Source organism: Colias philodice, chromosome 6 (genome assembly GCF_061535455.1).
Source record: "Colias philodice isolate Cphi_HAF_F1 chromosome 6, ilColPhil1 Martin Lab GWU primary, whole genome shotgun sequence".
In the NCBI taxonomy this organism is placed as follows: Eukaryota; Metazoa; Arthropoda; class Insecta; order Lepidoptera; family Pieridae; genus Colias; species Colias philodice.
This window is the reverse complement of record NC_143091.1, coordinates 3,934,182-3,986,028: the sequence shown is the minus strand read 5'-3', so window position 1 is coordinate 3,986,028 and position 51,847 is coordinate 3,934,182. Positions and strand designations below refer to the sequence as shown.

Genomic DNA, 51,847 nt, shown 5'->3' with positions numbered 1-51,847 from the left:
ATTGCGTACTAAGACCCCTGTAGAACCAATTAGAACCGCCATCCTGTTACAAATGACCCACAAAATTTTTTGGGAACTTTTTTATGGCAATAGGTTATTCGTTTTAATAATTTAACTTCAATAGGTACTTACATCTATAAAATGCAAATTGTGGAATAGGTAGGTATTTAACCGATTAATAATAATCATGAATAAATAATTATTATGTGTCAATGAAAATATACGGTAATACTGAATATTATTAGCATTGAAACAAATAAAAATTGCCATTATTGTGAAATTGAAAACAAGAACGCATTAACGAAACACGAGAATATTTTGCTTACAAGTTATTGCATTTTTGTAATCAGCACAAAGTGAAGTATGTAGGTATAATTGCGTCATTCTGTGCATTTCATTAAATTAATTTTAAACTTATCTTACATTCTCGTATTCAATTCAAGAACGAAATAATGAGACGATAAAAAATATGAACGATACCCAGCATCCATTTAGTTTATTATCTTATAATAGGAGGTTATCAGTCACGCAAACTACGGTTCTGAGTTCGCAAAAAAAAAAAGAAAAAATAATAATAATTCAAATAGTAAAGGTGGTCCGATGTGGTACGACACGGCTTGTCTGGACCGGTATTATATCGAAGTTAGTACTTATCCGTGTTATTAAAGGGCGAACCAAAACATTCAGGAGCGAAATCTGGTTTACTTTAAACCAGATTAAGCTACTTTCATATTTCGCGGGTCGCGGTAACTGTAACAGTTATTTGTCATACTATACTTTAATTCTCGAAAAAAAAGAGCTTATCTGTTTTGGCAAGAATTTGAAAATGTTCGGGATAGTTTTAGGCGAGTGTTGTGGGCGAGTGCATGTTGATATCTATGTCTATTCAAAGCGTGTTTGCAGGATCGTGCGAGGTGCGAGTTGCGAGCCGCCGAGCCCGCGCCACGCCAGTCTGTACCGAACCACCGACTCGTCGTCACGCCACCGCGTGCCAAACACCGCACAAACGTGGCGTGATATTGAGAAAAAGCCGGCTGTGCACGGGTTGAAAAGTGACAGTGCGTCAGTGTGCAAAAAAGTGTTCGGGAAAATTTCTCTGGACTTACTCAACAACTAATTTCGACTGAACTCGACTACGATTTTACGATTTTTCTTCATACACTCACTGCAATTGCGCGATCATTTTAGGTGAGTGCTGAAATTTTTTGTGTAAATGAAGGTAGTAGCTACAATTAATTGTTACAAAATGTATTTTTTCTATTACGAAATAACAAATTAATCGGCTGTCTATAAACCTCGACTGTTGAACTGAGGAACTGGTTTTCAAGGTTTCCATTTTTACGTTTAGCTACGAGTTACTTTTTTTTTGTTCTAAAAGTAAGCATTTGCGTACACTTTTATTACTTTCTGCTAAAATTAAAACGAGTCGTGCGCTTTGAAGAAAACGTAGGTAATTAGCTGAGAAATAAATCGTATTGATAATGCCTTTCGGCCGTTGTGTAAACTGTTTCAAATTCCCGTATTTTATTTAATCTTGACATAGGTACTTACATTAGAATTACGTATTCAACGAGTGAGTGATTGAAATTTCATATCAGTATTAATGATAGTGATATAAAATTTGTACTTGCATCAATAGATAAAATATGTAGTTAGGTAGTAGGCTAAATTTCAATCGAATATTTATTACAAATACGATTATTATTAAGCTATTGCATATAGCTTCTATCGCGGGCCTTGAGCGCGGGGACCGAATCCAGAAATTCCGTAACGAAAAACCTCACGCTCCCCACTCCGATGGGTGCGGAGGTGTGGCTTGAAGGCATAGCATGCAATAGCTTTACCGCGGCAGTCCCCGAGTGCCACACGTCTTTTTTTTTATTTATCATTTCATAATGTGTTAAGTTTCTCCATTTTGTATTATTTCTTTTTTGTATCTGACAATACTAATTTGTTACTGTTCATTTTTAATGACTGCAAAATTCGTTACTTATTATTAATTTATGCAAAAAATAATTATGATGTAAAAGACTTTTTATTTTACGAATATTGGGTAGGTTTATAAAATGATAGAATTAATAATTTTAATTTTCTTGCAAAGTTTAACGTAATTGCCAAATTAAGTTTATACTTTATAGTACCTAGACCAGGTTAAAATTTGGTTTTGCGACATTTAATATGCACAGAAAAAAAGTTCGCTTCTATTCTTGTAAACGCGTTCATTAAAAGCCGATTGAATTATCTTACGCTATGTTTGTAAAACCTGTTAAAACACACCTTTACTGAGGCTGTTTTCTTTTTTGATTCCCAAGGCTAGACTTATGTAAAGGAGCCAATGCCCCGTATAACCTAGACGGCTTGGAGTCTGCGCCCGCGCACTTGCAGATCCACTGGCGCAATTATGGTGGCGTGATAAGTGAATGGCATTTACCTCGCTGGTCTTTTGGACCCCGTGTCTAATTTTATTTTCATGGGTTTATTGACATGAAAATTGATTTTACATATTGCCATGGCAACGTAATCCCGATAAAGGATATGTTATTTAATTTTATGGCTGTCGTAATCGCTGGTGACTTGACGTCGTTTTCGAAATCGCGTCGCGGCGTTTGGTTTAAGTACGATCAAATCCGGTTGCGGTTATTACGAAATTGTATTAATAAATATAAATATTTTTACAGGTTTAAAATAAAATTAATATTTTTAATAATATACAATACTAGCGACCCGCCCCGGCTTCGCACGGGTGCAATGCTGATACTAAATACACTACAGAAAAACTGTGAAAGTTGTATATATAAAACCATAGCGGCCCGCTCCGGCTTCGCACGGGTATAAAATATATAGCCGAGCGGCCGGCCGGTGCCGCCGCAAACGCTACGTCCCGCAATTTTTAAATCTGTAATATCTTCGAAAATATTCACTTAAATCATACGGTTAAAGGGCCATATAGATCTATATTAAATGAACAATGTATTCAAGGTATTTAATTGGTTAAGGATTAATGCTGTATTGGTTAAAATCGCTTCGAAAATTAGCCATTATTTGTCTTAAAAAGTAAATCACAAAAAAAAAGTTATTGTGGGTTATCCATAAGAGATAGACATATACCACCGCAGACTTTTCTGTAGACCTTTTCAATGTGTATAATACTTAGTACATTATTTTGATAAAACTCGTAGGGTTCAGCCTGCGTTTGCAATGTAAGCGGAAAAAATGTAATTTTTTACGACTTCACATTAGAAACCTCAAAAATAACAGTACTTCTCCACTATTTGATGGATGTTATTATACATATAAACCTTCCTCTTGAATCACTCTATCTTTAAAAAAAAACCGCATCAAAATCCGTTGCGTAGTTTCAAAGATTTAAGCGTACAAAGGGACATAGGGACTGAGAAAGCGACTTTGTTTTATACTATGTAGTGATATACATGTATATAATAGGCACATTGTCAGTTATTGAAATATTATCTAATTACTTAAATAGGTACAAAAAAATCAAGTAAATAAACAATAATTAACTATTAATAAAGGCTCATTAAATGTTCCTTATTCAACTTAATTACGTACCTACCTGTAAACAAAAGCATATTCAAAATAACTGGATATTCCCATGATATTTCCAATAAACTTGTTTTTCTTAATTACAATAAGAACGTGGTCATATAATTTGATAATGCATTAGTTTTATTAATAACAAATCATCTATTTGGATCAAAGTGATTTGATAATAACGGCCTCCTTGGCCTTGTAGTTGATGTCCCCTTTTTGTATGTAGGGTAACCACGAAATCCTCAACATGAAACTATATTTTTGTCTGCGTTATTTATTTATGTATTATTTTGTAGAATAAACAGTTGAAAATTGAAATGATGTGGTAATAATTGAATGCTTAATTATAATTAAATAAAGAAATATAGTCGCACGTAAAAAGAACCACACAAATTAAAAATAGATTTCACAATTAACTAGGTGCATGTTTTTCATCTTTGTATCACTCTTTTAAATTAGCACGATGCGTTTGTTTTGATTTGAACAATTTACGTATACAGGGTGTCCCACTTTCGGTATACTAAGCGCAAAGGGACTTGTAGTTTTGCATACGCTGAGTACGTAAAAAATAATTATAAAATTCCAGACGCATTTTTTTTTTAAATAGAGGAATTCTTAAAATTCCATGTGTACACCCCCAACAAGCAAACCGCCCAACTTTGCCACCCGCATGTGAGCTATCGTTTAAGATTATGTTTTCATAGACAAAATACTCACATTAGCGAAGCGGTATAAGCCGGCTGCGCGAAGCTAGAGACGAATACATGGATTTTAAGGAAAAATTTAGCAAAAAATTTTTCGCGTAATTTTGTTATTTAAGTATTTTTTATGTGTTCAGTGTATGCAAAACTTCAAGTCCCTTCGCGCTTAGTATACCGAAAGCGGGACACCCTGTATAAACTAAATTCAAATCGAGTTTCCCATTGCAGATTATTAAAATATGTATTCATATTAGCTATTTTTATGTATTCTATTTCAAAAACATTATATGATTATAATAAGCGGTACCGGTAAAGTTCAGCGTCGCTCATTAAAATATACAGTCCCCTAGTGTCGGTGCAAAACAACTCTTAAGGATGTTGCTATTATGATGCCCCCTGCTTTACAAGGGTCGATAGTATTGAATAAACCTTGACCGTGGCTGTTATATAACAAATGATTGTTACGTTCCGATACAGGGACAACTTGTAGGGATTCTAATATCATTAGTATTAGCGTTTTTTTCAACCGAATCTGCTTATTGTAATTTGTAGCGTGTACGCTTATCCGTAGAGGGTTTTGCTTCTTATTGCGGTTTTTGGTGTCCTATTTATTTCAAGATCGTTTCAAATTTTTGTTTCTATATTTGTTGAAGTGAATGCTTCTTGTGCTAGTTCATAGTTGCTAGCTTTTAGTTGCTATCCGTTAAAACATTTTCTCAAAGTAGACAGGATTAAAAAAAGAAATGTCGCCTGAAAACGACGTAAAACTATTCACATATTTAATATTTGTACAGTCGTCGTGACCTTACATGAAGATTATGTATGACATAATCAGTTTTTATAATTCTAATAAAACGTTATCAACAAATTTACACTCGTTACTAACGCCTAAGTAATGCAAGAAAATATTTCTAGAGCATAAAATATGTAACTATCGTATTACACAATGTGATTTAAGTGGAATACAGAAATAGGTTTTAAATTCTTCAGAAAGGTGTCATTTACAAGTTAAAATATATTATAGAGCATTTTTTGAAATGGCAAACTGGTAATCTACCATATTATGTGTAAGAGTGTAACTAATGTTGAAATAATTTGGAAAATCCAAAAGTGCACGCCTCATAATTTTTTTTTAATAAATATTTATTAATTATTATTTTTGTTTATTTAATAACAATTAAACCACATCGAATCAGACCCTGAAAAATGAAAGGGTTCTATTCCTGAGCATACTCAAGCGTAAGAGAAAAAAAAAGACTCGATTAGTAAAGTATTTCGGTCGCTATCGTGTTAACAAGAAAAAGGATCCGCACATACAGACACACGGACGTCCAAGACAGAACTTTTTTAAACTGTTTTTTAACTAGTTTAAATAACAAAAATGACATCAAAAATATCATGAACGTTAAAAATAGTGTTTTTTCTTAATATGTGTGTGTATGTATTATCTTACAAGTGCAATGTGTGATACATAAAGACATTTTAAGTTTGAAAAATCAGATGTTTTGCGCGAAGTGACAGTAGTACCCACCTCAACGCTTCGCTTATGAGGCGTGCAATATGAACTTAAAATAGATGAAAAAATGTCTTTCGTCAAATAATTTATTTGCTTTGTATTGAAATAAATTAAGAGGGATATGGCCACCCGGTGCACGTTTGACTACATTTTTGGCGCAAAACTGATAATTCGCGACATTATAATGTTGCCACTTCCTTTAATTGGCACTTGAATTACCGGTTATGTAAATGTATAAAATCAAAGTTGTAACAATTTATTAATGTTACATGCAAAGTTTATCAATGTCATCATATATAGAACATTTCGCTGATAGCACGGTTAATATTTCAACTTGTTTGCTTATAAAATCGTCGATGTTTTAATTTCAAATTAATCATTTTGCAATGTTCGATTTAAATTAAAGAAATAGAGAGTACATATAGAATATACATATTTCTATTTACTTTAATGAGTATTATAAACGTAATTAGCTTATCTCGAACATGAAGACCTACTTAAGCGTGTGACTGAGCGCACTAAGATGCCAACTTAATTTCACTAATTACCAGCTATTACATTGACAATTCGGAGTTATTATTGTCATTACTAAACATGCTCTCATAAATCTTGCAATTATTTCGTTCAAGCCATGACGCTGTAACTGAAAATGGCGATTTAATGTCTGTTTATTTGAAGTGAAAGTTTGTACAAATTAGCACACGAAACTGTATCTACACTTGCAAAAAATTGAGGCCATTAGGTCTTCCCCAATGAAAATAATGCTAGGTCACATGTAACGTAAAGTCAGCATTTCAAATCTTAAATTTGTAAGATTAATTAATCATTTCGTTTTAATCATAACCGGCCATAAATCACGATCGCTTTCAAAATACCTAATCAAATTAGTTTAGTGTTTAAAGTTGGTCTCTTAATTTTATGGAAGTTTATAACTTCCTTAACGACATAGCATAACTCAATTCAAAAAAATAGCTCCTGTATTTCCAATAAATATCTAATTAACAAAACTTATCTATCTGCTTTTACCCAATGTAATCTTAAATCCACAAAAGGGTCACACAAGGTGCTACATTGAACCCACTACGTTTCCTTACTTATGGAAGCAGATTGCCGTTTAAATCTCTTGTTCAATCAGTGTCGTAACTTTCAGTTCAACTTTCACTCGACACTGCACTTATCAGATATAGTCGTACAAGACTAATTAGCGACGTAATTGTCTTTTTGAATGTCACAGAGTATGTTGGTAATTGCTGTAAGTTTGTTAGCCTATTAGTTTCTAAGTGGCTTATTGGTAGTGCTTCGTTGAGATTCAATGTACGGGGAAGTTCATGAACTCGAGTCATGTTTACAGTGAGTCCTGTTTCTACAGTTACCGTGAAGTTAGTTTTTATTTGGGTCTATCTCGAGTTTGGAGGCTAGTGAAAAAATGTGTTTTAGGATAGGGTTATTCCAGACGGATAGTTTTTTCGAAATCCTTATTGAGGACTAAATTGTGGGCCTAAGAGATGGTTCGCTGCAATCTTAATTAAGATGCGAAAGATCCCAAAAACCAAGTAGATATAAAAATACTAATAAACATTAATGAATAATAATTTTGCAATTATTTTCGTATATTACCAGTTTTGATTCAGGAAGTCGATTATTTCGCAAAGCCTTGAAGATCTTTGCGACAGTTGGATTTTATCTTGAGTTATCATTATGAAGATAAATTATTCGTAATTACAATAATTTTATGATGACAGCACAATGTAAACTGAAGTTTTAATTTTCTGTATCATACCGAATGTTTTGAAATAGCTTGAAGCAAAATACTTAGTCGAAATTAAACCGTCAATGCGTTTCGGATGGCTGAACATGTTAAGGTGTGTGACAATTCTATAAGACACTGAGGTGGGTCTTTGAGATGGTAAATAGGTCAGAGGGCACACGACAATTGATCTAGAGCCTATTGTAATTGCTAGTCTATTGTCTAATGACAATATTAACGTGGAACAATGTAGCGAGACCAACGCACGCGCTTCGTTTTAAAAATTAACATGTTTGATATTCAGGATTGACATTTGTTTATACTTATATTTATGTATATCTTATTTACGCTATTTAGTGGAATGGTTACTTTAAAATATGAGAATAAACAAAGCTTTAATCGTTTATATATTACGATTTATATTTGTCTATTTCAAAAATCTGTCTGTTAAAAATGGTAAAGGAAATCTGTCCCACGAATGTAAACAGTGCCATCCTTGAATTCGATCATGAACTCGACTTTATACCACAAAAACATACGGCTAATAATAGACTAGGATAATTGAAAATTTAACTAAAACTTATGGCTTTATTTTTTATTGTAATAGGATTTTCTACAAGATCGTTATAATAAATTATGATTGTATATCCAACCACCTAGTCTATTCCATCCTTACAATGTCTTCTCACTTTATAGCCCAACCTGTCTCCCTTCACTCTTGTATGTTTATGCCATGTTTATGCTCAGTTTATTTTTGCCTAGCAATGAATAACCGGATTATATTCGCTTGAATTTTCTCAAACTTAATTATCAATCTTCTTTCAGTCTGCGGTTTCACGTTCTTGGTACTTACCCGCATAAATATCCTATATGCTCACCCTACTGTGTTAATTTTTGTGAAACAGTAACGACATTCATATTTCATATAAATATTTTACCAAGGAGTAGAGAACGTTTCTAAGTAAACATTTTTAACCGACTTCAAAAAAAAAGGAGGAGGTTATCAATATTTTTATAACATAATTTGAATACATAGATAGTACACATAAAAGTTGGATAATTGAAATTTCCTATACATTTTAAACTTGTTTTTGAACAACACATGTAATATGTACAATGTACATGTAATATGAAACTACATTAAATCCGCTAAATGGAGTTTCATGTCATAATGTTGAACGAGCATAAATTCAATTAAACAATCGATTCAATCTATGTTTCATATTTCAAACGCTATGCACTCTTTGAACATATATAGACTAATGTTTTTGTAATACGTAACAAGTGCTTTAAGATATTGAACATTAATTATCTAGATAAAACGTAGACTATCACCCTCTTAAGGTGCGCAGACAGTTAATGCTTTAAAAGAATAGATAAACAAAACAGTAAATAATTATGTTTTAGTAACAAAGATTATTATCTCCAGATGGTCATAAAAACGCTTCCTATTTCAATAACAGAGTACATAACAGCAATGTCAAATAAATCTTTGTTTAGAAACTGCGCGGCTTTCCAAAGTCGTTTACTTTACTGTTAGTCCTCAGGCTTCCTTAGATGGCAACCACCGTCTTCCTGATTGATTTATATACAAGAATCTATCTTTATTTCTGATAATCATTTTACAATTATGCATTTTTTTAATATGTTACAGAATGTGAAGCAATCTTTGGTACTTGAGACGTGTTTTTTTATTCGCATTTTTTTTTTACGTTCAAAAACATTTCCTTACAATTTTCTTTGTGACTTATCATAAAATCGGAAAGTATACTTAATCACAATCAAAATATTAAATAACATTTAAATATTTTTCTATTATGTATAAGAAAATGGAGTTTCCAATAAACGAATCTTCCCGATTTAAAATAATAAATCAAATTATTTCTCTTTTCTTACCGTTAGGTACAGACTTATCGTTTATTTCGTGTAATATAATATCGCCTTGCAAGGCTATCACGCCTACACAGAAGGCCTGCACTAAAATCTAGACTTCAAGCCGCTTTGATATATAGCGGGGATTATTCAATGGATAATACAGTTAATTTGCTTTAGGGTTTACAGATTCTACGATAGTCAATAGTCAATACCGAGCCATAAAACCTTAGGGTTTTCAATATATTGTTGTGTAGTGATGAAAATCTAGGAAAACATATTTTGTCTCTGTCATTCTATGTATATCATAAGTGTTTTTTGCTGTATAAAATCCTTGTTACAATTGCTCGACAGGGAAAGCTAAATGGGTTTCAAAACCAATCTGTTACAGACCTCAACGGATTTAGTTACGTAGCCGATACACCCACACAGTTTCAATCTGGATACTATATTGTGGCCTGTGGCTGAATTCAGGCTTTCTATTCGCAGGAAATGGAGTAATAAACCACAGATTATAAAACGACCGTTTCGATTGATATCGGTGTTAAATATCAGCTTTACGGCTTTAAAGTTAGTGTTGATTTTATATCCTTGAAGTTTTGCAAGACGAATTGTTATATGAATTTAATAATATAATAGGCTATTTTATTAATTATCTTTAACTTTAATGTTTAATTCAGATTCGTTTCGTAATGTTTCGATATTTTTGGAGTTAGTTACAGATTTTCCTTCTTCTGTTTTATGAAAATTGAAATATTTGAGGCTTATTAGCTACTAGGTTTCCGCCCGCGGCTTCGCCCGCGCAGTCAAAGAAAAACCCGCATAGTTCCCGGGATAAAAAGTAGCCTATGTCCTTTCTCGGGTATCAAAATATCTCCATACCAAATTTCATGAAAATTGGTTCAGTAGTTTAGGCGTGATTGAGTAACAGACAGACAGACAGAGTTACTTTCGCATTTATAATATTAGTATGGATTTCATCAAAAATATTATTATTGAAATCACGTGCCTATAATATGCAATTAGTACAAGACATTTAAATATAAGATTATTTGATTCAGTCCTCAGTTCGTATTTGCATTGAAATATAATTCCTGAAGACCATATTAGGCATCTAACATCAATTCTATGGAAGCGAACTGAACATAACGGGTGGTCCTATTTCGGAACATGCACTCCATTTAATCTTCTTCTTATATATAAAAATGAATCGCAAAATGTGTTGGTAAGCGCATAACTTGAGAACGGCTGAACCGAATTCGATAATTCTTTTTTTATTATATTCCTTGAAGTACGAGGATGGTTTTTATGTAGAGAAAACGTAAATATGTACCACGGGCGAAGCCGGGGCGGACCGCTAGTATATAATAAATACATATATGTAGATAATTTTAGAAACTCTCTAATCATTTAATTTTTCTAGAATTTTCGATTTCTTTTCCAGTACGTAGAGAAGTACCTAATCATTAATCAAAGTTGTTTATTGTCTGTTACAAAACATAATTTTAGAAGCCTGAAGTGTAGGTGCTTAATATCTGTTAGAAATATATTCTGGAATATTCTATCAATGCAATAGAGTCTAATCAGAAATATTGTTAATTGTTATCTATCATCATAATTAAAATTCTTATCATATTTGCCAACTGTCCAATAAAACTAAATGAAATGACGTAGTTAATATTACTTAACAAATCAGTTTTCAGCCTGCAGTGTAAAACAAATAAAATCTATAAATAAACAACCGTAGAGTGATAAAATGTGCAGTAAGGTCACATAGGTAGTATCTGTTAACTGCATTATTTGAAAAAGATATTTCTTTAAACATACATATGTATTTGTTCTTGTGTTTTGCACTTGAGTTCTCATTACATAAATATGTTATTCTATGAAAATTAATGAGATTACGTGTTCAAGTACAAAGGCAATATTCCTTCAAGAATATTAAGAATATGTATGCTAAACAGGAAAAATAGTCATGTTTACGAAGAACGATTACCTACATTTTTTTTCGCGTTTACAGATTTTTTATTCGAATAGTAGAATTGTCAAAATCACAATTTTAATAAATTGTTCGCAAATAAGAAACACTGTGACAAAAAGACAGGTTTTGCAAAGCTTTATAAAGCGTACGTTGTATATATGAAATTTTACTAACCATTGTAGCAAAATATGGGTTATATACCATACCAGAAACAATATTTTGTATACATTTCCTTGACATTGTATAGCTATGTTTCTATAAATATTGAAATCAAAGATGCCGCCAAACTATCTACCCGCATCTTTTTATGAAACTGCTCGTTACATATAAAACACTCATTACCTGTAGATTGCATGCTACAGATGCTACGAGTGCACCGCAAGTTGTAATCATTATTGACGGTTACACGACAGGTTTAGCCATGGATACCTGATTGGCATACGAGATGCGACACGACTCACTTGCTCGTTTGATAATTGTGTAATTGACATCATACGGTACGACACCAATAAGATATAAAAAAATAATGTAGTTTTGAAATTTAAAATTGATTAAATTGATTTCTCAATTTATCTGCACATATTGTAACATCACCACTGCTCGAACGGTGAAGGAAAACATCGTGTGGAAACCGACATGTCAAAGAATCAAAAAGTTCGACGATATGTGTCATCCGCCAACCCGCACTGGCCAGAGTGGTGGATTATGGCCTGTGCTCCTGCCTCATAGGAGGCCCTGCAGTATATTGGCTGATGATGATGAAGATGATGAGTTTTGAAACTAAAAAACACGCTCAAAATTATAATTTTGTTGTGTTGTCCCCGATCCTTGATAAGTGTTCAAAGTTTTAATTAAATATGTCCTTTAAAAGTGGGTCAAAATCGAGTCTAAAGGAGTCGAGTCATACATACTGTATACCTACAGGTGAAGCAAATTTAAGGTGAACTTAATTTTCATGTAAGATGACGATTGATAAGCATCGAATGAGTGTGGTTGAATGAATACATTTTTATGATTTTGAGTGGCAGATTGCGAGATTAATCGAAAACTGATAAAATATTAAGGTGACATAACAAGGCCAAAGTGCTTACTGAATTAATTTAACGTATGCAACTTTATACAAGAAAAAAAAAAAAACCAGCCAAGTGCGAGTCAATTTAAGGTAAATTATGAATACGTAAAATATGAATTCCCTGGCGAATGTTGAAAATTTGCATCAAAAACGGCTGTTTCTTTTAATTGCGTTGGTTTATAAGTTTGATTTTACACAGCTTCAAAGGACGATAGATTTCAGTATACATATTTATACAATAAATACAGTAAACCGCTCGGACTCTTACATGAACACAAGAGAATTTCCAAGTATTTAGTAGTTGTTAAACAATCAACTGTTTGTTTTCCAAACGTAACGTTCACGGTCGAATAACACGCGCTGCAGATTGCAGTTGCATATTGTTTTGCATCGCATCAATTATTGGATGATTGTGTCGATTGAGACTGATTTACTTTTATCGATTTTAAATGCAGTGCCCATGGACACGTGCTATTTTTACCCTCGAATGAATTAGGTCAATAATAAGCTCCTATGTTTACACACATATTTTGTATAATAGCATATCAGTATTTCCGCAAACGCGGTAAAATTTAACTTAGCAATGGGTCAAATACATGACAAGACTGTCATTAATCAAAATATGTAAATTTACATTTTTTAATAAATATGTATGGAAAAAGGCTACTCTTTACTTTTTGTATCCATTGTATGTTCCTCCTACAAAAAGCCCTTCAGTCCAAGCACGTAAATTATGAATAGAAAAGTGAACGGAACAAAAGGTAAACCAAAAATAATATATTCGTTATGACAGACAGACGTTTAAATATTTAAAAGGTACGCATACGAATTAAGTTGACCCGTGGTTAAGCGCATGCAGGCCACTTCGTCTGTGTTAGTTCAACATTTAAAATTAATGATTAAGTTGGAGCGAATCATGAGTTTGCATTTATTAAAACCGCACGAAATATTAAAGCCAGACATATTGATACCGATGTCTACAAATCATAATTATTAGTCACGCGCTATAAGCAAGATGAAACGCTTCTATAATAACGTTAAGGTAATGTAAAAGTTATAAAATATTATATTATTACAATTTACACGCGCACTGTAGTCACGTATACGGACGGCGAGGTCCTCCTTATTTGTGCAAACAGTCGGCTTTGAGATAGTAACGTTTGCGCTTAAATGTAACCAAGAAAATGAGATAATATCAAATAGGAATGGATCGAACTCGCGAGAAATTCCTACCTGGGACCGACAAGCCGACGCCTTATTCAAAATCATCAACAAAAAACCGTTTCCTTTACATTCTATTTACAAGACCTCCGACACTGAGATCCTTTATAGTTTATACGCTCTTCCTAATGCCCTTAGCGACCTTTTTTTGTTAAATATTTGTCCACAATTTTGGTTTGCGAGTTTGAAACTAATTAGAGGCAATTTTCGTCACAGTCTTAAAGGAATTTTAATGGGCGATAACTTTTTCTATAGTGAGGAATGTTTTGAGGTTAAGTTCTTTTAAATGGATCGTAATTCGTGAGGATTCATGGCAGATTTAGAGTCGACTCTGACATATGTTCAGTCGTTAGAAAAGAACTCAAAATCCAGTCTGCTATTTGTAAAGTGAAGATTTCTCACATGATTCAAAGTCCAGATAACGAGTAATTTACATGAATGATGTCACAATATTTGAATACTTAGGGGACTGTACACTTCTGGTTAGCGGAACTTATGTAAATATTTAAAATAGTGAATTTTGAACGAAAAAGCATAATATTACTCAATTCAAGGAGAAATTCTGTAATACGTTGAATCATATTAATTCATAGGCGTCATGTAGAATTAAAGAACTTGTAAAGTGACGTTATTTATTCCCATGATACTATTGGCAATATCGATTTTGTTGGACAATATTATCAGTAAGTGCTGTCCCCCTGACCTTGTGCTTATGCAAACACCTTTATCAGTGAAAGCATTTGTACGGGCTTGGTCTGTTTGATATGTCAACATGGTAAGCAAGCAAATGTGGTAATAAATTAGCAGCATCGTGAATTTGAGAATTTCAACAGTCGTAATAAGTCTAGGCGATTTATTTTTGTGTTTCTAGTAGGTATTTTCTTTTAGCAGCTGCTTCTTCATATCATCCATTGAAATTTGAATTGTATGCTACCCTTCCTGCTTTGGTCTTGCCTTCTTTTTATTTTTTATTATTTTTTATAGTAACCCTAGCAATAGGGCAGGCGACTCACTTGATGGTAGGTGATAGACGCCGCCCATGACGATCACAACGTTGGGAACACTGCGATCGTATTGCCGGCTTTAAGGTGGACTTGTATTAATAATGCTAGGAAAAAAAAGTATGCACTATGGTTTACAAACTCGATTAAAGAAATAATAACTACTACTTCCCGTGTAAGTGTGATCCTATGATTTTTCTACTATAATACCGTATATATGAAAACTGCTAAGAAAATAATAGCGAATAGCATTTTATATATTATACGCAAGAAGTACAATAAGCTAGGAAGCATGATTCAATCGGTTCCCACGATAGTTTCGTTCTGAAGTTGCGATCCAGCTAATGAATCTTGGGCAGATGGGATTACTATGAGAACTGCATGCAATTTACGCACTAATGGTCAACGACAAGCAACCGCAAATGTTTCTAATTTTCTACAATGCGTATCTTCGATCTGAATTGCTTACCTACCTATTCCTTGACTACGAACTTGTTTTGAAACAAATTGACTAAAGGATTTTCAATCTGTCTCATTGATATATTTTAGCTGTAACGTTGTCTACGATGTTTTCATTATAAATAGAAAAACATTAACGCTAATACTGCATCAGTTATTATGACGTTAACGTTTGAAGTGTGTTTTGTTTTTATTTAAGTCTTTCTTCTTGTTCGTTTTGTTACAACCATATGGACTGATAGATATAAACTGCATAAATTTTAATATGACTTCTATTTATTTTATTCTGTGATGACGCTTATATGAATTATTTAAATACTAGTTTCAATATAGTACTTCGTAAATAGCATCATTGTTTTCAATAGATATTTATAAATATATCGCTATGATCTACTTATCACAAATTTGCAAGCAGTGAACACTCAATTACTTTCACGTTCTGTAATGTATTACTACTAACATAGGTATCAATAATCCATAAGTTTTCGGTTTGTCTGTACGGGCAGTAATAAGGCTAACCTATTATATGCATAATATGAATAATAATATAATTAAATATTATTCAAAACAATGTGTCATTGATGTTTCAAGAATGCATGTAATGTTTTTGGCGCTACCAAAATTATTGACGTACAATGTGTAATTTTAATGTTAACATGGCCATGACCTGTGTTTGTTGTTTTTTCTTTGGACAAAAATACACTTTTTTATTCACGCCGGATTCGTCTTATTATTTTCATAAGATCAATTACGATTGTTTGCCAAATACTTCAATGTTTTGGAATCGTAATGAATACATTAGCCCTAAGTCGTTGGGTAGAATGTAAACACGTCGTTACCAATAAAAATAGCAATTTAAGTGTATTTATATTTTCATTGTCACACTAGAGCTCAGCTGCTACTTCCCCGCAATCATGTAACCGACAAAGTACGTTCATAACCTATTACCGTGCTAGCCTAGCAGAAACCCTATTCAAGGCTTTTAAACTATTGATTGATTGATTGCACTCGACCTACGTTACTTACTTATTAAGTAAAGATGTTAATAATTCAAAATCGTGCTCATATAATGTTGTATAGATATAGCCATATTTGGTAATATGAGAACGCTGCAAATTGCAATGCAAAGCCATTTTTGGTTTATATCCCGTACGGTATTTGAAGCGGTTTATATTTACCGTTACTTTAACTACCGCATGGCCAGTTGTTACAGATATTTTAGGAACAAAATTATGTTTCACTGCTGCATTTAAATAAGCTGTATCGCGTATTATTAGGTACAAATTGCAAAGTTCGTAAACATCAACTGCGTGAAGAGTGGAGTTTGTACTATGAGCTATCGTGCTTATGAATCGTATGCCTATCGCAAGGCATTGTCGCAAACTGCATAATTATCTACAAAGGTGAAGTCACTCTAATTCTCATAAATTACGCAAACAAACTTTACATGTTGAGTAATATGAAATATATATTTTTATTTTAATAAGGATTCCGGTTGTTTGTTTAATGCATGTTAAAATATGTTATCTGCAATGTTTTATTACAGATTTAAAGTTATTCTAATAATTATCGCTATCTCAAATGATATACAGCGAGTCAAATCAAAGTCAATCGCTATCATATTCAATTTTGACCTTGTTATGTTCACGGCGGAAATATTGTCATTCATTCGTTCCAAAAACCTGCGCACTTACGTTGAATTTATTTATAAATAATTGTGGCATAATAACCTTTCAGTAGGGAAAGTTACCTTGGGGTTATACATATTTAATGCCCAATTATTCGATATCTTTCGGAGATGCTATTCTGTATTAATAAGTGAAACTTTTATTACATCGTCTCAAACTTTTTGGTCTGTGTAGCGCTAGCGCATGTCGCGTGACGGTCGGCTGCCGAGTAGGTATAAAGCAGTGTTCGGAAAGTTTCACTTTTACCGTGGTTTCATAAAACCACACAACATTTTTAATTGATATTTCTTAATTAGTAATAACTCATACATCAATATATTTATATATGTACCTATTATTACCTATATACCAACCCTTTTTAAGTACCTACCGCCTACCATGCTAACGACGACGAACATTAAATTAAGTAAATATGCTTAAAAGTCAAGTACTCATATTATTTGCAATAAATAAAATTAAATGTGACATATAAGGCACGGCGCTGTTCATGATAGCCTTTGAACTGACGTTGATTCGAGGCAAATCACAACTATCATAATGCTCCAAGCGAATAGAACACTGATATTTAATTTAAATTAATAAGCTTCACATGGCGTACACATATTTCTCACAAATTTCTAGTTGTGACCGTTACAAGCCAAAGGGCGAAACGTTTGATCGTACGATATTTTACCTGCATGCGGGTAATAATACGGAATCCGGCTCCAAACATCTGTTCGCCTGTCCTTTTATTATACGGGATAGTATTTGATAAGGTTATTGAAGCAAGTATTTTATTGTGATCTTCATTGACGAAGCAGCTGCATGTGAATAACATTCCGAAGGCCTCGCAAAAACTTAAAGCGTGCCGGCTTTTTAGGGCTTTGAATTGCAGACGTGAATCAATGTTTATATGGGAGTATATTTCGCCGAAAATGTCCTATAAATCACATTGTTAAAAAGACTATCGATCAAATTCAGTTGCCCTTTCTCAGAATGCTTTTATACAATTCAGTTACTATGTACATTTGTTAAAATTAATTACTAAATAATATTCTCTTGTTTCAGAAGTGCACGAAGTGGGATGCCTTAACCGCCGAGCCTGGTTACATTGAGTAAGTTTCAATTACAGTATGATTATTTAAGAAATATGTACTTAAAATTAAAAAGCAATAAAAAAATTCATACAAGCTACTAAATTACAAATTCAGAGAGCTTTCTACCTGTCTTCGGGAATCAGTTATCTGCAAGATTTATTAACATTTGCATATTATTTTGATATTACCTGTTGCTTTTACTTACTGAATTCACTTTAGAATCTCGAATTTTTATATGGCTGTTATTAATTGACTTAATTACAAAGGAGACGTATGCATCCATTAGGACATTCGAAATATTTAAAAAGTTAACAGTAATTCCAGTGGAACTTTTTTTTTCGAATTTACTTTTGACAAATATTCTTACCACGCTGATCAATCTCGTATTCGTATTAATTTGTAATTACTTGTAATCTAAGGTAATTACTTACTCCTTTTGATGCATCATGTCTTCAATGACACCTTTGTTTATTACTATGTTAAATTCTTGTGGCAGTCGAATTTGTCAAAACGTTTCATGCGAAAAGTATAACTAATCGTCTACGTCTAGATTTTTGTTGGAGTTGCAAAATTGTTTCAATATTTAATCAATATAAAAACTGGCATAGAGGCATACTTAGATGAATTCAGTGACTAGCTGGTTTTGTATTTACACTAGTATGTATGCTTATTTATGAGTTAGTCAAGATATCCGATTACTCACGTACAAAAAATGTATATGGTTTTAGTGTATATTTTCACAAAGTACAGAGCCGTGAAACAGACAAGGCTTCACGATAAAAATAGTGTGCGTAATGATTGCCTTTATACCTAAATATTGACCACTCTATTCCCATAAGTGTTTACGTTACGTTAAACAAAGACTGTTATGTGATCACCATTCATGTGTGTTAAAATAGTTTTTCCAACGTCCATTATTTTTACACCAGATTCAAAACAACAAACATTGAGACAAGATGATTCAAAGTTACATCAGAATACGCCTTCTTAATGATTCATAAGTCATAACTATCTCTTGTCCATTTTGTGGGTTAAACACATAGAGGACAATCCTTGAAAACTAATCTTCTGACCAACACATCAGTCAAGATATTTGAGATATCAAATCGTTAATTAATTAATTAATAAGTACGTAATGATAAGGAGAATAAATTACGTAATGAAATGATTGTTGTTCAATTAAAGGCACGAGATGTCTTTTACTTTTTAAATTCTTCATTCGAGTTTTTATCCAATTGTGTTTGGAATGCAATAAGACAGTGCAATCTTTATTTTCATTGAGTATTTATAAACATATTTTATGCAGTATGGTCTGGATAAATAACTATAAACCTTATGAATAATGTATACTTTGTTGCACTTTATAATGTCTTAGTTTTCGACTATATTATCTACTGACATATTACAACTTTATAAAGTGTATAGAATTACATTATACTGTTATTATTATGAATGGATCTTGTAAATCCATAACCAGCTGCTTGTCTTTAATTGAGACACTGTCGTTCGCCTCAGGCTATACTTTTTAAATGAGTAGGTAGTTGATTTAAATATAGACTGCGAGCCTAGTTAAAATAAATAACGTTAACTGTCGTACAAATAAATAACAATGAAAGTATTATTTGCTATAAACGGAAGGTAGGTACCTAATTTAAAAATTAATTAAATCGGGAATTATATTTAATCAATGCGTGGAATAAAATTCCATATTTTATTCAAATGGTTATTTTATAAAAGCCTTGGACCACAATAGAAAATATTACATTACATTCAGAAATATATTACCTTAAAAATATACATTTTTGTTTTTAAATATAGATATTTAGAGAAGATTAATCCATATTACAAACAACTACATAGTCTGAGCTAGTTTACACAATACAACTTCGAATTAAGTATGAACAAAATATAATGCATTTTGCTCTAACTAGTGATACACGATATTCATCTCATAGCTATGAGTTATGACCCTCAGTGGCATATTGTACAATGTTTTTATTTGTACACAAAAAGTTGACCCCACACCCCGCAATGACGTTGGAAGCTCGAACAACTTAGCACATTAGTGCGAGACAAAAACAAACACAATCTCAGTTGAAAACATTTTTTCCTATACTAGAATAACATACGATAAGAATGTTCGGCGGTGCTTCGCAGAAATTGAAAAAGGATATCACAAATGCTTGTTATCTGCTAGATAACGTATTTTTAATCTGCACTACGTCATCAGAATTATCGATATTCTAAAGGATATTCGTATATCCTGTTGTAATCGAAGAACCAAAAATGTTTACGTCATATGTTTTGTGTATTATTATTTTTATGTGAATCAGGATTTAAAATTGTGTATTAGCAAAAGAAATTAAATTATGCATTAATTCAATTGTTATTTTTCAACAGATAAGTTTTTACGAAGTAGTGATATAAAATGTATCAAGAAATCAGTAGGTATCAGTATGTTTTCATCATAAATATTTTATCCATGAGTTAGTTTACATCAGATAGATATGGAATATTTATTGCATATCGATACGAGGTTATTCGTACAAGTAAATAACTTTACTGATATCGCAATAGTTCATATTTTATGTGAAAACATAATATTGTTCCGTTAATTAATTATTAATGAGACAAATCACGATTATTTCACGAAGTCATTATTAATAAATAATTGCACATGAACGTTGGATTTTGGATTAATAGTACAAATATCTATTACGTTTTAATGAGAAATGGTAAAGAGACATAGCAAAATTATAATATCTATTCAATTCCTATCTGCAATCGATACTAATTCTAATTTTAGACGATTTCTTATCGGTACATGGTGATTGGTAAAAAGTCATTCTGTTCATATTCCGATAAAATTGCTTACTTTATAAGAATAATATGTTCATATTTCACCTTAAACTCAATTACAGAGAATTAAAGTGTATAATAATTAATTAATATTATCTGGTTAATATACGGCTTTTATATTTGCTATCAATTCGTACGGTAACTTCAATCAAACACTACCTACTGACCGAAGTTATTTGATGATTTAACACGACCTACTTTGTTCATATCTAGATAAATCTTATGTCTAGATTCATTAAACACATACAAATTTGATACTAAAGCATAACGGAGTATGACAGGTGCATTGTGCGTAGTTAAATACGTTTATATTGTAAATAAAAAGCAATTATTTTTGACCTAGATGGTGAACTTTTAAACAAGCTTATCGTATGCGAATAATATATAAATTAATTAATAGGGTCACTGTTGAAAGTATTTAATAGTTCAATAATAACTCGCTATCAGAACGTATTCGGTTATCCGTGGATTGTTCTAGTAATTTCTTAAAAAACAATTCTTTCACCTCTTACTTCATTGCATAAAAAAAACAAGTTGGCAAGAGAAAGAAATTATTTAATTATTTTATTATTCTCATATTACTGATTTTGAAACTTAAACTGTGTGATGTTACGTTGTTTCGTCGAAAAAGGATGTAGGTACCTACCTAATATTTATTGGAATTTAGGTATGTAGGTAATAGGTATTAGTAGTTAGTTATTATTTTACATTACATTCGAAATTGTGTGTACCTACTTGTTCATGCAAAAATATGTTTAAAAAGACTAGTTATGTAAACAAATTACTAAATTTTATTTTTTGGTACTTCATTCCAGCATCCCGCTTTCTCTCAAACATGTACAACATACTCCACGTACCAATAATACAAGATTATCTAAATTTAATACAATAGCTAATTAATTAATCAAGAGTCAAGTTCGGGCGACCACGCGTCTGCCCCAGCTGCTCAGTTTTGGCACCGTGCCCCTTTAAATAAATACCATACATTCACTGTGTTACTAGGTTTTCATACCAATTTACTTTTATTCTTAGTTTTTTTAACGTTAATCGTTCGCTTCCTGCTTTGAGTGCAATTAAATTGGGATAACGATTTATATTTAGATGAGAGTTAACTATTGTGTAATGTAGCAAATATTTGTGTGCATTCTATCGAAATCTGTTTAGTAGCTCAAGTGGTATAAGGGCACATATCTAAGATGTATATCTTGTGTGTCTATGTAAACAAAATAATGTTCTTAAAATGAAAATACATTTAAATGTATACAGGGTGTCCCAAAAAGTAGTGATGAACGGAAGCTGGGAGGTAGAGGACCTAGAGGGCTATCCGAATCACCCCCATGTATGTTATGCGATTTTTCGTATTTTCGGAGTTATGACATTTTTTTCAATTTTTCATGTATCGCCGAGTACGATGAGATTTTTATTTATGGTGACGTGAATTATTGCGCTAGATGCTTGATTTTTTTTGTGTGCTAAGCTGAAAGATAGGCCAATTCAGTATGGTAACATTTACTATCGTTAGATCTTTGAATGGAATAAAAAAAAGAATTAAATGCCAAGAAAGATAAAATTACCCAGTATGTTCACCACTTCAAGGGCCCGTAAAAAAATAAAATCACATAAAAAAAGTTTTCCGTTTGGCTTTTAAAAACTTGCTCTATCTATCAGGTAGCTACCCTGAAAATTTCATTTTATTATTCAGAAGGCTTCAATCAAAAAATTGAAATCTAAATTTGGTAAGTGCAAAAATTGAATTAACATGATGATTAATAAAAACAAATTAAAACCAATAACTAGGTGTTTAATTACTAGAAATTTTTAAAATGACCCCGCTGTTGCTCAGTGCAAGTGCGACATCACCGTAAAAAGTTGTCTTTTAAATGTCTGAATGCCCTTTTATCATTTTTAATGGTTTCTTCTGCTGCTATGAATTTCCGGGTTATTTCGTCCAAATTGTTGCATTCTCTCAAGTAGCCGAGGTCTTTTTAGTATCCCCATTGAAACAAATCAATGGGGGTTAGGTTGAGGGACCGTGGAGGCCAGGCTTTAAGGCAGGCGTCACCGGCGCATGCGCAGGCTGCAACGACCAATCCATCTTTCAGGGTATCTTTGCCCTTTAGCCTGGCCTCCACGGTCCCCGGACATTAACCCTATTGATTTTTTTCTGTGGGGATACTACAAAGACGAGAGACTGCCACAATTTGGACGAAATAACCCGGAAATTCGTAGTAGCAGAAGAAACCATTAAAAATGATAAAAGGGCATTCAGACATTTAAAAGACAACTTTTTACGGTGATGTCGCACTTGCACTGAGCAACAGCGGGGTCATTTTAAAATTTTCTAGTAATTAAACACCTTGTTATTGGTTTTAATTTGTTTTTATTAATCATCATGTTAATTCAATTTTTGCACTTACCAAATTTAGATTTCAATTTTTTGATTGAAGCTTTCTGAATAATAAAATGAAATTTTCAGGGTAGCTACCTGATAGATAGAGCAAGTTTTTAAAAGCCAAACGGAAAACTTTTTTTATGTGATTTTATTTTTTTACGGGCCCTTGAAGTGGTGAACATACTGGGTAATTTTATCTTTCTTGGCATTTAATTCTTTTTTTTATTCCATTCAAAGATCTAACGATAGTAAATGTTACCATACTAAATTGGTCAATCTTTCAGCTTAGCACACAAAAAAAATTAAGCATCTTCCACAATAATTGACGTCACCATGAGTGAAAATCTCATCGTACTCGGCGATAGGTGAAAAATTGAAAAAAACGTCATAACTCCGAAAATACGAAAAATCGCATAACATACATGGGGGTGATTCGGATAGCCCTCTAGGTCCTCTACCTCCCAGCTTCAGTATATCACTACTTTTTGGGACACCCTGTATATCACAGTATATATAATATACTTACAACTATAAATCAATCACAAGTCTAAATAGACTAGGTACTCTCAAAAGTTCAACAAAATAAACTTTATAAACAATACTGGATGTAATGTTATTAAGGTCTTGATCAAAGGCAGCATAGTTTACGCTAATGTGCTAATATGCCGACTCGTATTATAATAACGTCTATTTATACGGTGACCGGCAATTTTTTCGTGCAAAAAAGCTGTTTGACGTGTGCGTTTGACGCATTTTGCCAAACGAATAAATAATAAACACAAATGTATTAGACCGGGAGATACTGACACAAAATTTCGAGTCATTTGTAACAGGATGGCGGTTCTACAGGGGTCTTAGTACGCAATGACAAAAAGAAAAATGATGGTGTGAACGCTGGTACCGGTGGGTTAGTCGCGTGGGCGTTAGTCGAACTCGTCGGAAAAATAGCGAAAGTCAAACGATTTGTAACACAAAAATTTTAGAATTTACCGATAGCCCATAAAAAAGAAGTAGGCGGTAGTGTCATGCCATACTTTTCCGGTATGACTTACAGCCCGCCATACCGACGCGAATGTGTTGATTTAAAAAAAACAATTATTCAACCATTTGTACCAAGCTAACTTTTGCACAGGTAACCATCGTCGTGCAGCCATTTACGAAAATCGCCATGCCATACTTTTCGGACGATTCCAAATGGTCGCCATACCGCCGAAAATCTGCAAATTTTTTTTATTTCGCCTATCTTTTTGTACCAGTATTGCATTTGGCTTTTTGGAGAGTATTTGATAAAATGTGACCATTATTATATTTTCCATACTTCTAGTAGGGGGAAAAAGTGCTGTCATACTTGAAAAATAAATTTATTATTAATTTATATAAGTGAAGATTTCCAACACCTAGATCTTTGAAATTTTGTATTTATATTCGTTGATCCTCAAACTTACAGGAAAAATAAGTGCCATACTGTTACAAATCGTTTGACTTTCGCTATTTTCCGATGAGTTCGACTAACGCCCACGCGACTAAGCCGCCGGTACCAGCGTTCACACCATCATTTTTCTTTTTGTCATTGCGTACTAAGAACCCTGTAGAACCGCCATCCTGTTACAAATGACTCGAAATTTTGTGTCAGTATCTCCCGGTCTATATGCTGCAGTGGGCAGACGGAATGAGGGTACTGCTAACTGCAATATTACTTCATTGTTGTCTATAATTGGGTTAGTGGAGGTGTTTGAATTTATGTAATGATAAACAGACACGTTCAATTGAATGTAACTATAAATATATCACTGCGTGTTTTATGCGTAAAGTCGGTTTGAATTTATATCAATGAATGCATACTGCATTTTGTATTCATTAGGCTTATAATATAGCATAATAATTTGTTTAGTAAAAGATTGTAAATTCTTATATATAAAATTCTCGTGTCACAATGTTAGTCTGCATACTCCTCCGAAACGGGTGGACCGATTCTCATGAAATTTTCTGTGCATATCGGGTAAGTCTGAGAATCGGCCAACATCTATTTTTCATATGTACTCGGGCGAAGCCGGGGCGGACCGCTAGTATATTATATTCCTCTATAAAAATACATCAACAGTAAAACTTAGGTATTTTTAAATTAAGCCATTTCCTGCGTATTTCGTAATTTGTTGATGTTTGTACGACATACATATCAAATTACTGTGAAACCGTCTCGCAATTGCAACGGAACGATGATTGAAGTATGAATGTAAAGCGAAAGCAGAATTTTTCGTGCCCAATAACACAGAATCCCAAAAATTGGAAGCTATCCAACGAAAGACAATGTCGACATCACCTTGAGTGTTTACCCGCAAATAAAATCACTTTTCAGTTCACTACAGTTCTCATTTCTCGTATATGAGTGAAATCCGAGATTGTTTGATATAACGAGTTCGTTTCAATGTTTGTTTGCTTTGCAGACTAAATTGTCTTTGTTCGAGTGAGGTTAGTGACTGCGTCAACTTACCTTGTTTGATGTTTGTCGTTTTTACTCCGTTTTCTACAAATGGTAACGTTCTGTGAATCGAGTTACTCCTGATAGCCTTTTGTATACGAATTACGAATAACGTGAGATACATTTGGATACATTACTTTGTTGTTTTGAAAGAAATAAATAATTATTTATCATCAAACTGTCGCGTCGTAATGTTTTTATTCGAGTGGAATAATACCTAATTGCCTCAGAAAATAACCGGCTAGTTTAAATTGCAATCGACTCTTGTTTTTGTATGATAATCTTTTTTAACTCGATGAAATGTATTAAAAAAATACGAAAGTATCGCGACCGCACAATAAAATGACAAAAGTTAAAAATAGATTAATTATTCTTCAAACATTTATGTACTCAAGATATTACAAAATTGCCTTCATTCTTTCATCAGCAAGCAGCTCTGATTATTCTAATATTCTCAAGCCTTGTCAATTGTCATACACGGCTCATTGCACAATAGACAAATTGCAAACAACTTAATAAAACATAATATATTACTCAGAACATGACTTCAGTCATATGACGTGATTTGTGTACTAACGTGACCTGTCTCTGAATAAATGAATTGTATTTTACACTTGTATTAAATGGAATTCCGAGCAAGGTTTATGACGAAATGCGCGGGCGCATAAAACGGACGCTATTAACTGGAAAGTAGGGACGAATGTATTTTATTACTTAAAGGAAACACATTTATCGCTCTTAGACTGTAATTCTTACTCTTACACCAATTTATTTTTAAATTACGTATCGCTGAAGCTTATTGCGGTTGTTTAAAACCACGTAATTGGAAAAATACAGTTTATCTCTTAAATGTTTCAAGACACATGTATTTTATGGTTTATGAATGTTATATGTGGATTTGATAACAGTTCTTATATCGGCAAATGGCTTACGTTAAAAGGAGTAACTAATTTATTTTTACATTAAAAAATTAATACGGTTTTCCCGCCGTTCTACGCGGACAAAATACTATTTAAATTGATATTTAATTTATATAGTTTATAGTTTTTTTACAGTATACTAAAATCTAGTTTTCAATTCCTATCTTCAAAGTTCAAATACTAATCAAATATATTTCAATGCTACGAGAAATATTTAGCGGAATCAATTTGACGTAACTTGCCATACAATTTTCGCTCACGCAGCTCTTGAAGATTTATGGGCTATTTATCCCACGCGTTCAGTAATGGAGTGAAGACTTGAAGAATCACAGTTTACGTTCAAGTTCAAGTGAATTGAAAATAAGCCGTGCACTACACTCATAATAGATTCTGGTAATTTATATGCAAATTAAGTAGTGAATTCACGATTGGTTTACGTAAGCAGACTTGTTGAATTTTTGTGTATCAACGCCAACGGTTAAACATATTCTATGTATACAATTTCGTATTAGTTTAAAGTTTGAAATGAGTGATGTTGTTATAAAAATGATTGTAATTACTTTATAAATAAAAATAAGAAGACTTTGTAAGAAGATGTTGTAAGTTGTAACCATATAATAAAAAATCAAAGTAAAACATTCTAGCAAGGAAGTGAAATGAGTTTAAAATGGGTTGATTCATAATAATAAATCCTACGTAATATATTTAAATTATTTACACTTAAGGATATCTCGAAAGATAAAGCGGAAAAGTAATAATTCCATAAGAGGCGTGTTAAGGGGGCGCATAAAGCAAAATAACCAATCTTCTATTAGATGATACGTGTAATATGCAAGACCAAATCTAAAAAATAAAATATATATCAAACTAGATGATATGTTCAACGATTCTGTTTAATCAAAAACATAAAATATTAAAATTTACTCGATAAAAAAAAATCACCAAGTTAGCTCTAATTTTCACACTTTTACGTTTTCTACTTGACATGGTAATACTTATTATGATTTTTTTTTCATAAACAATTATATTAAAACATTTGCAAGATATTTGTTAGAGCATAATAGAAGATTGGTTATTTTGCTTTATGCGCCCCCTTAAGTAGGTTCTAGTGGGTTAAGGTCAATTAAAAAACGAGTTGAAAACCAAAACCCAGCCAATAAGGAAGTTTACTTGTTAACGAAGCTCTTAACCTTTTCTTATTTTTAACCAATGTCCAGTACACAACATAAATTATAGTAATTAAGAGCATTTTCACTTTCAAGAGAAAGTTGACATTTGCGAGATCAATATATTTTTGAGATAAACATTTTTTGTTTCCGAGACAATCACATAAAAGTAAACAAAGGAAAGTAAATCTGCCAAAAATAAGTTGAGAACGAAAATGTTCAATTATGTTGAAATACCACCAAATGAGCTCAGATACGATCAATTAAAAACCAGTTTATAGGGACTAGCGCAATAAATGGGAACTAATTTGGTTTCGAGCTTTAAGTAGCGTTCGAGCGTCAAGACTCAAGATATCGTTTAATTCTTAATTAAATGTTTTAGTCCATAAGGAAATGTAACCTACATCTAAGTTCTCATGTATCTAAATATAAATATTTTTATGAAAATATCCACCCTTGCATCGGTTTGTTTTTACATGGTCTTTACCTTACATAATTATTGTAATAAGGTTTTCTTCATTAATATCATTTTGTAGGTTTCCATTTGCATCTTCATTTTGCAATACCTACTTGCCTACTTGAAATGCAATCATAATACGGACTCTTATGTAAAACATTTTGGGCTTATGACTTATCCTTAAATTTCAAAACACAGGTTCTACATGGACTTTTTTCTGACGTAATTTTCTTAGTTATCGCTGATCTCATATTTATTCACGATTGCAGGATGACGCACGTGTATACCTACAGTTTTGGTGACAAGGTTAAAATTTAATTTGAATTTTTACGTCAAAATATGGTTAGCATTCGATATGAGATGCCGAATTGTCTGATAGCCTAATTATACGTCAAAAATAATGTAAGCTCAAAGTGTTATATAAATACGGTCTCGAAATAATATTCCTTTAAATTTATTTATAAATAATCGCTACCTATATTTACAAGAAAATTATTAGAAGCATTTGCATTTTAAAACCAGTTTCTCTACTGTGACTAACTTATTGCATAAAGAGAAGTGTAATTCGTAAGATATGCCAATTTGTGGATTCGATTGCATATAGTGACGCTTTTTATAGAGCCAGAGGATACCAGAGTGATCATCTCCAATTATTTAATGCTAAACTACACTAACATTTTTAAAGTGTAGTACGTACATGATAATTTATTAATAGCATATGTATTCTAGATTTAAGACACATAAAGTTAAGAAATTTAGTAATTTACTTCTTTTAGGGAGACAGAGGCATATTTGTATAGCTATATCACAGATAATGTAATGACAGTGGTACCTAATTGGTAAAACTATGTTATGACAGTTCAAAAGTGCGTCTAGAAGAAGTCTAATTAAGTATAATATAAATGCTTGAGTTTGAGTTATTCAATTAGACTTCTATAAAAGAACTTTTGAATCATCATTACATTTTATAACATTTACCAACGATTCGGAAAGTAGTATCTATGAAGCGGCAGGAAACTCCATATACTATACTAGTAGCTATCATAGGTTAGTAATAAATAAACAAATGTTACACATGTTTCTATTGACGTAACTCACCTTGAATGAAAGGCGGTCTTCAATATATTGCATTATGACGCGAAAGGGGGAAAACTGCATTGTAATTAATAGATAAGCTTCAAATGATTTATGGATTCAATGATAAATAGCTGCTATCGAAGCCAAACCGAACGTGAGAACGTTTTCAATTTTACGCATAATTTGCGTTCATATCAATAACTCAGAGGAAGATACGAAGTTTTGTTAATTTGACTAAATATTTAGAAAGTAAAGTTAGTTTCAATATAAATGAATTAAGTGAATTTTGCCACTCTTAATATGTTTTCAATATGCTATGGGATACCTATTTTGTCATGCTGAAATGGCTGAAATATAACTTAGGTATCTATCAGGCCGTCTTAGAATACCGTAGAAGGGAATTTAGTTCATAATCGGGCAAGTTATGGTTAAAAAGTTTAATATCCACAATAAAGATAATATAATTCACAACACCTGTGACATGTTAAAAAACATGCATAAATTCTGACCCTACAAATGGGCCAAGTTCGTTTCCGCCAAACCAATCACAGCTGTATAAATAATTGCGAACACGACATTTATTTCGGATATAAAAACAAGAGACATTTAATTGAAACCTATATGGAGTGTTTCAGTGTTCACGGCCGGTCTGTTTGTATATAATGTTTATATCAGTTGCATCGACCTCTGTGACTCATATATTTCATCATAAATGCAGCCTTTCGGTTGAATGCAACGCTTGTAAAGGCCGTTCGCTATTCAGGTTTCCCGATCAATAAACACGTAAATATACCGACGGTACCAGATTGTTTGTTTTATTTACATAATTGTTACGTAGCTCTTTAAATATATGTGCTACGTGAAGAAAGACTACAACCTTTAATCGCCTAGTACCTAGTTATTCGTTCACTAAGATTGTATAATGTAAAAAATCTATATATATATATAAAACTCAAAGGTGACTGATATAGTGATCTATCAACGCACAGCACAAACCACTAGACGTATCGGGCTGAAATTTGGCATGCAGGTAGATGTTAGGACGTAGCGTAGGCATCCGCTAAGAAAGGATTTCCCGAAATTCTTGCGGGAACGGGGAAAAACGGGGATGCACGTTCAAAGTCGTGGGCGGAAGCTAGTATGTGATAAAATATCGTCGCTATATGGTATAAATATGTAAAAACTACATAAAAACATAATAAATTGCCAAGTATTTAAATTTTAAACGATCATTTTATTTGAATTCCCTTACATAATAAAAACTAAAACATTAATTTTTGCCCAACGACTGCTTGATATTTATCATTTTACAATGCCTTGTAACATCGTGCTTTAAGCTGCATCTTCTTTTCCGTCTGTAGTTCTTAACGTGACTTCTTATATTATATTTTGCTAGCAAAGGTTCCCTTTTACCATTTGCAAAAAAGGACACGCAAAGTCAATTACATATTGTGTAATATATTTACACTCCCGCGAAGTCGGTGTCACATTCGAGAGTCTAACAGTTTACTTCCTGCGTATAACATTGAACTACTTTTAGTCTGACCGCCGGCCAAGTGCACTGAGAATATGGATACAAATAGATACCTTATAGTTTATAATATATTGTCTCCAACAAGTATGTGCCAGATGTCTTAATCCGTTTTGAAAGAACACAATCTTGGTTAGGCTAGCGAACTTTGTTTACAAATATTAATGGCGATTAAAAAACAATAGCCGATCGATATAAAAAGTAATGCAAATTATAATTTGAAGAAATGTTATATTTTTTTTAAGAAATAGGTACAGCAGATAATAACAGTAATCTATGTTATATTAATATTTGGCTTAAGACGTCTTTTTGGTATTTGGTAGGGATTGTTCAACATAATATGATAGTGGTCTTATTTATTTTAAAACAAATGCATATTGAATGTTTAAAAAAGTAATAAAATAAGACATTATAATAAAAAGATTCAACATTTGTCAAAGTTTATTTAAATAAATGTTTTTCATGAATACTCTCCTTGAATCTTTCGCCCAGGCATTGCCAAGATCATGATATATGATATAAATGACGTACAAATTGTTCAGTTGCTGTCAAGAACGAAAGGAAACATAGATTCAAATTGTCGTTGAACTGCATTTGCAACAATTGAAGTGATACCGATTTGCCCGCAATAGATCGCAGGGGTCTTAATAGAGATTATTTTGTCCTACATTTATACAATAGGTGTGCTTTAGTAACACTTTTGATATCAACGGTTCTAAATGCAAAATATCAAAATTTGTCAAACTCACTGTGACAAGTACGTTGTTCCCTTTGTTCTTACCAAGTTTTAAATATAATTATCGCACAAACACTTGTTAAAAACATCCCATTTTAGTGATAACCACTTATTAAAACTATCAGCTGTTGTGAATTATAACAATCGTGCATTAATCTTCCGTAACATTCCATATTCCAAAGTGTACTGTCGTCGTGTTCTTATCTATAATACGTCATCGTCGTTGCGAGCGCTTGCCGGGACTACAAACCTTCGGCATGGATAACATAATATGTAAACGTTGTGATGAAAATGTTTTAGACGGTGCGATATGCTCACTGTGCCAAGTTACTTACCACTATTACTGTGTGAGCTTAACGGAGGTAGGTTGGCGAAGGCTCGGAAATAGACAATCATCCTGGATGTGCCCAGAATGTAGAAAGAGCCCGCTTCAAGTAGGCATGACTTCCAAAAATTGTACCTCACAGGATGATACTACGCCCTATCGTGTACAATTAACTAGAATTGAAGAGATGCTCGCACCCCTAACATCCTTGCCAGGGCATGTTGAACAGTTACGGCTTGAATTAAATGATTTAACATCGAAGTTTAATGCGAATGTTATTGAAGAAGTTTACACCCGATTGGCCGATATTGACCAAAAATTGAGCGTTGTGGAATCCTTAAAGGATGAATTAAAAAGATCTAAAGCTCAGATTGCCAGCTTGGGTAATCAAATCCAGACCATTCATTCTGATATTGCAAAAAAAGACACCATTATATCTAATTTGGAAAAAAAAGTATCGGTCATAACTACTGAACACCAACGTTCACAACAGAAAACGCGTTTTCTAAATATAGAAGTTGTCGGCGTTCCTGAAAAATCTAACGAAAATTTAATAGATTTACTTCTTCGTCTATCAACTATACTGGGCTCTAATCTAAGTAAAGACGATATCGAGTTTATCACAAGAGTACATTCTATTCGTCAAAAACCAGGCCAACCTAAGAAAATTATTGCCAAACTCAAAGACCGAAGATGTAAGGATGACCTATTAGCCAATTTCAGGAAACATAACAAACAAAATGGCCTTACTTCATGCGACCTTGGCTTCACTGAGAATTCGATGAAGATTTTTGTCAACGAACACCTCACAATTGCCAATAAAATTCTCTTAAATAATTGCAAACTGCGCGCAAAGGAACGTAACATTAAATTTGTTTGGGTGAAGAACTGCACTATTTACATGCGCCGTAACGAAAAATCACCACCAAAAGCAATTACATCGGAAGAAAACTTGTTGGATTTTTTAGGGTCGCTTTAATAGTTACATATTATTCACTATTATGGTTTCAAAAACTTGTTATATTGGTAAGACGTACCCATACATATTTAAATTATAATCATCTAAATAACACTACAATATTACACTTCAAAACTTCATCCATAATTTTTGTTTGCTTTAATTTTAAAATTTTCATTATATTTAATAAATTACTCCAGAATACCAAAGGTTTAGTATCTCTAATCATCTTACTGCGTTAATATTACAAAGTACCCGCAAAACTACAACTTTTTTGCTTATAAGAAACGTAATAATGATCCGATAATTGTCCATTTCAATTTTATAGTTAAAAGATACGAATTGTTTTATATTATAATATTTTGCGCAACCGTGACTCAAGATCTAAATTTACATCATCAACAACCATTTTATCCACTTCACAATTTAGTACAATGGAAGGCTTAAATACACTAAACATTTATTATCAAAATGCCCGCGGTTTGCGCACAAAATTACATTCACTATATAAAAACATTGAAAGCAGTACTTACGACATAATAATTATTACTGAAAGTTGGCTTTGTGACGGTATTCAGGATTCTGAAATATGCAATAACAACTATGATGTATTTAGGTTTGACCGTAAGCACAAAAAAAGGGGCGGAGGTGTGTTGATATGCGTTAAAAAAATTCTTGCGGCATTTTGTCACAATATAAACTGCCCACAACTTGAGAGTGTATGGCTTACAATTCCTAAATCTTCTTTTAATGTCAAGTCTCGCTATAACAGCAGTGACCTACATGTTATAGGTATTTATATTCCACCTAACTCTGACGCTCCACAGCTACTTAGAGATTTTGATAATTCTTTGAAAATGTTTCATAGTAAAACGTTAAACGACAAATTTTTGGTAACCGGAGACTTTAATCTTCCATTTATTAGTTGGTACAGAGACTTTAGTTTTAATTTTACAAAACAATGTAATACAGAACTTTCAGATTCTGCCTTAAACTTATTAGGTACATTTAATTTATTAGGTTTAAAACAATATAATTTATATCAAAATAGCTGCGGTAATATCTTGGACCTTCTGTTATCAAATATACATTTATATTGTAATATATGTCATGGACCCCTCGTAAATGTTGATCAATATCATAGCCCTTTAGAATTTGTTATTAAAGATTTATATATAAAACCACTTCAAACTAAAGGCCAAGTTATAAAAAAGTACTTTAAGGGCGATTATGATACTATAAACTGTAAGCTGAAAACCATTGACTGGCATAGTCTCTTGCACTCGGGTTCTGTTAATGATGCTGTCGATAAATTTTATGATATTGTTTATTCTATTATTGAATCGTATGTACCAACTGTAAAGCTTTCATCACGTTACAGGTATCCTAAATGGTATACACCTGCACTTATAAATTTAATTAAGGAAAAAACTAAAATACATACAAAATGGAAACGCTTTAAAAATCCTCGCGACTATAGTTCTTTTTCTTTGCTAAGAACCCGAGTTAAAAAGTTACAGTCAGAATGTTATGATAAATATATATCCCGTTGTCAAAGTAGTATTAAAACATCACCTAAAGAATTCTGGACTTATGTTAAAAACAAACGCTCTAATCACGGCATGCCCCAAAACATGTCTTATAAAGGCTGCTTATTGACTAATGGTCAAGACATCTGTAATTCTTTTAACGAATTCTTTCAAAGCGTATTTCAGCAATCTGATCAGTCCACCCCTATTTTTTCTAAGGAGGCCGATATCTCCGATAATCTCAATTACATTGAAGTCAATGAGAAACTTCTTCAAAAACTGTTGAAACAGTTAGATCCACAGAAAGGCGCTGGTACGGATGGAATACCTTCAATTTTCATAAAGAAATGTGCAACTGGTTTGATGACTCCTTTGCTAATACTTTTTAAACGTTCTTTCTCAGATGGTATCTTTCCGAGTCGATGGAAGGAAGCACAAATAGTTCCAATTCATAAAAGTAAATCAAAATTAGACATAACAAATTACAGAGGTATATCTATTCTTAATGTATTAGGTAAAATTTTGGAACGTATCGCTTATGATCACATATATTATTTAGCATTAAAATGTATTCCTCATAATCATCATGGTTTCATTAAATCACGTAGCGTTACATCCAACCTTCTTGAATTTACTCATTCTATCAATATAGATTTAGATGACAAGTCTCAAGTCGACGTCATCTATACTGATTTCGAGAAGGCATTCGACCGGGTCGACCATAATATATTGTTGACGAAACTTTATGCCATTGGTATCAGAGGAAACCTCCTTAGATGGATTGAATCATACATAAAGAATCGTCATCAAGCTACAGTTATCGGTGGATTCCGATCAAACTTTATTAGAGTAACATCCGGTGTACCGCAGGGTTCGCATCTCGGCCCCTTATTATACAACGTATTTCTTTATGATTTATCTGATTGTTTTCTTGATTCCAAGTTCCTTGTATTTGCAGACGATAAAAAACTTTACAAAAAAATCAACAGTCTAGAAGACTGTAATAAGCTGCAAGGCGATCTCGATAGACTGACACTGTATTACAAAACTAATAAAATATCTATTAATATAAGCAAATGTCAATTAATTACTTTTACCCGGAAAAAAAAAAGGATGTCATTAATTTCAATTACAAGCTAAACAATGTATCACTCGAAAGAACAACACAGGTTAGAGACTTGGGTGTTATTCATGACATTAAACTTACGCATAACGATCATGTTGAATTTATTATACAAAAAGCGTACAAAAATTTAGGTTTCATACTTCGGACTTGTGATGCATTCACAGATATCTTATGTTTAAAAGTGCTGTATTTCTCGTATGTGCGAAGCGTACTAGAATTTGCGAGTCCGATCTGGCGTCCCTCTTATCGCTGTTATATTGACCGCTTGGAAAATATTCAAAAAATATTTATTAGGAAACTTAATTTTATATCGAAGACCTCTTGTGCTAATTACCTTGAAGGATGCTCTCTCCAAAGGATCAATACACTCGAACAACGGAGAGATATTATCGACATGATGCTGCTTTACGACATAATGCGTAATAGACTGGACTGTCCAAATATTCTCGGTAATATATCACTACAAGCACCGTCATTACGAACAAGGCATTGCCAACTATTAAAGGTTCCCCTCGCTTCAACCAAACACCTGCAAAATTCTACACTCTTCCGTCTACCTGATATTTACAACAAGAAATTTTCAAGTGTTGACATATTTCATCTCTCCCGTAACAGTTTTAAAAAAGCAGTAATAGACATAACCAATTCCATAATTTCTTAGTTTACCATACACATTCTCACACATCCATACCAAACATTCTATAATGGGTACGTTTTCCTCTTTTTTGTATACCATGTCCAAAAAAAAATATATATATATATACTAATCTTTTCCACTTTGTCATTGTTATAATTAATGTAAAACTACTGTCACATTAATTGTCTTATTATTGGTATTCCTTTTTATTGGCGTATTGTTTTGTTAAAGTTAATTATAGATATTGTAATACAAATAGCTGTAAGGAATCTATGTATGTAAAAAATAAATAAATAAAATCCCTTATATTATATATATTATATATATATATATATATATATATATATATATATATACAGGGTGTCCCAAAAAGTAGTGATGAACGAAAGCTGGGAGGTAGAAGACCAAGAGGGCTATCCGAATCACCCCCATGTGTGTTATGCGATTTTTCGTATTTTCGGAGTTATTACATTTTTTTCAATTTTTCATCTATCGCCGAGTACGATGAGATTTTTATTTATGGTAACGTGAATTATTGCGCTAGATGCTTGATTTTTTTTGTGTGCTAAGCTGAAAGATAGGCCAATTCAGTATGGTAACATTTACTATCGTTAGATCTTCGAATGGAATAAAAAAAAGAATTAAATGCCAAGAAAGATAAAATTACCCAGTATGTTCATAACTTCAAGGGCCCATAAAAAAATAAAATCACATAAAAAAGGTTTTCCATTTGGCTTTTAAAAACTTGCTCTATCGATCAGGTAGCTACCCTAAAAATTTCATTTTATTATTCTGAAGGCTTCAATCGAAAAATTGAAATCTAAATGTGGTAAGTGCAAAATTTTTATTAACATGATGATCATTAAAACCAATAAATAGGTGTTTAATTACCAGAATTTTTTTAAATAGCCCCGCTGTTGCTCAGTGCAAGTGCGACATCACCGTAAAAAGTTGTCTTTTAAATGTCTGAATGCTTTTTTATCATTTTTAATGGTTTCTTCTGCTACTATGAATTTCCGGGTTATTTCGTCCAAATTGGGGCATTCTCTCAAGTAGCCGAAGTCTTTTTAGTATCCCCATTGAAACAAATAAATGGGGTTTAGGTCGAGGGACCGTGGAGGCTAGGCTTTAAAGCAGGCGTCACCGGCGCATGCGCAGGCTGCAACGACCAATCCATCTTTCAGGGTATTTTTGCCCTTTAGCCTGGCCTCCACGGTCTCCGGACATAAACCCTATTGAATTTTTTCCGTGGGGATACTACAAAGACGAGAGACTGCCACAATTTGGACGAAATAACCCGGAAATTCATAGTAGCAGAAGAAACCATTAAAAATGATAAAAGAGCATTCAGACATTAAAAAGACAACTTTTTACGGTGATGTCGCACTTGCATTGAGCAACAGCGGGGCTATTTAAAAAAAAAAATCATTTTTAAACACCTATTTATTGGTTTTAATGATCATCATGTTACTAAAAATTTTGCACTTACCACATTTAGATTTCAATTTTTCGATTGAAGCCTTCAGAATAATAAAATGAAATTTTTAGGGTAGCTACCTGATCGATAGAGCAAGTTTTTAAAAGCCAAATGGAAAACCTTTTTTATGTGATTTTATTTTTTATGGGCCCTTGAAGTTATGAACATACTGGGTAATTTTATCTTTCTTGGCATTTAATTCTTTTTTTTATTCCATTCGAAGATCTAACGATAGTAAATGTTACCATACTGAATTGGCCTATCTTTCAGCTTAGCACACAAAAAAAATCAAGCATCTAGCGCAATAATTCACGTCACCATAAATAAAAATCTCATCGTACTCGGCGATAGATGAAAAATTGAAAAAAATGTAATAACTCCGAAAATACGAAAAATCGCATATAACACACATGGGGGTGATTCGGATAGCCCTCTAAGTCCTCTACCTCCCAGCTTCAGTATATCACTACTTTTTGGGACACCCTGTATATATATATAAATATACTTAGGCATAGAACGTCATATTAAATTAGATTTTTTCTTTTTTCAGATGGCGCTAGTCTATTAAAATGGCGTGGCTTCATATATCTGCTTGCATCTTGGTGGCGTCCTTACTTCTCAATCCAACTTTGGCTGTCGTCTGCCCGAATAGCTGCGTATGCAGTACCACACGGGATGGCCTACATAGAGCTACCTGCAGCAATATTGCTGAACTACACAAATATACCATTCGTCAAAAACACCATAACATCAATATTTTAGATCTTTCGCACAATAATATCACAAAAATCACTCACGAACTGGATCGACTAACTGAAGTTGTAACACTTGACTTATCCACAAATGGACTTACGGATATCAATAAGTTTTTGCACAATGCAAGAAAACTTGTCCATCTAAATTTGGCGAATAACAGATTAAAAAAACTGTCACTGATATATCTACCAAAAAGTGTCAGCTCGTTAGACCTAACAAATAATTTGCTAAAAGATGTTCCTTCGGATGTCAGTCATTTGAACAGTTTGGAACACTTAGAACTTGAAGGTAATCCTCTGGATTGTTCTTGTGATAATCTTATTATTCGGGACCAGTTATTAGCCACCAACGTTTTTATTGATAACGTCAAGTGTCACACGCCCAAAAAATTTATAGGTCGTTCATGGTTAGAATTAAAAACAAAAGATATATGCAAAGCCTCCAAACTAGAATTTTTAGACATGATGATGGGGGATCAGCCTATTGATGCAATGCGAGTCGGTGAAGAGACTACAGCATTAAAATCTATGCCTTTGATGGCCGGTAATGATTTAGAGGATGGAAATATAATTCACGGTGAACCAGTGGCTGAAGATGACGATAGTGTGCAATTTATGAAAGTAGGTAGCTTTTCATCTTCTTCTCCTATAAGTGATATAGAGGGTTCTGGTGAAGTTGAGAGCACTACAATAACTGATATAAATGAACCGGTTCAGGAGCGCAAAGTACTCGGAAATCTTCTAGCTTCTGAAGAAATATTGCCCGTAAACAATATTCTTACTACAGAAAGTCCGGAAGAAGGATCTGGGGAGGGATCAGGTTTCTTCGGATTTGAATATGATGAACAAACAGAAAAGATGCCAGAAACGACTACACCAGTTTTTGAAGAACTGAACCCCGAGCTTCCACGGAAAATATTTGAGGATGACGATGACTATAACGGTACCACATCTGAATTTCCTATTCCTAAACCACCATCTGTTTATGAGGGTGGTTCTGATTGGCATAGCAGAAATGGTGAAGTTGAAGAAGTCACGGAAAAAGCAGTTACTCCGCAAATTACTAGAGATACAACTGTGTCTGAACAAATTCGTATCACGCATGCGTCTGAAGTGTTGGGTCAGATACCTAGTACTGAAGAAGAAGTCACTCCACATAAAACAGGAACTTACGTTTGTATTGCGTTAATTGTTGTTCTTCTCGTGGGATTGATAGGTTTTGCTATAACTAAAGGACAGATGAGGAAACGAAGAGACAGGAGATTACTTAGACAGCAAAAACGAGATGTAGAAAAGGCATCTAAAGAAATGGTCGATATGAATAAATCATTGCTCGGCAAGCCAGCCGTTGTAGAGGCTCCCATAGATAAAAAGATCAATGGCAAATATGAACTTGTGCCTACACATGATACGAATTTAAAGAAAAATGAAAATGGAGACGTAGGAAATGGTGTGAAGCATGATGATGATAAACAAATGCGAACGGATAGTCCCCGAGATACAAATCAAAATAAAAGTAGTTCTAAAGATAATAATTTAATTGAAGATCCAATTTCACAGCAAGAAACTTCCTTTGAATCAGAACCAGCTTCGCCTACATCCGGAAAAGATAGAAATTCCCTTTCGAGTGAAGATATTTTCGTTCCTATTGATGATGATACACCAAGATTGAATGGCAATGCTGATTCGGATTACTCTCAACCTTTAATTAACGGGGACAGAACCAACTCTGACTTTTTGTCACCATCCCGAGAATATGTACCAGTCTACTCACCTGACATGGGGCGTGTTCGTATAAAAATGTCAGAAACTCCCAAACCGAAAACACCAGTGTTAGTCACAAGGAGTAGGTCGAATGCAGGAGATATTATAATCACGCCATCGGTGGATGGTACCGCACGTAAATCGACGACTTGAAATTTAGTTCAATTGTGAACAGTAAGAGGATTGTATAATATTATATAATATCGGTGTCAATTAACAAACATTCTATTATTGGCAAAATCTGTGATTTTACGTGTGTGTGTCAGAAGGGGGACTAGCGTATTTGCTGGTATGATGGTAATGATTGTGTATTAAGTACTGCCAAAGTGTGTTTGTAGTCGACAGTGCCTTTATTTTTAACTTGTTAGTAGTATAATATATTTATGAGAGTATATTGTACGATAAGTGAAATATTTTTATACGTGTATAAAATGTTGCCATGATTATTAGAGTTACATTTTGAATTTTAAAACATTTTTAAATATCTTGTTTCTCGGTGACGCATCCCTGTATATTATTATTTATTCCACATAATTATTTTATTTTTCGGATACAATTTTGAGTTTTCAATGGTTGTGTACTTACATGTTGTATCCATAACTCATATATTATACGATATAACAACGAACGCTCGTTTTCATTGTCTTAGCTTTCCTACGAGAGATTTGTTTATTCATGGTTAAAGAATAAGTTCCTCTAAGTAATTTTATTAAATTTAGTATTTAAGAATGTGATACCATTTATTATAAGTAATGAACGCTATTACGTAATATGTATGCAAATTGCAGATAATACATTGTATATTTAATTATAATTTTAATAGGTTATTTTGTTTAAATTTTCTTTTCGTTTAATTTTTATAAATCCCGGTTTTATTTTCTGATCCTATATCTGTGCTTGTTGTGCTGTGCTTGTGACTTATTTTCTATATCAATCGTTTTATTTAAGAACCCTGAATCTTAATCTAGATCAAATACAAGAACAATAAATATTCCATTGTAAAAAGTTTTATAAATGATGTAATTTTATTTTGAACGATATAAAATGTTGATTGAAAATGTGTCTTTCATTACTAATAAATGATATATCACCTTTACTCCCGATATTGAGTTAATAGTTTACCTAATAAAAAATGTTTTTGATATGGGGAACAATTATTTTTATAAGATAGCACATAATTGATAATATAATAGACAAAGAATTCTAAATATTCTGACCAGAAAGTATGAGAAGATAACTACTGAATTAACCACAAAGCTGTAGCCAGCCATCAGCTGAAGATTGTTATTTGTGTGTTTGTTTGAACACACAAATCTCAAGAACTACTGGACCGATTTCAATAATTCTTTTTCTGTTGACGATAAGTACGTGATCCCTGAGTGGCTGAGTGCTAGGCTATAATTATTTTACCAAGGGCGAAAAAGGGCCTGTGGGCTAGTAATAGATATAAAATAAAGCTACTTAGTCATAAAGTAATTTCGAAATGAAAAATAGTCAGAAAAAAATGTCAAAAGCGACTGAATGGAATGTTGTTTTAGTGAATTACAAAAATCTACAAAAAAAGTTTAACAAAGATTTATAATAATAAATATAATCATACAATCATATTATTACGTATCTAGTATCAAAGTTAAGATTTAACTGTGTCGTTAAAAAAACTATTCAATATGTTTACTACAGCGCCATCTTTTGTGCATTAGAGGTAGCATGTATTGCCATCTGTTTATTAAATTGTGAAACACATAAAATTACAGATGGCGCTAATATAAAAGCCTATTAAAAATCTGATTTTGAATGAAATTAATACCCAATCCGCAATAATAATTTGTACGAAGACATGTTTTAATAAGATAATCTAAAATTACATGCTTTCAAGCCGATACGAGATTTTATTATACGTATCCAAAATTTGATTCAATAAGAAAGATAAGTTTTGGATATAGATAAATAAATAAATCCATTAATACGTATTAAAAGATTGTAATCATTCTTTTCTTATTTAATTTTTACTTAAAAGAAATAATAAATATAAATTACACTTAGACATCTTATAAAAACTTTATATTAAAAATCGCTCTCTCTAGGTATCTCGTCTACTGAGTGTCTGCGGTTTCTATTTTGATGAGGTCTTTCTAATTGTGCCTCAACTTGCACTGTCACACTATCGTCTGTAGCATTATCAGACATTAACCTTCTTCTTACTCCAGGTGATTGATCTAATTCTGCAATCTCATGGCTTCCGTATTTTCTGGACCTCCGACGACGTCGTCTTCGGCCATCATCTGACGCTTCCGTCATTTCCATTTCATCAGTGTCCAATACATCCCCATTCCTTTCCGTTTCTTCGAGTAAATCTCCGCTTGATTTTGTTTTCCTCCTTCCTCGTTTTCTTCTGCTCTTGCCTGTACCCGTTTCGTTTAGTGAATGACAAGATACGTTTAGTTTTGGCATAGAGAGAGCTTCGTCGTAGGTGGGTGGTGCAATTAAATCTCTAGGATCGGGCGTATTAATCAAAGATTCTTGTTCTGCACGAATTCTCATTTGTCTTAGTCGATCTCTGGCTTCCTCGACTTGTCTTTCTCTTTCAGCTTGCATGGCCGTCAAACGACGGTTCATTGAAGTTTTAATTCCATTTACTAAAACAAGGCACAATGCTAGCCCAACGATCATTATAATGAGGAACCAAATTAAATTTGTTGCATTCCCAGTTCTTTCACTAGGATTCCAAGTAAAGTAGCATGCTTCAAGCCAAGTTTGTCCTACTACATCAAGTGGACCATGACACACTAAATTATACGACTCTTCTTTTTTATTAGGTTCAAGAGTAACAAATTCATAAAAATCAAACATGTTGTCATCATCGCAATCACAACGCCACATATTGTCGCCTAGGTCAAGTCTCTCCAGGTATAAATTAGATTGAAAAAAATATCTGCTCCATATAATTGTAAATCTATTTCCAACAACTCCAAGTCCTGATAAGCGAGGCAACATAAAGAACGTGTAGTTACCAATAAAGCTAAGTCTGTTATAATTAAGATTTAAATGTTTAAGGGAGTTTGAAGAAATACTGTCAGGTATATTTGATATAAGATTATGAGAGAGGTCCAAATCTACTAAGGATGGTAAGCTTTCTAATGAATCTTTTCCTATCGTATTAATTTCACAGGAACTCATGTCTATAACAGACAAAGATGTCGACCTTAAGTGACCCACCTTTGTAAGATAATTTCTGGATAACCTTATTTGTGTTAATGATGGCATTTCTAATAAACTGTTTTCTGGTACTTGTGCAATTTCATTCCATGAAAGATCTAAGAATTTGAGAGACGTTAAACCTCTGAATGTGTCGCTTGTAATTGATCCAATGTTATTGTAAGACATGTCTAAATATTCCAGCTTGCTATTGTTCAAAAATTCGTTATTTGGTAATATTCTTATCATGTTATGATTAATTATAGCTTTCTTTAAATTAGGAAATCCTTTTAGGCTGGGTTGTATAACGTTACAAAATGATATATCCAAATATCTTAATGACACTGAGGAAAGCGTGTTAACTGTCGACGAAATTTCCAATCGAAAATTATGCGACATTTTTAAATATACTAACGACGGTAAATATGAGAGTTCATTTGGATTGATATAAGAAAGCTTACAATTGCTCACATATAAACTTTTCAAAGTTGGCGAAACTAGGTTTTGAAATCTCAACAAAGGATTGTTGTTTATTTTAAAGATACGTATGTTTGTAAGGCCACCTAATGGTGATCTTCCATGTATTGAAGCTATCTCGCAATTATCCACAATAAGAGTTTCTAACGATGAGCTCATAAGTAGTTCTTGGTTTGCCAAATTTGCCATAGTTTTGAATTTGTTGTGAGATAAATCTAGTGTCTTTAAGTTCGTTGTTGGCTGCAATATATCGTTTGGATTGAGGTCCACCCATGATTCAAAGTTATTTCTGGATAAGTTTAGTACTTCTAATGTTGTAAGATTGTTGAATCCATTTGCTGGTATTTCTTTCAATTGATTGCCGCTTATGTCTAGTGATACCAGATTATATAATTGACTAAAAGCCCTTGGAAATGTTGATATTTCATTGTTTGAAATATTAAGCTTCTGAACCTGTAATCGAAAATAAATGTGCTTTATTACTAGTACAAGATAATTATGATATTTAGAAAAAACATAACAACAGGAGCTGTTTTACAATTTCTTATAGTTTAAAGTTATTTTTTTTCTTTCATAAATTATATTTTAAATTCTGGTTTGATGTGATAAAAATATTATATAAGTACTTAAATTTTGTTAAATCATTTACCTTACTATTGATTCCATCTGGAAGATCAGTTAATCCTCTTCTGGAACAGTCTACACTGGTCTTATCAAAATTGCAAATACAAAGGTAGCAAATATCACTCCCACCTTCATCGAAGTCCAATATTTCTGAATTTGTTAACGAAATGAGAACATAAACAAGTAAAAATTTCAATAGAAGCATTACGTCTCTGGGTCATTACTATCTGAAAAAGAAACACATTAAGTCACCAAATTATAGTTTACAATTACCTAATGAGTCTATTACCAAAACGTTTGTTATTGAAAAGGAGTATATTTACGTATTCGCCAGAGAAAACAGGAAAACACAAATAAATTCATTTCATGCTGTTATTTGTATAATCACGAACAAAGCAAGTGAAGGCTCAAAAGTACCTTTGTTGCTAACAATGTTTATTTTCAAAATATCACTAGTTATACCATCATTTTTTGTTAAATATTTTTTCTACGTGTTGATCCTAAGGAGTCACATCACGATATAGCCCTGACTCATACTCAGGTGTTCATTTGAAGCAAGTAATTTGTCCAATTTCTTTCCCGTCACGTTACTTAGTCCAAAAACGGTTACTGTCCCAATTCCGTGATTAAATTTACTGACAGTGAGAAAATATCAACAAAAGTACAACTTATTAAAACAATTTTATCTACTTTATCAGCCATTGATAAAGGCCAGTTGTGGAATACTTAAATTTAGGTCGTTAACGTAACTAGAGCTCACCTGTTATCAAAACTGCAAACAAACTTGAAAAATCTTCTTACAACCCACAATCCATATTCAAGAGCAAAGATTTGTGAATAAATACTGAAAAAGCGTATTGTAATTCATTAGACCATCCTGATATTAGCGAAAAGACTTTGCAAATAAAAGTAAACAAATCAGAGTATATCGTTAAGAGTTCCGGTAGGTACTACAGGTACCTATAGTTTTCAGTTAATATCTGTATTAAGTTTCGTTGAATACTTACCAATTCACATTGTACACAAAATTCACAGTGCTGATTAGTCCAACCCAATTTATTTTCGCAGATAATATGTTGTTTTACAAAAGCTATAGGTGGAGTTAATATCTACGTGCGACACTCTCTACTAGATAACATTGTATGAGTCGAATCTAATAGGTGACGTGTTATCATTGATAATGATAAGGTTTTTAAGGGAACTTGGCGCAAATTTTTGATAAGTAAGTACTTGGAATAGTGTCATAGCAATGGTGACTGTTGGATTATTTTAATAAATGGTTAAACTTTTTTAATGTCAACAAAATGGCATTTTGCAAAATTTGATGCTATATTATAGAATTATAGAGTATAAGTAGCACTATGATAAATATTGGTACAATTATACCTAGATGATATTATGCACTAATGTTTGTGCATTTGCATAAGTTAGTTTTAAGTCACTGTGAACTGCCGCTTTGGGCAAATAACCATAGCATGTGGTAATTACAATAAAATAAATAAATATTTACAGAAACAATTTTTAGTATTTTGAAAGTGCCATCTAGAAAGTTATACCACTAATAGGTGACTCGTTTCTTGGTCACAGGTCACATCATCACATATTTGAGTGTTTTCATATTGTTACAATAGATGGCGCAGTTTTCAAATAAAATACGTTCATATTTAAAAGACTTCTTTATTACATTTTATTTGAAACTAGATAGGTACTTTGGAAATTAATTATTCCCAGGTTTGGAAATCCGAACTGAATGTTGAACTTCTAAATATTATGTAAAAAATAAATTATTTTATTTGAAATTGTATTTAATAAAATAGATAAAAAATATCTTACATAAATAGCTATTTACAAAGCAAATCACCATAATTACAAGTAAACTCTTAAACTTCTTACCTAATTCTTAATGTTTAAAATTATCAATATTTTCAATACTATGATTACAAACATACATTGCACAGCTTCTCTTTATGTATAAATATATGACAATCCAACAATATTGGAATGGTTAGACCTCTGTTCTCGTGTAATATAGGTAATTGGTACCACAAGAATCGTTGAATAAGAAGTTAGTATTATTTCTAGTTGGAAAGATCAATTTATAATATTTAAAGACATTCACACGTTTATTACACTCATATACTTATTAAACTTTTTATTAATTTTAGTCGACTCGTAGTATTTATTTCCATTGGTGTCTTTAATCTTAATAATATTGATCCAGTAAACTCGAAGTGAAGCGACTGCGGGCCAATAACACATTTTTATTGATCTTTTTCCTTGAAAATTGTGAACAATTCCGTTTCTTAGAAAATTTATTAACGTCTAAAGAGTGCAATTTAATTAAAGCGGTCATCCTCTCTATAATGACACAGTAGTTTGGATTTCTAACAAATTTTACTAAAAAAGCAGTCTATTAGTTTAAGATAATAATTATGAAATCATCCTTCTTCTGAAGCTAACTGCAGTGTTCGTCGTACCGATCGTCTATCACCTAATCGTCTAGGTTCTGTTAAATCACCTATTGATCTTGAACGACGATTTCTTCTCGGGTTTTCCTCTTCGTCTATAAAGTCTGGTAACGAATGGAATGAAGAATTTAAGCGAGGCAATAATAATGCCTCATAATAAGTAGGAGGTAAGTCATCAGTCAAAGGTATTCTTGTCTCCACCGCCTCTACTTGTGTTACTGGTCCGTTTAATACAGTTGTCTCTGGGCTTGGCCGAGGAGGATCTGAATTATTCAAGTACATTATTCCTCGACACACGAGCGAAGTAAATACTATTCCTATAATTAATCCAATCATAACCGCCATCACACCGTACATGGACTGTGGACTATCCACATCATGCCACGTTCTAATGTACGCTTGCTGCCAGCTTAGCTGCGTCACATTTGAAGGCGTGTAGCAAATTAGCGATGCCGTATCTGAAATTTTTGGGGGATCCTTCGTTAAGAACTCGTAAGTTAGGAGCAGGTTCACGCTGAAACCCTCGCAGCTCCATCGGTTCCCCTTCACGTGTACTTCCCTCAAAAATGGGTTCGAGGCAAAGTGAGAGGTCGCCCAAACATCTCTGAACTCGTTCCCTCTCAGATCCAAAACCGCAAGGTGCGGTAATGATGAGAAAGTACGGTCCGTCAGCATGTATATCTCGTTGTAACTCAAATCCAGCTCTTGCAATGTGTTCGATGCGAAATTATCGGGAATGTATTCGATCTGATTTATGGATAAATCGATTAAGACTAGAGAACTCATGTCTGCGAGAGAAGTTTCACTTATGGATGCTATTTGACAATTACTCAAATACAAATTTCTTAACGAATGCGATTGGAACCTCGGCACTCTTGAGAAATAATTTCTCGTTAATATTAATGTATCCAAATTGTTAGCGTAGGAAAATATCGTCTTTGATATTTCATATAATCTGTTTTCTGATAAATCTAAGAAAGATAGCTTCGGCATTTTCGAGAACGCATTTTCATCTATTTTGTTTATTTTATTCTTGGAAAGATCTAATCTTTTGAAATTCAGTGTCATTTCGCTCTCCACCCAAGAATCATAGTTATTATTCGATAGGTTTAATGTGCTAAGTGCTTGAAAATTTTCAAAATATATCGGCAACGGTCTTGACAATCGATTTCCTGAGAAATCTAGTATTCTTAATTTAACAAAGTTTTCCAATCCTTTCGGATATGAAATAAAGTTGTTATTGGATAATATGAGGGCGTCCACCTGAAAAAAAATGAAAAGACATGTTATTTTAACACTTTATCTCGTAGTATTTATATTTTATACACACAATAATATAAATATTCCATTTAATACTAATGCATTTATATTTCATTCCAATTAATTTATGAAATTATTATTTTTTAATGTACCTAAGACTTTTGCTAGCATAAAACAAGTTTGCAAGTTGAGATTTGCTAGTCATTTATTCTAATTCCTGTGGTTCTCAAAAAAACTAAGACAAGTTCTATTTAAAAGGAAATTTATCTAAGATATTATGTCATAATTAATCTCTACTATATAAAAATAAGTTGGGTTTTCCTTCCTGACGCTATAACTCCAGAACGCACGAACCGATTTCCACGGTTTTGCATTCGTTGGAAAGGTCTCGGGGTCCGTGAGGTTTATAGAAAAGAAAAGGTGTCTCTGGTGGCGAAACGGAGTTCGCCCGGTTTGCTAGTTGTTACTAATGTTAAAACCTTACCTCATAATTTAATCCCTCCGGTAGTTCACTAATGCCTTGTTCAGAACAGTCCAAATACACCAGATCATTTACTGTATACGAACGGCATTGTACCTCCTGCTCCTCCATGACGTCACGAAGCACTCCACACCATACTGTTGCTGGAAGCAGCAATAGGAGAAATATAACCCCTTCATCTGAAAACATCGTTTTTTCATATTAAACAGAGATCTTGTAAGTATATTTTTATTATTTATCAAATTTTGTTAACTTGGTTCGTATCTGTACCGATATGTCCTTATATCATCAAATTAAATATTCTTGTTAATAATTGATTCACGATAAATTACGTTTTAGTTTATTTATTTTTGTATGCAAATAAAAATTAAAATGAAGTTTCCACCCCTCGTGGAGTAGGGGATAGATCTGAGCTCTGATCAATTTCATAGATTTTTTTAGCAAATTGATTATCATTCAATTCCAGGAAGGTATTTTTTGCGCTATCAATACATACATTGAACCAAGTCAGGGCCAAGGCTCTTTCGGATCAGTGCTCATGTCCTTAACGCAGATCAATTAAAAACATTCCCACTTAAAATCTCACATAACCTATTTATAAACTAGCTGTGCCCGCGACTTCGTCCGCGTGGAATAGTGACTGCATAGTAGTTACTACTCAATTAATTCATTAATTAGAATAATTAATAGAAATGCTGCTTTTAGCTACAACACAATTATTGAGTAAACACGTCTTGAAACACGTACTATCATATACAACTAAATTATAAGTACTTACACATTATTATAAAGTTAAGAAATAAAATAAATAATAACACAAAAGAACTGTTAGTAATATTTATTACTAAACTGAGCTATAAAACTTAGGTACAGAAGAGTTCAAAATTTCCAGGATGTGGCTATTCTCCCGCTCCCATATTCCTTCTACTTTCACAGACTTTCAACTTTTCCCTTTCACCCCTAGTAAATGGCAGAACCGATTTTGATCTAAACCATGTCTAATCATACCTATATATTATGTACAATGTACATGTCATATCCTTTCGTTTGGTACTCCATTTGGATTATTTATCCCCACTATCACCCCTAAGGTGCCCTATATGTAATAAACAGATTAACCAATTTTGATAAAACATGACTAATTTTAATTCACACGTCATTTGATATGCCGCTTGATTATATTATTTGACCACATTCGATTATTCATTCCCACTTTTACCGCTATAAATCAATAAATGGATGAACCGATTTTGATTAAATATGCCTCATCATACTTGTCACGTCAGGTCATGCCCTTTCATTTGATATGCCACTTGGGTATATTATTTGACAACTTTTATTCCCACTTTTATACCTATATCCAATAAATGGATGAACCAATTTTGATAAAATATGTCTTATTGTACTTTACACGTCATGTCTTTCATTAGATAAGTCACTTGAGTATATTTGATAAAATTTATTTATTTATTCCCACTTTTACCCCTATATCAAATAAATGGATGAACCGATTTTGATATAATTTGACTTGTTGTTTCTGACAGGTCGTCTTTTTTCATTTGATATATCACTTGGGTATAACAGACAACATTCGTTTTTTTCATTCCCACTTTTACCCCTCTATATAATAAATGGATGAACCGATTTTGATTAAATATGCCTCATTATACTTCTCACGTCAGGTCATGCCCTTTTATTTGATATGCCACTTAGGTATATTTGACAACTTTTATTGCCACTTTTATCCAATAAATGGATGAACCAATTTTGATAAAATATGTCTTATTGTACTTTACACGTCATGTCTTTCATTAGATACGTCACTTGAGTATATTTGATAAAATTCATTTATTTATTCCCACTTTTACCCCTATATCAAATAAATGGATGAACCGATTTTGATAAAATTTGACTAATTGTTAACATGTCGTCTATTTTCATTTGATATATCACTTGGGTATAACCTACATTAACAACCTACATTAACAACTAACATGCGTTTTTTTCACCCCTATATAATATAATAAACAACTAATGTAACAAAAAAACGCATCTAATTCGTATTACCCGTTAGCGAGCTACGGTGGCACAGACAGACACGCAATACACACATAGCGGTCATAACATCCCTCTTTTTGCGTCGGGGGTTAAAAATATAATACCTACGACATAATTTCAAAGACCTTTTATATAGAAAATTTACCTAAAAGTAACCATAATGCTATTTGTGCAGGTTTTAGACTTATGAGCAAAAATCTAAATAAAGGTCCTTTGACCCCCCCTACTACCCCCTCAGCATAACCACCCCCCCCCCACGCTTGGGGACTTTCGATATGATCATCTGGACATGTCAAGGAATAACTTTAGCGTATAATTTACGTAATAAAGTAATTCATGTATAGAATGCCTTAGCAAATGTTCGCTGTGATTACTTAAATGGTCATAACTTTTTTATTTATGAACCGATTGACATGAAATAAACACTAAATGTTAAATGAAGCTTACCACAATATATTAGTGAAAACCGCATCTAAATCGGATAAGCCGTTTCTGAGATTAGCGTGTTCAAACATACAGACAAACAGACAAACAGACAAACCGACAAACAGACAAACAGACAAAAATTTTTTTAACAACAGTTTTGGGTTTGGGATCGATTTAGTAATAACCCCTGCTAATTTTTTTTTACATATTTTCATTGTACAGACACCACTTTTCTAGAATTTTATTATATGTATTGATGTATTATTAATTTAAGTAAATCCGATAAAGCTCAATCAATAGTTTCTTCAATCAATGACGTATCAAAAAGTTTCAAACACCAACCTACCCATTAGTTACGTATTTTATTCCGCATAATATAACACTTAACGTCACATGTTATTCAAATCACGTTCACTAAAGAAATCCTATAATTCGTGTCACTGCATTGAGTACGTTTGTGTAATTTCACTTTTTTTATTCTATGTCCAAATCAGCTATGAAATATATCTATATTTACACGGATGGGCTCTACCCGCGAAGCCGGACTAAAATAAATGGTGTTCGTATTTTTTTAATGCTGATTATCGGAATGATATTGATTGCTACAGCTGTTGCGTAATATTTCTTTCTATATTATTTTTGAAAAACTGTTAATCTATCTTTTCATTTGAACACAGAGAAGCCGATCGTTTTATACAAGTTACAAGAGACCTTTTCGGTCATAAAGTAATAGATAGGCCATAGGCCATATTCATTACCATAATATTTATACACTAGCGGTCCG

The 51,847-nt window shown here is 32.8% G+C and overlaps 4 protein-coding genes across 4 annotated transcripts; 2 read left to right on the top strand and 2 right to left on the bottom strand.

Annotated features, from left to right (window-relative positions):
* The first annotated feature begins 935 nt into the window (after window positions 1-935).
* On the top strand, window positions 936-41,132 carry wdp (Leucine rich repeat protein windpipe). Its single transcript, XM_089696211.1, has 3 exons — window positions 936-1,188; window positions 17,858-17,904; window positions 38,106-41,132. The coding sequence occupies exon 3, from the start codon at window positions 38,125-38,127 to the stop codon at window positions 40,225-40,227; it is 2,103 nt and encodes a 700-aa protein (XP_089552337.1). The 5' UTR covers window positions 936-1,188; window positions 17,858-17,904; window positions 38,106-38,124; the 3' UTR covers window positions 40,228-41,132.
* Window positions 31,944-32,807, top strand: LOC149487608 (uncharacterized). The gene has a single exon (XM_089695814.1). It carries the CDS (start codon window positions 31,944-31,946, stop codon window positions 32,805-32,807), a length of 864 nt encoding a protein of 287 aa, XP_089551940.1.
* Window positions 41,133-42,060: 928 nt separating the features above from the next.
* Window positions 42,061-45,493, bottom strand: LOC149487606 (uncharacterized). Its single transcript, XM_089696185.1, has 4 exons — window positions 45,378-45,493; window positions 45,131-45,214; window positions 44,396-44,597; window positions 42,061-44,199 (listed from the first exon to the last, which is right to left on the bottom strand). Exons 3-4 carry the CDS (start codon window positions 44,573-44,575, stop codon window positions 42,139-42,141), a joined length of 2,241 nt encoding a protein of 746 aa, XP_089552311.1. The 5' UTR covers window positions 44,576-44,597; window positions 45,131-45,214; window positions 45,378-45,493; the 3' UTR covers window positions 42,061-42,138.
* Window positions 45,494-46,045: 552 nt separating this feature from the next.
* On the bottom strand, window positions 46,046-51,592 carry LOC149487605 (extracellular matrix protein 2-like). Its single transcript, XM_089696187.1, has 3 exons — window positions 51,410-51,592; window positions 48,583-48,758; window positions 46,046-48,101 (listed from the first exon to the last, which is right to left on the bottom strand). The coding sequence occupies exons 1-3, from the start codon at window positions 51,411-51,413 to the stop codon at window positions 46,809-46,811; spliced, it is 1,473 nt and encodes a 490-aa protein (XP_089552313.1). The 5' UTR covers window positions 51,414-51,592; the 3' UTR covers window positions 46,046-46,808.
* Window positions 51,593-51,847: the final 255 nt, after the last annotated feature.

Coding starts and splice junctions, on each gene's coding strand:
- LOC149487608 (XM_089695814.1), top strand. CDS start 31,944: ATGACTTCCAAAAATTGTACCTCACAGGATGATACTACGCCCTATCGT.
- wdp (XM_089696211.1), top strand. CDS start 38,125: ATGGCGTGGCTTCATATATCTGCTTGCATCTTGGTGGCGTCCTTACTT.
- LOC149487606 (XM_089696185.1), bottom strand. CDS start 44,575: ATGCTTCTATTGAAATTTTTACTTGTTTATGTTCTCATTTCGTTAACA. Junction 44,200..44,395: donor CAGATGGAATCAATAGTAAG/GTAAATGATTTA, acceptor TTTCGATTACAG/GTTCAGAAGCTTAATATTTC.
- LOC149487605 (XM_089696187.1), bottom strand. Junction 48,102..48,582: donor CGGAGGGATTAAATTATGAG/GTAAGGTTTTAA, acceptor ATTTTTTTTCAG/GTGGACGCCCTCATATTATC.